General features: G+C 42.0%; 1 long non-coding RNA gene and 1 other non-coding gene across 2 annotated transcripts; one reads left to right on the top strand and one right to left on the bottom strand.

The window, feature by feature from the left end:
• Positions 1-18,350: 18,350 nt before the first annotated feature.
• On the top strand, positions 18,351-18,423 carry trnav-cac (transfer RNA valine (anticodon CAC)). The gene has a single exon. It is a non-coding gene; the product is annotated as a tRNA-Val (tRNA).
• Positions 18,424-22,896: 4,473 nt separating this feature from the next.
• Positions 22,897-50,834, bottom strand: LOC140456787 (uncharacterized). The gene is made up of 3 exons (XR_011953124.1): positions 50,470-50,834; positions 26,402-26,527; positions 22,897-25,370 (listed from the first exon to the last, which is right to left on the bottom strand). It is a non-coding gene; the product is annotated as an uncharacterized lncRNA (long non-coding RNA).
• Between the last annotated feature and the right edge of the window lie 21,255 nt (positions 50,835-72,089).

Here is a 72,089-nt window from a genome sequence, read left to right as displayed (position 1 = left end):
TAGAGTTGTTCCTGACTGATGTGTTTATTTTAAGCAGGAATCTGAGGAAGAAGAGTAAACCCATTCAGATCCGAGTGCAGAACCATTTCCAGCAGCACTAATGAGGATGTACAGCGTAGAACCGCGTTTGGATGGACTGAATTCGGGTTAGTCGGCGCAACTTGCTTTCACTAGGTGGGATTACCAGCGTGTACAGCCATTACACATGATTCAAATAGTGTTCAATGTTATGGTACATTTGCTCAGTGGTTCTCACTGCAGTTAATTTTGTAGGTTAGGTGGATTGGCCATGTTAAATTGAGCTGATGTGTCCAGGGAGCGAATTCAGTAAGTTAAGTGAATTAGCCATGGGTAACGCAGTAATAAGGTCAGCAGCCACACGTTGCCAGGTTTTATTCCAACAGGTTTATTTGAAATCACAAGCCAGAGGCCTGCGGGGATAGAGAAGGGAGCTCGGTCTGGTTGAGATGCTGTTCATAGTGTCCCAACAGACTCGATTGACTGAACTGTACTTTCTGCATAGTAGGGAATCTGTGATTCTATCAGAGAGGACACGATCAGCGTTTACTGAGCTGCTAAGGCATTAGAGACGATGATGATGACGTTTAGTGGGGATGGAATTTTATTTATTTGTATTTTGGAAAATTTGACACTGGACCAAGTAAAACTGAAAGGAAGTTTTCCAGAGTATTTGAGGTTTAAAGAGAGTAAATAGGTGGTAAATTCACTCTTTCAAGTTCGTATATTTCTGAACGTCAGGTTTTCAAAACCATCGATGTAGGACACAGAAATGATGGGAGCATCATTTCTGTCACTCAGAGAATCCACTTCCAAAATATTTGGAAAGGCACATTTAGAGACACACAAACAGTGAGTTTCACCAGGAGAGAGACAGCCTGTGTTAGGTAAAAGTGTAAAAGTGGGGTGCAGGGGGGTAGAAGGTTCGAGGAAACAATGTCTAATTTGGACGACTTGAGATGTAAAGAAATATCGGAAACGTATGCAGCTGAATAAGATTCAGCAAACAAAAAGCTCAGAGTTTTGAAAGATTTCTATTAATATTCCACATGAAGCATTATAAATGGAACAGAGCAGATTTTGTATATATTCAAGGAAAGCTATTACATAATGAATAGGAAGTGAACCATCTCTTAGAGATCGATTTTCTGCTTTAATCCAATCGGTTAAAGATGGGAGGACAATCGCAATGATGTTGGGTTCATTTGAAACCCAATGAAATCTACCAAAGTAACTGAGCATCAAAACTGGCATCTTGTTTTGTAGTTTAACCTTCTGTTTTTCTCATCAGTATTTTCTTTAAGCTGAAATAAATTCGGAGCAAAATTGAATGCAACATTAAACGTTCCAATCATATAAACCCAATTCACTTCCGATCATTGCAATGAACAGAGTGAAGTTGCAGCAAAATTAATAAAATGAAACCAACAACACTGCATTTCCGGGAATTTTATCCACTTCAGGTTCAGCCATATGAGAAAGCCCATCGAGCTAAAACATCACCTTCACTTCTCTCTCCATATATACTTCTTCACGTGACAGAGAAACTGTCTGAAGAAATTATGCGTTAAGACTAAATGTGTGTGTGAATGTGACGGAATTTCATGTTTGCTGGTTCATTCTGAGACAGTTCCGACTCGGAATAAATCAAGGATAAAGTATTCCTTCCAAGGACGAGGTCAATTCCTTGGATTTTGCTGGTATTATTATTCTGCTGAAAGCAGAAACATAATGGTGTGAATTCGATTCCGCTCAGGGAATTTCTTATCCCCTCGGTGCCCCGTATGTAATCTTGATGTTGTCACATGTGAGCCCCTTTGCCATGGGCTGAAGTGGCCCAGAGGTGAAGGCGGCGGGTTGCTCTTCCATTGTGCATGTGTGGATTTGAATCCTACTCGGGCTGTTACTTCTATCAAACGCAGCTGTGGTTTTCCTTTGTGCCTCGCATCTTTAGGATACATTGGATGGAGAATCTTGCTCTTGCCCTTCATTGCACCGGAGATTTGTGATAAATCAATACCTCATCAAAGTTGTAATTAAGCGATTTGTTTCTGTTATAAGTTAAATTGTGATAATGAAAAATAGTGCAACGTTTCTTTCCTCCTTTCATTCCATCTTGACTGTCTATGAATTTACATCGAATGAAAGGGGAACAAATAAGGAGAGATCGGGTGCAATAGTTTATCCAGTGGGATTGTGAATTTTAATGTAACACTCCACACAAAGTTCTGATCAGTATTTTAAACAGTCAATTGAATTGGAAATGCATAAAATTTTTCCAATGAAACAAATCATTCCTTCTTTCACAACTTTTTGCTGTGTGACTCATAGCGCAATCCATCATCCAGCGTGATCACGAAGTTGGCAACAATATAAGATCTATGAATTTTCTTTAGCAATGACAGCGTCTGCACATACCCATCTGTGGTGTGCACATTTCTTGTTCATCAGTTTATGAGCCTAGTTCCTGATCTGTCTGATCAGTTTGATAAACCTTTTATATCACTTCATCCCATCCCTCAGAATTCTAAACTTATTGATAAAATAAGGCGTTACATCAAATGATATAGGATTGGAAGTCGGCCATTCAGCCCATCGAGTCTTCTCCACCATTCAACGAACTTATGGCTGATCTGATAATCTTCACCTCCATTCTCCAGCCTAACCTCGATAATGCTTCATCCACTTTCTGGTTAAATATCTGTCTGGTACAGTTTGAAACTACACAATAAATCAGCCCCAACAACAGTTTCAGGAAAGAGTTCCACAGAATCACTGGGCCCTGAGCAAAGAAATTCCTCCTCATGTCTGAATTGAATAGGCAATATCTAATTCTGAGTTCATGTCCTCTGATGCTCTACTCATACCAGAAGGAAAACCATCTGCCCGTATCTGCCCTGTCAAGATCCCACGAATATTGAAAGTTTATAATTATTATTATGTAATTATAGAGCTCCATTTTTTCCAGGGTTGGCACCATGTTTGTAAATCTCTGCTGCCCCTAATAGCGTCCTTCCATATTATTAAGGCAGGTGGAGACCTTTTCTTGTGAGGCAACGGTTGAGATTTCAAGCACAGACGAGAATTGGAACTTGAAATCAGCGAGTGATTGGAATCGGATTGGTCCACACAAGGACGAAATAGAGTAATTATAAATCTGACAAATGAGAACCTAATCATATTCCATTGACATTCAATGGCTTTACTGTAACCTAATTCCCCTGTGTCATCGTTTACGGAGCTAGAGTTTGGGAAAAACGGATTGAGAACGGCTATACAAACACTTCCAACAACAAAAACATGTCCGTTGGTAGACAGTTTCGGATTGTAAACTCAACTCATTGCTCCGTGAATCCTACATCGTTTGCAAGGTACAAATGAGATGTGGAACAGGACTCTCTCCATTTGTCGAGATGGGTGTGACTTCAAAAACATTTAAGGAACTGAACACCATCCACGACAATGTGGTCACTTGATTGTCCCCGATTTAATACCTGAATATTTATTCCTTTCACCGTTAAGGCACAATTACAGCAGAGTGCACCAACTACACGATGCACTGGAGTAAGTCACCCGAGAATTTTTGACCGAACATTCAAAGCTGAACAGCTGTACTGACTAACAGGACAAGGTTGGAACATTCAACGGAACTCCACCATTTGCAATTTCCCCTCCAAGGCCAATAGCGGCCTGACTTTGAAAGGAATCAATTATAAACTCATTGTGTAGTGAATCAGTCTTGATGGGCAAAGTTGCATACTTCAGCCATCCATCTTTAATCTAAAAACTTAATAAATGTTGATTAATGCAGTGACCAGACTTCTGCTCAGACCTTTAGCTATTCCATAAAGTGGTATTTGCTAAAGTTGTACTAGCTGCAACAGACTGTGGTCAACAACAGAAAAATCCAAAATCCCTCTCAATCAACTCATTCCCCTCAAGATGAAAGTGTTGCAGGAGAAGCACAGCAAGTCCGTCAGCATCTGAGGAAAAATCAACGTTTTGGGCAAAGGCCCTTCATCAGGAATGAGACAGTCTATAGGGTGGAGAGATAAATGGGAGGTCGTGGGTTTGAGGAGTAGGTCGCTGAGAGTGCATTAGGTGGATAGAGGTGGGGGTTGACTGTGATATGTCAGAGAGGAAGGTGGAATGGATAGGTGGGAATGAAAATACACATTTGGGGCAGGGCAGGAGGACGGTGCTGAGCTGGAAGGTTAGAACTGGTGTCAGATGAGGGAGCGGGAATGAGGAAACTAATGAAGTCCACATTGATGCCATGGGGTTCAAGGGTCCCAAGGAAGAAGATGAGGCATTGGGTAGTGAGGGAGTGGCGAGGGGGTGGCTCAGGACCTGCATATCTTCAGGAGAGTGTGAGGCGAAGTTGAAACGTTTCACCATAGGTTAGTGGAGTTGATTCTTGCAGGTATCCTGGAGATGTTCTTTGAAGTGCTCTGTCAGAAGATATCCGGTCTACCCAATTTAGAGGTGACTGCATCTGGAACAGCAGATACAACAAATGACATCTGTGGAAGTGTAGGTGAACCTTTGATGGATGTCGAAGGCTCCACTGGAGCCTTGGACGGAGGTGAGGGGTACGATGTGGGTTCAGGTTTTGCAATTCCTTCGGTGGCAGAGGAAGGTGCTGGGAGGGAATGGTGGGTCACTTGAGGGCATGGGTAGTCACGGAGGGAAAGGTCTCTGAGGAAAACGAATGGGTTTGGGGAGGGAAAGATATCCCTGGTGGTGGGGTCAATTTAGAGGAAGTGAAAATGTCGGCAGATGATGTGATTTTTGCAGAGATTGGTGGAATGGAAGTTGAGGACCTTCCTCGTGTCCTTGATCTGTACTTGTTGTGTTTGGAGATATGGGGTTCATAGTTGGACGTGCAGAACATGGATGAGATGCGTTAGAAGGCATCTTCAACCATATGGGAGGGGAAGTTCCGGTCTTTAAAGAAGTTCATCTGTTGTGTTCGGTTGTGGAACTGGTCCGATCGCACCGATCCACTCAAACCTCTTCTCCGAACTAACACTCTAATCTCCACCTCCATCCACCTATTGCTGTCTCAGCTAAATTCTCCCAAACCCCACCCCACCCATTTATCTCCCCAACCTCGAGGCTCCCAGCCTTATTACTGATGAAGGCCTTTTGCCCAAAACGCCTTTTTTTTCTGTGACTCGGATGCAGCCTGACCTGCTGTGCTTCTTCAGCACCACTCTCATCTTGACTCTGATCTCCAGCAGCTACAATACGCACGTCCGTCCAACTAATTCCCCTGCCCATTGACCTTCAGTGATCATGAATGTCCACTCCAAGATCTCTTTGTCTGTCTACACCACACAGAATACTCATTGCTATTGTTTCTTCTGCCCAATTTCGTTAACACTCATTGGTCTGAATTCAATGCAATTCGCCATTTTTCCTTTCCATCTTATTGATACATCCCTGCAGTCTCTGTCATTCCTCGTCATAGTCAACTACACGACCAATTGTTAAATCATCAGCAAACCTCTGAATCATGGCTCCTAAAACTAAGTCTAAATCATTGGTCTACATCAATAAACAGTGGAACTCCACTGCAAACACGCATACAAACATGGTTCATTGCTGGTTGGGGTTAACAGCTGCGATAACAGCAGAATCAGCCTCCTGCTGTTATTTGTAAACTTGCTGTTCACTCTGTCAGTTGTTCTCCAGAGTGATCACTTCTCACATGTGGGTGTGATGAGTGGCCTGTGCGCATTGTGACTGAGCAAGTGAGTTTACACCTCAGCGGGTAATTGAATCCCTTCCTGCAGTCACCCCATGGCCCTGACTTCTTGGCGTTGCGGGTATCCTTTTGTCGACTTCGTTTGATAAACAGTTGAATTCGAGTCCACACAGGCACGATTCCCATTTCCCCGTTGTCCATATATTTTTGTGCTTCCTTATTTTCCCACGAAAGGTTGTTATCATTGGTCTGAAGACCATTTGTTCTTCATTCTTAATTCGCCTTGAACTTAGTCAGGGAGAATTTATGGTTGAACCACATTGTTGTGTGTCTTGAGTCACATGTTGACAGGACTCGTTATGGTCGGCAGATTTCCCTTTCGAAGGGACATGAATGAATGAGTATTCAGCAATGTAATGTTATTGTCTCTGTTCCTGAGGTTGGGTTTATTTTCCAGATTTTTTTCATCGAATTTAAATAACAGCAGCTGCCACGTTCCAGTCTTCAAAGTTTACAAGCCCAATATATCGCCGCTGCACTACCAACTCCCTGCTGTATTTCTCCATTCCAAGAATGATATTGTCAATTTAGATTATCCCAGACTGAGAGAGAATACTATGCGTTCCTGTGTTAGAATGGAAGCAATGTACAATGGATCGGAGTGCTGACTGGAGCAAGAGAATGATGTGGAGACGATGTGAGTAAAATCAGTTCTTACTGTCAAAGTAACAAAATATCACTTTGTTGAGGAAATCTCTTAGAATGCTTTCAATACATCAGCCTCTCACTTCAGGCTCCAGTAAGCTTCCTGTGAGCCAATCCTCAGTGCTGGTTAATGCTGCTGCTGAACCTTAATAATATAATAACTTGAGACAAAGATGCCCTTCCACCTCGCCTTTGACCAGAAGCACTCCCATCCTCAGCATTTCACACGCTTGAATAAATAGACAATTTCGTTTCACTGGTGTCGGGGAGTCCAGAAGTAGAGGGCATAGATTTAGGTTGAGAAGGGAAAGATATAAAACAGACCTAAGGGGTAACTTTTTTATACAGAGGGTTGTGCGTCTATGGAATAAGCTGCCAGAGGAAGTGGTGGAGGCTGGTACAATTGCAACATTTCAAAGGCATTTGGATGAGTATAGGAATAGGAATGGTTTGGAGGGATATCGGCTGGGTGCTGGCAGGTGGGACTAGATTGGGTTGGGATATTTGGTCGGCATTGACGGGTCGCACCAAAGAGTCTGTTTCTATGCTGGACATCTCTATGACTCAATGTCCACACCTTTACCAATCATGTCACTGGTGCCACAGAATCGCTTCACGTGCTCATTTCCTCCCCCACCTCCGGGTTGATATTAGCGGACGTGCCACAAAGCTTGCCTGATTCTGGTTATATGAACAGGGGTTATGTTACTGACTGCAGCAATGGGAACCTCCTTGTGTGGGTAAGTTAGGGAAGCAAAATTTTAAAACTCATTGCTATTGAAACATACATTGCACCAATATCTCGCACTATCCTCTGAAACTTTCTGTTTCTTGAAATCTATCAAACTCAGTCTTCAACATGCAGTCTGATGGAACCACCACAGCGTCTGAGGATATCGAATTTAAAATTCAGCCAATTCTGAATTCCCACATGCCTCTTGTCCCTCGCCTAATATTATTGTTGTGCATCTGCTTTTCTTCCTAACATATATTCTGTCACTGTAATTATTGTTGTTTCTAAACGCATGTCTCTGCATGACTCAGTGATGGTTTCAATGATAAAATATTCAGCATTGTGGCCGCAGTGAGCTCGTATGAATACGAGTCACTGCATTTTATTCCTTGTGACTCATGCAGAGGAAGCACAGAAAGAAATTCGTTTATTTTACTTGAAAACATTCTCAGACATTATGATTAATTTGCCAACAAATCCCTCTCACACACACACATCTCTGCGAGTCATATATCAGGATTTAGAATCACTCCTTCTCAGAGTCTTTCCTCCCTCCCGCAATCACTTAGGTCTTTTACGTTCCCCCTCCCATTTCCCTTCCAATCATTTTCACATTGACTCAGTTCAGTTGGTGTTGTTGCGCTCACTGTTGCTGGGTGACCATGCCCAAGTTTCACCATCGGGACCTTCAAACCAGTTGATCCATTCGGATACCCCGGGTGTGAGATCAATCCTCATGCAGCTACTTTCACTGAAATGAACCAGCGATTATTGAAACATCAGGCTCAGGAAAAGGGCACAGGGCAGCATTGAGGAAAATAAACTTTATTCAAAAAAAAACACAAGTTTTTTTGTAGAATTGTGCATCATTTATTTCACTTGTTCATTCGGCTCAAGCGAGACTAATGTGTGTAGCTATGCCATTTATATTAGAGCAGGGATGTGATAGCACTGGAAACGATGCAGGGGAGATTTGGTAAGTTATTGTCTGGGCTGAAGAAGTGAGATTGGACAAAGTAGAGTTGTTTTTCTTAGAGCAGAGGAGATTGTGGGGGGCATGATTAAGATGTAAAAAAGAACTGACGGATATGGATAGAGTAGACTGAAATACATGTTACACTTTGATGGAGGCTTCGATCACGGTTGGCCATCAATTCAAGGTCAGGGGCGGCAAGATTAGAGTGACGTAGAAAACCATTTTCAAACAGTGGGTGGTTGAAATCTGGAATCTAGTGTCTGCAAGACTCGGAGAGGCAGAAATCCCCATAACCTTCCAAAATATTCCGATTGGAATTTGGGATGCCAAGACATACAAGGCTATGGGTCAAGTTATTTGATATGGAGTTTGGACAGTTCAGTGATTGTTATTAATAGCTGTCCTTCCATTCTCGAAGGGACATTTCACAGGAAGAACTATTCTTTTTTAATCAACGTGGGGGAGTATGACTGCTCCCGCTGAGACAGAGTGACAGCGATAGTGCAAACATGTGACTTCTGCAAGCTGTACCTAGTGTCAGTGTTGGAATGAAAATCATTAAATATTTTTGCTCTGTAGTGAGCTGTTTATTTATAGCAGGTAGCTCAGGAAGATATACATTCTGCCCTTTCCCCACTATCCCATACCACTGAATACCGGCACTATGCAGGAAACTTTCTCTCTGTACGCCATCGTCCAATCCTTCTTGACCTCCAGCACATCCCCATATGGCACATTCCACGAAATCCAAGAAGGTGTAATGCTGATCGTTTATGATGTCTCTCCTCACTGTGAAAGGGTCATTGATTTATCTGACCATCACTCAATTTAGCAAACAGATTTTCCAGCTCACAATGTGATCTCGTCCAGACTGGGGAGAGAAAAACAGAGCGGGTGACAAGCATGTGTACACCTACTTTCTATCTGGAAGCAAAAAAAGACCATGAGCTTCCAGGTTCCTGTCACTGCATCACCCGACTGTGTTCCCATGTCTCCATTTCAGTTTGGTCTCCTGCAGACCTCCCGCATTGCACAGCGCGAGTTGAAAGAGCGGCACGTCATTTCCTGCTGAGAGACTGCAATCTTCAATACCCAGTATCGAGTTCAATTATTTTAGATACTGTACACCTTCTTTCACGTTCCTGCCCCACCTACCCACCTACACATATCATTCGTTCCAAAGGTGGATGGTTTGGCTCGGAAATCTCTCCCAGATGCACTAAACCTGCTGGTTTTGTTCAGATATTTCTGCTTTTCTTTAGATAATTTTGTTCTGTATTGATTGACAGCCTTCAGGAAACGTGTGTTTGCACGGGAGGGTGGTCAGAGGAGATTTACCAAGGTGGTGCCTGAGCTCGACCATTCCTCCTGCAAAGATAAGCGAAAGTGAGGGCTGAAGGTGCTGGAGCTCAGAGTCGACAGTGTAGTGCTGCAAAATCACAACACGTAAGACAGGATCTGAAGAGCAGGAGAATCCATATTTCAGGTACAAGCCACCGCTATTTCATTACCAGCCGATGCCTGGACGAAGAGCGTCTCATATTTCACCTTAGGACCCTGCAACCAGACGGGATAAATCTGTATTTCAACAGCTTCCTCATTTCGCCTCCCCATCATTATCCCAGTCCCAATTAGCCACTGCTCTCTGGACACGTCCATCAATCCCTCCTCTGAATTATCACATTCTCCCTCACCTTCATCCACTTTCCCATCACCTGACCACCAACCCCATTCCTCTCCCTCAATCTCGACTCAAAATCTTCATTCCTGATGAAGGGTTAATGACCGAAACATCGACTCTCCTGGTCCTCGGATGCTGCCTGACCTGCTGTGCTTTTAAAGCACTCCACTCTCACCACTGCAAAGCTCGACTGGGGCTCTTTATCTGAGAGCGGAGAAAGCTGAGAGAGGAATTTACTAAGGTCCACAGAAAGGGGATAGATATGTGTGACAGGAAGAAACTTCTTATGGGAAGTGTTAATAACCAGGGCTACAGATGAAATGCTAGAGAGAGGATGTTCAGAGAAGATTTAGGAAGAATGTTTACATCCTGAGAGTGTTGTTTGTGTAGACCTCACTCTTTGAACGTGTGGTGTCTTCAGGAGTTATTCGGCCGTACACTTTAAGAGCTAGAGCATGCACGGATAAGGACTAGTTACTGGAAAGTGAGGCGAGGATAAACAGATGTTTGATGAAAGACTTGAACACCATAACTTTGGGTGCAGTAAAATGGAGGCTAGCGCAGCTCTGTGGCACAATGAGAGACGTGTTGGCCATCTGCTGCATTGTTAAGATTGCGATTCAAAGTTTGTGGGCTTGAGTCCCACCAGAATCGGAGTTTAGTTCGGATTTCAGCTGAATCAATGATTGTTCCACTGACTCATCATCAGTTCCCATCGTCTGGAATTCTCGTCCCTGATACTGACCAGAGAAGTTTCCTCACTTTCTGGGTGGTGAGTTTTGAAGGAATCGTATCATTTGAAATATGATCAGCCCACAATCGGCTGTTCTTTCACAAAACCCCCATTGCAGAAGCCCACTGTCTCGAAACACATTTCCCTCCTACAGTTACACAGAGGTTTTCGGTTTATTCAGTGTCTTTTTCCCTTTGGGCGACAGGTTGTTGTGGATGGGCTGGGAAAAGACATTGACTTGTTCGGTCAGCCATAAGGATATCAAATGGCGGGGAAGCTCTGGCGGGTGTAATGGCCCCCTCCTATTCCTCTCTGTCTGTGCTGTTTCTGACAGGGGGTTTTAAACAATAACATGATGAGGACCCTGTGAATCTACACCACGGAATACCAAGGACCTCCCCTTTATCCCACTACTCACAGCTGGAATACACAGCTCCTGTTGCAGCTTTAGATCAGACAGTGGAGGATTCTCCCAGGCGCTCTGTCAGACTGCATGCTCCTTCACACAGGTTTCCAACTGCACACATGGAGCAAACGGCCGTGTAGATATTGGGGATTCAGGGACAGATTTCCCCTTTGCCTGGCTAGAGTTCTGGCCGCAGCAATAAACATGAATTTGGGACATTCAGTACCTTACCATGGATTCTTATCACTTTAAAATGTAAATTGAAATTTAATTTACTCTTCTATAACATTCTTATATCTTCAATATTCACGAAAACTGTGCAACATGTCCTTGGATGTAGCCATGGTGAAGTTTGGTGATGAGTGCAGTATGTTTCATGTTGTCGGTAGGAACTTGCAGAAGGAAGTTCGGGAAGTGTCGGTGAATCGAATTCTGTGCTAAATTGAAGCCGACCCAATGAGAAGCCCTGCGACATCGATAATGTCACATTGTAAACAACGCAGCGAGCCACAGAAACCCAGTTTTAAATCCCATTTTTCTGTGTCCCGGTTCCTGAACCTGATGCTCGAAAAGTCACAGGTCCATATCAGTTCCTCCTCTTCTGCCTTAGCATTAATTCCAGAACTGCAGCAAAAGTAGAACAGGCGGGTCGAAGGTCCCAGAGGTACGAGTAGGGCACTTTGTGGGCTTGCTGCCGGTGGGCTCCAGTGGAGCAACTGATCAGCGCTTGGTCCTGAACAGTGTGTTAAAATGCCGCAGTTGTAATTTCAATCCTTATCTAAAGCTGCTTTTCCTGACGTTGATCAGGAATTGTTGGAACATCAGACTGAAGTTTAGTTGAAGAGTAATGTCAAATAAAGCAGAATCTATTCGAAAACGCCAGTTTCTGATTTGTGGGATTGTTCTGTCTTTGGGAACGGTGTCAATTATTAACTGTAAACCTGCACATATTCACCAGGTGATTATCCATCTGTGGATCGAGAAACAGAGGTGATAATTTAGCTTGATGACCTTTTTCAAATCTCTGACACTTGACTGGATTACATTCTTGAAAAGGATGTTCAACTTGTTTCATATCATCCTGTTTGCTGCAAACTCACACAGCTCATTCAACCATTCGAAAGGAATTAGATTTATCTCTTTGGGTAGATTGAATGTTGTCAGCGTATCTGGTAAAGTCATGACAAATAGTTTTGCTGCTGTGTGGAACAGAAGGTTCCAACAGGAATAAGGATGATTCTTGTCGCTGGATTTTTCGGACAGAGATCAGTGAGAATTAAATGGACTCAGTCCCGTTCCTGGTCATTGTGAACAAATGTTCAAGGCAACAGATGACAATGATAATGATGTTTGACATTGACAGGTCCATTCCTACTCACTAGAATCACATTGTATTACAGATCACGTGAGCAGAGGAGTTGATGATCCTTATGGCAACCTGAGACTGTGCGACAATTAATCCCATGTTGTTAGTCTCACTCTATCCCATAAACCAGTTAGCAACGGACTGAGCTAACCGGCTCCCATTTAATGCAAAGCTAAAACAAACAGCTCAGTACATTAACAATTTGTATTAGTTCACGTCGAACCAGCTGCTCCACCTTTCAACATCGCCAGCTCTTCTTACACTTAACATGTTCAGTTGCAGGTGTTATGCAATTCCTTTCTGATGAACGCTAAACAATTCGTGAGTGTGTCACCTTTGCCTCCCCATCCAGGCAGCCCAGAATCCCTGTCCCTGTTAAATTCGCTCCTTGTGTGCCTGCACGTGGTTTTTCAACTATTCTGGGATCATCTTCTAAAATGATTTTTTTCTTTCTGAATAATCAATTCCGATACATGGATACAAAAAAAATCGAATTCGGCCAATCAGTTTAAATTATGCCCCAATCAAGTTTGAATTTGATATTTTTACAATGTTAAAACCAATGAAACGATCCGGCGTTTTGTGGGACAAATATCGGACATTTTGAACAGTTATCCAGAGCGGCAAAGAACACCAAAGAGAGCAGCTAAAATCCCAAGAGATCGAGAATGTTATTAAAATCTCCAAGAGGTGCCTATCTGGAGAAATAGATTGCATAGAAAAAAAACATTAACACCGACCTGGATAAAAAATCTACAGAGGAAGATACAAAGAGAAGATTCGACAACTAGCTAGTTTTTAAAATTGATTTTTTAATAAAATGTTAATGGGCTCGGGGTTGGGGAAGGTATTGTAGAGGAGAAGGTTAAAGACCGGTTGAGAGAAAATGAGTTAAAAGTAGTTATAAGTTGATTATTCTCTGTCAAATGTTAAAAAAAAATAACGTTGTTATTTTTAACTTTAGATGGTGATTTTTGGGATCTTTGTCTACCTCTTGAATTTTAACAGAATACAGCACGGCGTGAATCCTTTCTGTTTTGCTGATTGACATTAGAGAGGGGTTTACCTCGTCCAGTAACACCAGTTTCTGTGGTTGCTTTGTTGTTTCGCTCATTTGTGCATTTTGCCTCATTAACGATTTTGAAGTTGTCCCCTCTACACAAAACGTCCGTGCTTTTGTACCATTGTACAAGAGGTGCAGTGTGTCTAAGCGACAGGACCCCCGACAATAACATTCGACGCTGATTCAATCTATCTATCCTGATATTGACCCAGGAAACAGCACTGCGCTCTCTCCTCGAGTCTGGAAAACACAGATAATGTTACATCCCGCTCTCAAGGGGGCTTCTCATTCCATTGCTTTCAATTCCTCACAAAACCCGTTTCAACAGATTTTGTCACTGAGTCATTTCTTTGTTTGTGTTCAAATCCTGTGAGCAGAGGGTCCCAGTTGGAGCATGATGAGCCCATAACCCAGAGGGCTGACCATATTCTGTGCAGTGTACTCTGCTGTTCATCCTTTCACTAACAGCAGGTAGACATATTTATGCTCTGCAAATTTTCACGCCTGTTTTAAGAAACAAGATAAACATTTCCTGGTTCCTGCTTTTGTTGTCACACAGACCAAGATTGTAAATGCTGGGTACATGCACTGGTCGAGACTGTTTGCTCTCCCACATCCGTTTTCTCCCCAGGAGGTGTTCAGATGATGGTCTGAATCGCTTTCTTCTGTTCCCTGTCACTCTCGGATGATGTGAGCTGTGAAATCTGTTCTCTGCACTGGGGGTAACGTGATAAAGCTTACACACATCAGTTCCAGTGTAACTGAGCGACAGGACTCGATGCAGTAACACCCCATGCTGAGTCAGACAGCAGAGCCCTCGCTGTGACTTCGAGAAGGACACAGACATGTTCCCGATGACTGCGAGAGATTCTCTCTTTCCCAGCAGTTCTGCACTTTTCTATCAGTCTCAGATGGCGTTATTTGCACAAGGTTCCCAAGAGAATGAGTTCCTGTGCATGCATGATCGCCGTTTTGTTCAGCTTTCCAGAAGTTCCATAACTCCCACTCCCTGTAACCCCCTCCCGCGCTCCATAAGCCTTAATCTGGTTGATAGGAAACTGAAGAGCGGATACACATTGCTCTCCCACGACACTGATTGCTCATAGAAGACGAGTTAATCCAGCTCCCATGGTGGGAGCCCGCTCGTGGGGGAACTGACCAGCACAGCCTCCTGGGAACCGGGAGTCAGAGCGGCTAGGTGCTGTTATTAAAACTCACCTGATTTATGGATCATGCTTCTGCTGCAGTTCTGGCTTGTTGGTTTTGGGTGTGATATCGCCTCGGGTGGGGGATGTAAGTGCGAGCCCTGGACTTTTGCATCCAGCTCCATTTTGGACTCAGGTATAATTGTGATGGATCGAGGTCACATTAAGGTACCGAAGCTTAAAAACACACAACAGTACCTTCTTGTAGACCATTACTAGAGGAGAAATTGATTCCCTAACTTCAAATGGTGCTGATCCTGTTAATGTTGATTTTGCCGAGTGCACGTCCTGTGCGGAGTAACCTGAAAGCCTTTATCTGTCCAAAATGTTGTTTTTCTCATGCTGTGATCTGCATACCCTTGATTACTATGATCTGCATTTACCAATCGCAAACAAAAGTTGTCACTGTCCTCAGGTACACGTGACAATCAAATAAAGTCAATCAATCAAACTACACAGACACTTCCTTATTGTTTGGTGCCAGCACAGCGAAGGTGGGTTGCATAGCCTCACTTTGCACTGTGACATATTTTGTGATTCTGAGTGAAATGACAGTTAAATCAACAGAATGTGGCAAGTTAGTCGCAGGTTGTATTGACACAGCCAGGACACATCTGCACCACAGAGTGTCGCACAATAATAGTGAAGACCTTTTGATATCATCCTCTGAGGTACATGCCACACGCCAGACAAAAAGCTGAAGACTATGTGAAGCTGCTATGGTCAGCGCTAACAGAGCAGCCCAGCAGGAGCGTATTGGGCTCATAACCATGAAATTAATGGATTGAAAAAATCCTCTACTCGTTGACTATTCCTTGTTTCAGTGTGTGTACTGTACCCGCCAGTGTTTCTCTATAATAGATCTCCATTCTATGCGTTGCGTGTTGTTTCACTTTCCGCTTCCTTTCATTCAATGTATCTGAAATGAATATTTCATACCGATACACAAGGGAAATTTACAGAAATGAGGAAACACACTTGTGAAGTTCTGGAAGCTCTTTACCTGTTCTCTGTCGGTGTGCTCTGATCTGATTCACAAAATCTTTTGCCAGAGCTGGGAATAAACTGGTGAAGGTGAGACACATCAGTTGTAGAGTGTTCTATGCGCATGACGCCCTGCAGTAATTCCCCACGCCGTTTCACACAGCAGTGAAATGAAAAGTTGTGAATTACAATTCGATCAATTTGTTGGAGACAGAATTGCGATCCAGGCACAGCTCCACATTATTACGACATACATCACCAACTATGAATAACCATAGGGATATACAAGCGTCAGAGAGTCGCTATGGACACGATGGGCTGAACAACTTCTGTCGGCCCGTGAGTGACGCCACACATTGATGCTGTCCCTGTTCCTGTCTCTGGGACAGAGTGGCTGATGGTGAAACAAAGTCTCATTGTTCACCCTATCTTCTGAGCTAAACTGTCTGCAGCCCCGCAGCTCAGGGACGTGGGGATGGCTCTCAGTGAGTGAGACTTTCACTCGGATTGTTTTTATCTGGGAAAGTTGGGGCTCAGATGTTCACTGCTGCCCGATTGCAGCAAAGAAGCCGATGTTACTGTTACAAAAACCTTTCTGCAGGATTGCTGTGTGAAGATGGATTTTGAACAGCAAACAGGCTGCACAAAAATGCCCTCACATGAATTTACTTGAGGGTAGAGAGTCCGGAGTCCATTTGTGTCTTACCCGCCAGCTCAACATCGTTATCGCTTCTCAGATAAATCATATTTGCAGGAAGCTCCCAATCAAACTTGCTGATTCCCAGCACTTGATGGAACTGGCTGTGCCGATGAGAGCGAGCTTTAGAGTGTAACCGCGCTTGCCTCCCCTCACACTGCTTGCCGGTGGAGGGAAATAGCTGAATACTCTGCCGATGGAGACAACTTAGTGCAAACGGAAGGGATAAACAGCACTGTCCCGTGAACAAGGAGATGGAATGACAAGGCGATATTCTTTAAATACTTGGATGCTTAGAAATCCGAGAACAAATTGGGAAGTAGTTGGACCTGACCGAATCTCAGCTGGTTTGGTGTTGGCAATGTAAGAGTGTCTAGGGCACGATCTTCGCCTAGCAGCTTGTGTTAATACTGGCATGGGAGAATGTCTGACTTCAAATCGCCATCGAGCCTTGGTTGTTTGGTTTCCCTTTTTCCCGGTCGACTGATCAACTGTTTGATAAAAGGATGTAAACCATTAAGTTGCACCCTTTGAAATACCTTTGAGTTTTGGGGTCAGAAGTGTCATTGTTGTGGGCATGGCACAGTACCACATGTGGTGAAACTGAAACAAGTGTTAGAGGATGTTCACCCACAGAACCCCACTCTGAGTAAATCCACCATCTAGATATTCACACAGTTCTGGGGGTGAAACTTCAGGAAGTGGGGACGTGAAATGATTGAAAACAGCGCTGAACAGGTTGATGAGAATGGTGCTGTGTACGAGGAATGTCAACAATAAAGGTCATTTGGAAAGGTGGGACAGGTCTCCTTGGAGAGCAGAAGGACAAAACCTGGCCTGGTTAAACCTTTCCAAGACATAAGTGGGTTAGACAGAGGGAATAAGGAAGGGGGAATGCTCCCTCCGCCTGAAAGGATCGAGAACGATTCGGCAGAGTTTTAAAGACATTAGTAAAAGAAGAAAAATGTACATGAGGAGAAATGTTTTCACACAGGGAATGGTTAGAGTCTGACATTGACAAAGACGCAGTTTCAATCGAGTTGTTGAAAAACTAATTCAATGTTCATGTTGAAAGTAAAAATGTGTAGAGTTACAGGGAGAAGGCAAGAGAATGATACGAAAAGAGAAGCACATTTATCTCTGTAGAGAGCCAGGGCAGCTAAGGTGTTTTGTTACACGTTTGTGATTCTGACTGGAATCACAGTTCGACCAACAGGATGGTGGGAGTTAAACAACGATGATATTGGCAAAGCCGGGACACATGACACAACAGAATGTTATCCAGCACGGACATGTCACAGGGAGGATGGCGCTGTCTGAAAATCCTGCAGGGTCTCCTGCGGATCAGACACAGGAAATTTCACTATTCGAACTGAATCAGCCCTATGAAGGATAACCAAGGAGCCGGAGGATCCAGCTTCAGAACTCAGTTACTAAAGAAGCTGAGGGTCGAGTCCCCCCACTGCAGTTTCTGTGGCTGTGGCGTGTTCAAATAAAAAGCAGAACCGGGAGTTTGCTTTGTGGAGACAGGCGCCAGTGTCCATCTTGTCATGGTCGTGTTTGCCTCCTACACGGTAAATCGTGGGCTCAAGCTGCTTTAGGTTGTAGGCAAGTTGAGGTTTTAACAAATTGGGTATGACCCCTAAAGAGTTAACTGTGGTGTGGGAGAGTGCAGATTTTCCCAAAGTGTCTGTGCTGTCATGGTAGTGTTCACCTCCCGCACGGAAAATCGCAAACAGCTTTACAGCTGCTTTATGTTCCAGGCAGGTTGAGTATTTACAAGAACCGAATGGAGACTGTTATTACATTGCTGTTGTGAAACAAAGTCCTGTCGCAGCCGTTACGCTGCAGGGAAAGTCGTCCCAGCTTATTCCACCTCACCCTACGGTCCAAACATTGACGACATCCTTGTCTATATTTTGTCATCAATTTCACGTGTCTTTTTTTTATTTTTTTCAAGATGTTAATTCCGCTGGACAACAACGAGCGATTGCAAACAGAAAGGTGAAACGGAGAATGGCTTCAACTTTCAGTGCTGGATGCCACTGCGCCGCAGGGCGGCGACATCGGCTGGTTTCTGTAGTGTAGTGGTTATCACGTTCGCCTCACACGCGAAAGGTCCCCAGTTCGAAACTGGGCAGAAACTGTTTTGTTCTTCAACTGCAGCCTTCCACATGGACAAGAACGGAGCTTTCTTGCTGGTTTTCCATCTGCAAACCTGCCTTCGAATTTGCTTGAACGAATCTGCTCTCGTAGTGAAATGTAAGGCAACTCCATTGAATTACTGTGCAAAGCATTATAAAGTTTTTCTCCAACCTGGTTCTGATCATATGCCATTCTTATTTGAGAGTGTAGTTGCCGCGTTCTGATCCTTCCACGAAAAGCAGTACCGCATTTGCATTCCATGCGCAGGCGGCCCGGTTCAAAGGCAGGGAAGAAGCTGCTGCGCTGGTGTCACAGCGCACCACGGATTCCTGAACTTGTCTGTCTGTAAAATGTACCCAAGGTCGTCTCTGAAAGGCCTCATTTGGAAGCTGTCTGTCGTTATTCAACGTGCGAGAGTTGGTACCAGATTCCTGAATCATATTTTGGAGCAGTTCGCACGTTAGTGGCTCATTCAATCAGCAACAGCAATGAAAGAAATTACACGCTCAGAGGAACCTTTGGACTTTCACCAGAGCTGCAACTGCCTCACTTCTCCACTCGCACTCCACGTTTACATTTTCCTGCTCGTCAGTGATTTAAAGAAAATCAAATGGATGCGATGTCATTCTGTAACTTCTCTGTCGATTACTCCGTTTCAGTTCCAACATGGCTTAGATCTCGGGGCGCACCTTAATACTAGCGACGCTATGAAAGCACCCCTGTTACCTCAGTGTAGTAACAGGCCAAAAATGACCCTCTAAAGAGTTACACACCCAAACACTTTTCCCGATCATATTTTTTCACATTTATTTCTGACTAATACACATAGCCCTGAACACAATGTGTAATTTAGCATGGCCAGCTCACCTAACCTGCATATGTTTGGATTGTGGTAGGACACCACAGCAAAGTCACATAGACTTGGGGAGAACGTGCAATGTTCCCACAGTCACCCGAGGAGGGAATCAAACCGATGTCCCTGGCGCTGTGAGGCAGCATTGTTAACCACTGAGGTACCATGTAATCTTATGCAATAAGTAAAATCAGTGAAAGATACGAAAAAATAAGTTTCAAATGAACACTCTCCGATATTGTCAAAGCATGTCAATCTTACATTCAATACGAATAGTTGTGTGGAAAACCAAAAAAAAAACAAAATCCCGGCAATTCATGTATAAACAATAATTAAAAATTTAATTTGATCATAGGTCATAACATTATTTAGACAAATTGCAATTTTTAATAACAAATGTAGGTAATTAGCTGACTAATGAACACTTGGAAGTGACATATATTTACTTTACGCTGAAGAAAGCGACTTGTTTTCCCCCTTGTTACACAGCAGAATAACAATGTGTGTGTGTGTGTTCGAAATGTTTGAATCAAGCTCTTTCTTGCAAAATAACTGATGACTTACGATCAATTAGCCTTGTCACCTTTAAAACGACAACATTCTCAAATATTATCCAGGAATTTACAATCAGAGGAACTAGTTAATTCCTTTTCATAGGAACCCAAAGAGAATAAGTAGCGGACACTGTGAATTAGTGAGTCAATGCAAGAATTCAACTGAAGACAATATCCCTTCTTTCCAAAAATGTTCAAAATTTAAAAAATCAAAAATTATTTCCATTGTTGAATGAAAGAAAAAAGAGATGCTAATTCTTTTTCATTTGATTTTGTTGCATGAAACATCCGTAAGTCGTATTATGATTACAAACACAATAAATGTGAGCATTTAAGTCAAATATAAATAATTGAATTCAACCATGTTTCAACAGGTAAAATAAAAATTGATACTTACAATGACTGAGAGTTTGTTCACTGCAATATCTTTACAGTGGTTCATGTACTGTGCCGTAAATCCACATTTGCGCAACCTACTAGATTGAATAAGTATTATTTTTATTATAAATCAGCAACAGTTGAATTATCAAAGTCTGTCAATGCATTAATGAATAATGAAAAATCTATTTTTGCAAGTGATTGAGCAATGTCTGGAAATGAACTGGAATTAATTCAGTGAAAAGTAATTACATTTTCCTGAATTTTAAGGCTGAGATTACCGTGATCATTCAAATGAGCAAACATCAGATATTTTGCAATGACGTTGGATGGGAAGTCATTGGTTCCTTTGTGGGGTAGGTGACCTGAAAAATAAAGGTATTTTCATACTGTACTATTAGTACTAAGACATAATGAATTAAAGCTAAATGTGAATCTCACTATACTTGTTCAAAAGACTATTTTATAAATAATTGTACCATTATTGTAATGGCAATGACTTGATAATGAATGCTGTCTTTTGAAGAATTAAAATGATTCAATATTTCAAAAGCACTTTGCTGTGATGTTGATTGGATATTTATTAAGATCAGTAAACCGAGGCATAAAACATTGTACCTAGCTTTATGGATTGAAGAAAAATGAGCCATTCAGTGATTATTGAGTAAAATGCTTCTTTTTTAAGTAAAAAATGTACGTAATACAAGAATTGTGAATTTCCATACACTGGATTCCTTGTAGAGATATGTTACATCAATTTATATGATCACTATTATGATCAATGTTTAAAGACTTGTGTCAGAATTAGGAAGAGAATTAGTAAGTCATGAAAGTGAGCTTGAAACTGAACAATGTAGTCAATGATATGTGGCATGTATGTGATTTTAATAATATTGTCATTTTTGTGCAATGATGAATAATGTTGGAATAGAAATGACAAAAAAATCAACATGGTCAAATCAGTTCTTTTCTTACAATGAAATGAAAACAATAACCATTTTGTAGCACGCATGATTTGAACTAGCAGTTTTTTTAATGTGACATATACAGTGAAGAGTAACCCTTTTGCAAAAATGTGGGAACTTCACAAATTTAAAATGCAGTATTTGTTCAATTTGTAATTAAAATGGTTATAATTTGAATTGTCTCTTGTACACACATAACAAAAAAGGAGCTTAAAGATTGTTAGATTGACAAAAATTTGCTTCCCAACGTTATTGTAGTATAGTCAATATCCGTGATAAAGTAGAATTATTGCTTTAAACAATAGAAATCAACATTAACGACTGAGCTGAAATATAGCACATCAATTGCATTAACTGCACAGAATAGTAAATAAATGCTTACTGTTATCATTTGTCCCAGGAACAATAAGATACTCACTCAGGTTATTCCACGGAACAGTAATCAGCTGATGATGAATATCTTTGTGTCGCTTTGTGTGCACTGTTTTGTGTGAACATTGATTTCAATAAATTTAGACATTTACATGAATTAGGAACAGACTGATAACTGGGTGTGAAAAATCTTATTTAAGATGAGACGATTTTTATGTATTCACTAGGTTTGCTCAACAAAACACTGTTAAGTCATCATGCAATAAACTGGATTAGAGAGAAATATGCAAATTCAATTTTCAAATGAATGCACTCGGATATTTTCACATTTCAATCTTACATTCAATATAAATAGATGAATGGAAAACTAAAAACAAATTTCAGACAACTCATAAACAGATCAATAATTAAAAATTGATATAGAGTCGGAAGTGGCATTTGTTTATTTAACTGAAGAAGAACTTGATTTTTATTTCTCATATTTATCCCTTTGAAGCATCAAGTTCTATGTGCAGTCTGAACTCAGTTCTTCAGAACAAAAGAAAATCAAGGAATATCTTTACTTAGCATATTTCATCTTTGTGAGTGCAACATTATCAAATATTTTGCAAAGAATATTGATTGAGTGGAATTAGATACATTCTGTTATTAGCGGACTGAAGAAAATATATAGCAGATATTGTGATTATTGGAATGAACAACAAATGAAAACATATCAAATGTTGAATTGAAAGGCAATTCATTCGATTCTTAGATATTTTCTTATCGACATTCAGAGCTGCTCTGGCACAGCTCTGTGCAAGATGGGAATTGAAATTGTATCTCTGGTCTGGTAACAGAGACACGACCAGAGTTGCACAAGATTCCTTCATAACATTCCCAACCAGGCTGCGCAAGGCTGAAAACTAATCAGATGTTTATTGTGATAATTGGATTGGAATTAAATGGTTGGATACTCTGTGCAATCTTCTGAAAATTCAGTAGTAATTTACAATAATGATGGGAGTTAACAAATGTCTTAATTTAACATGATTTTTGTGATCACTTGTGGAACGACAACTTGACAGAATTGTGTGATTACTGTGCATTATAAATAAAAATGAATATAATTATTCTATATGTTCATAAGTTCCACATTTTCTGTAATGCTAATTACAATGTTTTTGATCTACACGTAAATTGGAATAAAATGATGAATTGGTCAATCAATGTGCCTGTTCAGCTGAAGACAACTTTCATTCTTTCTGAAATATACGATTTCTAAGAAGTCACCATTTCCTGTGGTTATTTAATGAAAGAAGAGAGATGCCAACCCTTTTTTGTGTGCTTCAAAAAATTCATGTGGATTTCAATGATTTTGCACGTGAAAAATATTCAATTTTTATTGTGATTAAAAACACAATAAATGTTAACATTGAAGTGATTTCCAATCAAATCAATTCAAAAGTGTTTCCAAGTTTAAAATGAAAAGCAATATTCAGAATGATTGAGTGATTGTGCATTGCAATGTCCTTGCAGTAGTTATTATATGAAAACATAGTTCCACATGTACACCCCTTACCGAATTGAACAATTATTAGGTTTTGGCAACAAATCGTTTTGGAATATTTTATTAATGAATTTAAGAATAATGAGCTATCTCTTCTTACTATTCCACTGAGTCATGTTAAGAAACGAAGAGAAATATTGCAGTGTAAATTCACTGGTGTTCTCTGAATTTCAATGGCTGAGAAGACTGTGATCTTTCAAATGAGCAAAAGTCAGATATTTACAAATGATGTTGCAATGGCAATTATTGGTCTTTTGTGGGTATATTGGCCTTATCAAACAAGTTTTAATGTTGTAGCACTCACACTAAGACATATGGAAGATATTAAAAGCACATTGTACTTGTTATAAAGCCTAAGTTAAAGTATTGCATAATTATTGTAATTGATAATTGTTTCTAAAATCCTGATAGATAAATTGACTGAATATTTTGAATGCACTTTGCTCTGATGTCGATTGTATATTCATTAAGATTAATAAACTGAAAATTAAAATATAAAACGTGGCTTTAATAATTAAAAAATCTCAGCAACAATTGAACATCGTTCAACTTTTTTTTGGTCCGTTCATGTCTATTTTATTAATGTAACTTTTATCATGATAAATGTTTAGATAAATGTCAGAACTAGGAAGAAAATAATGAGGATGGGAAAGTGAGTATTATTATGAACTAAACATCGAGTTAATGACATTTGGTACAGGAAGTCATTTTGTAGCAAAAAACTAATAATTGTGTGATTATTTTTCATTGACAACTAATGTTGGAAGAAAATAAAGCTACCTCAAAATGAAATTAAAATAAATATCATTTTGGAGGTCACATGATTTGAAAAACTGAAATTGTCACTTAATGTGACGTTTGAGCTGAAGAATTGTTCTTCCCCCCACCACCCCGAAGTGTAGTCCTGTCAATAATTTAAAATTTACTATAAGTTGAACTAAATATGAAATGGATGTTCCTCAATTGTTTCCTTGAAAACAAAAATTTAAAAAATTAACATGAAAATGATATCGCTCTGCAAGGAATAATTTCACAGATAATAAGTGTTTGTATTGAATTTAAATGTCACAGTAGCTGGAGGAGTGATTTCCCCTGACAGGAAATGAAGACTGAGGAGATAGGCCGAACTCAGGCAAGTGGAAAATGTTTACTCATGCTGCAATCAGTTAATGCAGGGATCATTCCCCGAGGCCAATCTCGGAAGGGAGGTCCATGACACACTGTAACGTGTACAGTAATAAACAGTATTTTTACACACCTTCTGTATTACAATGTCCACATGCAATGTGGTTACAGTCCTTCCCTCATGATACAGACACCCAATCCTGTAGAACACCTAATCTTGGATGAACATCGCTATGGATAGCCCGAGCTTCCTATTGCTTCATGGTGTTTGACAGCTGCTATAATCTCCAGGCCTTGGGGTCTCTGTGCATTTTATTTCCTCACATTACAAAATTAATTGCTGCAGTCCTTTGGGCCTCTCACTATGCCTTATTTACAATTCTCAAGAATATGTAATTAAAAACTTTTGTAAATGTTCTGAGCAACTTTAAAATAGTAACTATTTCTGACAATCAAACCCTGTCTGTTTCCCTGACAGCCGCTGTGGAAGTTAGCTGGGCTCTATCCTGCAGTTGGTGTTTATTCATTCACTGGGACAATTATTCTTTCATTAATGAAAGTCAGGGTTGGTCATTTTTCTGTGTGCCTGCATTCTCTTATCACTATCTGGAATATGACTGTCTGGAATGGCATACTTATGGACTTGGAGTAGGATTGTACAAAATGTTCTTTTTTTAAACTTAAGACTGAAACAGACTGTTTGTCTTATTTATCTCCCCTCCACTATTTTGTATTTTAATTCCAAGGCAGGCTGCTCGGGGCTTCCCTACAGCAGCAAATCAATAAGGATTTCAGCATTAAAATAAAAATCAACATTCGCAACTATTAGGAAACAGTACCATGCAATATGCTTACGCCACTGAGACTTAATTCCACACTTAAAGCCAACTATACTGATTTGATCAATGATTACATATTAGATATAAGTAACAATTAGTGTTAAAACTAGTGACTGCAAACTTAAAATGATTAGAAATGTCATATTACAATCCGCAACATGTAGAATTGGAGTCTAAAACAATCAGACGTATCTTCATTTGTAAGGCTGAATATGAATCCAATGATTTCTGTGAACATTCAAATGAGAAAATATCAGATATTTCCTGTCAGTGTTGGATGAGGAATCATTGCTTGGTTTGTGGTTGTGTTGACCTGGAATAAAAGATAATTTTTTCTTTGTAAAATTGGCACTACGAAATAATGATTTAAATTGAAATGTGAATCTCACGATATTTGTTAGAAAACCTAAATTAAATTACTGTATGATTGTTGGACTAACAATGAATTGGTAATCTATTTTAGAACACTGACACATTAAGTGATTCAATAATTCCAAACGGGTTTGCTGTGATATGGTACTAAGCACATATGCTCTTACTTAAAAATTAAAATCATGGCAATTGAAAGAAAGATAAATACACATACCATGCGCTTATTGTAATTTCATGCAAAATACAACTGCGGAATATGTTTAAAGCAGTTTTTCCTGTAATGAAAAGATAACTAGAATGATTAGCAGCAGGATGTAATCGCAAAAAAAAATCATTCAATGTGACTATTCAGCTGCAGGCAGCTCCCCTTCCTTACACACATGTATAACTTCCAACAATTCAAAATTTACTCTGATAAAGAAAAGAACATACGCATGTAAATTCTTTTTTCTTATTGACAAAAAAGTCACAAATTTGAAATTTTTTTAGCTTTAAAATATTTAACTATTACTGTGATCAGAAATACAATAAATCTTCATGTTGAAGAAAAATCTAATCAAATCAAATCAAAATACACATCGATATTCACAATAATTGGGAGAGTGAACACAACAATATCTTTCCATCAGTTAATGTACTGAGCCATAATTCCACTGTTATATCCCTTACTGGATTGATCAATTATTAGATATTAATAATAACTAAATTATTAATATGCTATAATTAAACTGAATATTAATGAGAAATCTCATTAATGTTTGAATGAGCAATGTGTCAACAGAAACAGTAATTATTAGTGAAATGTCTAAGATATCTCTTCATTGATGAGGCTGAGATTACTTTGATTGTTGAAACGAGTAGCATTCAGATATTTATAATGAGCATTAGCTGCAAATCAATGCTTTTTGGTGTAGACCTGAAAGATTTTGTTATTGTAGTATAGGCAGTAAGAAATTATGATGTGCATCTCACCTTGCTGAATATTTTCAAGTTTTCTAACAGGTTTCTGGTCCAATCTTCAGTTTAACAAGGGTAATGTTGGGTCAGAACATCAATAACTGCAAACATTTTAAACACATCTCCATCAAAGTTGCTAATCTGAAAATTCAGAACAAATATCAAAAAATTACCTCTGTAAATTTAATTGACTATATTTTTAGATTGTAGTCAAGTTCATTATCTACTTATTTCCTTCCTATTTCTGACACCAGTGGATAAATATTGATTAGATTAAATGTCATATGAGATAGACATTAGCTTTCTCTCAAAGATCTGTGCAGCACAGGAATGGGCCATTTGGCCCATAACGTTGTGCTGAACATAATGTAAAAGAAACTCATCCCTTCTGCCTACCCTTGGTTCATATCCTACCAAATTATCGAAATGAACATTAAAGAGCCTTAATGTATCTGCTTCCATCACCAACCCTGGAAGTTCATTCCAGACACCAATCACTCCCTGTGTACAAAACAAATTGCCCCTTACATGCCCACTGAACTTTCCCTCCTAACCTTAAACACATGTCACATAGTTTTTGACGCTTCAACTCTGGGAAAAACTTTCTGACCGTCAACCCTATCTACGTATCTAATGATTGTACAGACTTCCATCAAGTCTTCCCCCAGTCTCTGCCACTTCACAAAAAAGCAATCTGAAATTTTCTCGCCTCTCCAAATCCAGGCAGCATCCTGGTAAACGCCCTATGTACCCTCTCCAAAGCCTCCATACCCTTCCTGGAACATGGCGAACAAAAGTGAATACAATACTTTAAGTATGCCTTAACCAAAGTGTTAAAATGTTACAACATGACTTCCTGACTCTTGTAACCAGTTCCCTTACCAATAAAGGCAAGCATGCCATTTGCCTTCCTAACCACCTAATTACTTGCATGGTCACTTTCAGGGAGCCATGGTCTTAAACGCCAAGATCCCTTAGAATAATAAAGCTGTTAGGGTCCTGCCATTAACTATCTACTTTTTTTAACATTTGAGTTTCCAAAGTGAAACACCTCACACTTGTCTGGATTAAGTTTCACCTTTAATTACTCTGCCCATATCTGCAATTTATCTTTTTCCTGCTGCATTATTTGACAACACTCAGCATTGTCCCCAACTGCACTGAACGTTATATCATCTGCAAATTTATTAACTCACCCAATTAGATTTTAAGCCATGTCACTTCTATATAACTGCATCGCTAACAGAAGGGTTCCAGTACAGATCCCTGTGGAAAAAAGACAGAAAATGAGGGAAATGCAGAATTCTTGAAGAAATGAGGTTTTTTTCAATGACAGAATAATTCTGATGAATAATCTTCTAAAGTGCGATTTTTAAAAAAAATAAACCCAATATTTTAATTCTGAGTTTATTGATCTTAACGAATATCCAGTACAAACTGCTTTGAAAATATTGTATCATTTTAAGTGTCGTGTTCTCACATTAAATATTATTTAATTGTCATTTCAATTATCACACCATCATGAGATTTACATTTTCGTTCAATCCATTATTATTAGAGCCAGTATCATAATGAAATATTGACATTCTTTTCAGGTCAACACACCTGCAATCAACCAAAGTTCCCTCACCCAACACTCATTCTAACTCTCTCATTCTCTTTCATTTGAATTCTCGTATTAATGGAAGGATCATTAATCAGTCTTATCAATTTAGAAATTGCTAACTATTTTTCACATAAATATTTCATTTTTTTTCCAACATATTGCACAATTACATCGCAATAAGAGTTTTCTCATCATTCTTAAATTTGTTATCAGCCATTTTAAAACTAATTATTACCAAAATCTAACCGGTAATCATTGTTGAAATCCAAAATCTCTAGCTGTATATGTGGAACTATGTCTCAGTACATCAACTGATACAAACAATATTGCACTCTACAATCTCTTAATCTTAGCAAAAATAATTTTAAGTGTGGAATCTTAGCTGGATTGAATTGGTTGTAAGAAAAAGTGCAGTCTGAAGAAAGGTCACTGGGCCCAACTCTCTCCACAGATGCTGCCAGACCTGCTGAGTTATTTTCCAGCAATTACTGAGTTTGTTTGTGATTTCCAGCATCCACAGTTTTGATAACATTCTTGTATTGATTGTATTTCACTTCAATTCTAACATTGCTACATTTCTGATTATTACAATAAGAGCTAAGTATTTTTCATGTTAAGCATTATTTAAATTTCACGTGTTCCTTGTGTAAATAAACCAGAATTAACAAATGTTTGTTCTATGCTTTTACAATAAATCTTGAATTCTTAGAAATCACATTTTTTTGAAAATGAGGGAAGTTGTTTTTCGCTGAGTAGTCACATTGAATGACTAATGCTTTATTTCCAATTCATGTGCATTAAAAAGCAGGTTAATTTTAATTTATGCAGATGAATAACTGCTTCAAACAAATTGACTTACTTGATTATCATGAGATTTGTGCTTATTTAAGAACATTGTTGCTTCGTTCCATCATTATTAGAAATTACTAATTCTTTTTATCGGTCCATTACACACTGGAACTGTCTAATACAATCCTAGTCCAATTATAACAATAAATATCTGAGCAGTTTTACTTGTGAATAAACACAGTAAGTATGTGATTATAGTCCTGCCCTTCCTGCATGGGAATATTATGGAGGGCTCTGGTAATGTGTGTACTAGTAGACCAGGAGCCATGGGTTCAATTCCCACCTTCAACAGAGATGTGTCAAAACACCTCAGAGTTGATTAGAAAATATCTAAGTGTCTATTGAATTGCTTTTCAACCAACATTGTCTCAACTTGTAACTGTTGTTCATTATAATGATCACAACATCTTGAATTTATTTGCTTCACATCACTGATTAAAGACTGAATGTTATTACGCTGCTTCTAAATACCTCTCAACTTTTAATAACTTTGCAGTCTTACAGATTCTACGGTGTAAATAATATTTAAGGTAAGGGGGAAAGATTTAAAAGGGGTCTGAGGGGCAACTTTTCCACACAGTGTGTAACACATATTGGGATGAGCTGTGAGAGGAAGGGCAGTGCCTGGTACAATTACAACATCTAAAAGACTTTTGGACAGTTTATTGGATAGAAAACGTCCAAAGGGATATGGGACAAACACAGGGAAATGGGACTAGTTTAGTTTAGGAAACCTGGCCGGAATGCCAAGTTAGGCTGAATGGCCTGTTTCCGTGCTGTATTAATCTAGCATTCTACAATTCAAACTTCACTGTGATTGGTAAAGGAAAGAACAAACGGGTGTTAATTCTATTTTGTATCCATAAAAAAGTGACATGAATTTTAAATAATTTTGCTCTTATTGTGATTAGAAATACAATGAATGTGAGCATTGAAGTGAAATATAATTTAATCAATTCAACTGTGTTTTCATGGTTAAAATAAAAATTGAACATTCACAATCATTGTGAGTTTGTACATTGCAATATCTTCACATTACTTCATGTACTGAGCCATTATTACACATTTATACCCCCTACTGAACTGAACATTAATTAGATATTAGCAACACTTAGATTTTCGAAAATCTATCAGTACACTTGGAAGAAGGAGAAATTTAATTTTGCTACATGACTGTGCAATGTGCAGATATGAACAGGAATTATTTGCATAATCTCGTGACTATTTAATGTTAATAAATAATTTACTTCTCAGGTACTGAAGCAGTCCAAGTCCAAGTACAACAAGATCTGGACAATATCCAGGCTTGGGCTTACAGGTGGCAAGTAACACACATGCCACACAAATGCAGGCTATCACATATAAGGCATAACCTAACCACCATCCCTTGACACTCGATGGTGTTACCATGACTGAACACCCACTATCAACATTATCCTGTGGATAATCATTGATCAGGAACTGAATTGGTCTCACCACATAAACACAGTGGCTACAAGAGTAATTTAACTCCTGGCTCCTGAAATCCTGTCCAAACGCTACCAGGCACAATTCAGGAGTGTGATGGAATACTCCCCACTTGCCTGGATGAGTGCAGCCCTAACAACACTCAAGAAACTTGATACCATCCGGAATAAAGCAGCCCGCTTGATTGGCACTGCTGCTACTGAGCATCAGTGGTGGTGAGGGTGGATGATTGTGGATGTCCTAGTTACAATCTCTGCCTCTTCTTATTAACAAAGATAAAAGAATCTTACATTGCTCAACATTCTCATCAAAACCGAGTAAAGTATTCACCCCAGCCCTCTTTTATACCAACCAGCAGCATTTCCACCACCAATAGCAGCTTCTCTTAAAATATTTTGTCAGTAACTTGTAATTAACTGGTTACTACAATTACAACTGAAAATGTGTCGCTGGAAAAGCACAGGTCAGGCAGCATCAAAGGAGCAGGTGAATCGACGTTTCGGGCATAAGCCCTTCTTCAGGAAGGTCCTGAAGAAGCAGTGAATCACATTTTGAAATGATCTTCCTGAACATAATATCGATCAGGTTAAAACTGAAGGAGGTGTCTTACACAACTTGCTGCAAGAACACAGACAGTAGAATCTGAGGTGATCATGAGGATGTGGAGGTGAATGTGGGAGACAAGCTGGGACTGTGTTGGAGTAGTCACTGTGAGAGGGAACAAATGCTGGATGCAGGGTTTCAGCAGCTGATGGACTGACACTGAGGTGAGCCATCGGAAACTGAGCAAGTGACCACCGTCTAATAGGACAGAGAAACTAATCCATCAGCCTGAAACTGACTGACCACGTGGCTGTCAGTGACTCCAACACAAGGGAATGGAAACATTGCTCAGAGCCTGTTTCTGTAACATTCATCACAACCAGGAAATGGAAAGTGAATAATGAGCTGAAAACAAGGCCACTGCTCTGTTAGAGTCAAAACCATTCAATGTTCAGTTATTGAACATTATTGACTCTCAGACTATTGTAACCTGCAGAATCACAGTAAAAGGGGAAAGTAAACAACATTCTTGGCAAAGACAGAATGAACCAACTGCTTGTATAAAAAACAGCTCAGAACAAAGGGGCTGAATCCTTCAAAAAATGACAAACACAGGTACCATCAGATTTATAGATAGAGATTGGAATTCGTGAGAAAAACCCTTCCCTGCTGATGGTGTGTGGTGGACACCATTCTCAGTGAAAACTGCCACTTACTTCCTTTGAAAGGAATCTCTATTTTCCCTCAGAAAAAGCAGGTGTGTCACGCACTTACAGACTGATTTACAGACAAAGGAAACCTAAGCTGAGACTCGCAGGTTAATTAAGCTATTAGTGATAGTCCATTGCACACAACAAGAGCTTAGACCACAACAGATTCTAGTGAAACCAACAATGCAATGAAAAAGGTGAATTCGAATTTTATAATCATACAGCTTCTCTCAATCAAATAATCCCAGTCAACTTCCAAACATTTTAAAACTATTAATACCAATGTATACATATTTATTTACTTTCCTAATTTCCTCCAAAAAATATATCTGACTATTCTCTTCAAAATATATTTTAAATGGTCAATTCATAATCACAATTCATTTCCAATTATTCTTAGTGCAAAACAACCTGCAAACTAAAATAGTTTTCACGTCAATAATGACACTGGAAAGTTTGTTTTGTAGTTTACCCATATTTCCAAATCTTGTTTTGGTCCATTATTGCAGTGAGGCTAAAATTAAAGTCTATTTATTTTCTCTGATATCCTTCCATTACTTTATTCCCTAATAAGAATGCCCATGGTGTAATGGGTGAGAAGCATTAAAATAAAATTGAATTTTCAATGCAAGAACTGGAACAAATAATCACATATTATTCAGTTCATTCATTGTCGTTGATTATCAGGTTTATTTTCACGGTATGATCACATTAAATTCACTTAAATAATCACAGTACAATTCTCACCTCTATAGATATGTCGAGTGAATGTCAAACTATTGTTATTTTAAGTTAAACCAAATTTACATTTTGCTCTGTTTTATTCCAGGAATGACAGGATATGTTACATTATTATGGGAAACAGGAACAAGTGAAGGTGTTGGCTCTCAGACGTGAGGCCTTAAAGCCAAAGGGCCAGGTGGTAGTTACAGTGGGGGGGAGGTACCCAGTGCCCCGCTGTCCTCAGAAGGCAGTGAGGATGGTGACACTGACTGGAACGGGTTAGATGGTGACGTGCCCATGTATGGACAGAGGGACGGCAATGGGTGCGATCACCCACCACCCTGTAATGCCCAGAAGGCCAGGTCCATGGCACCACTGGGCATCAAAGGTCAACTTGCACAGACAGTAGGGAGCAACAAAGGGAACTGACAGAAACCAAACATGAACATTTCACCTACTGAATGACAGATGCTGCTGTGTTAACACCCAGCCTGATAGAGAAATGGTAATAATGGACCTTATTGGGAGAATATGGATGAATTAGTTGAGGTACAGTCTCACCGATGATGGTGTTAGGCCAAAATCTCTGAGGCCAAGATACCCTGACGTGTACAGCAGAACCTGTCTCTGCAAAGTGAGGGTGAGGGTGTGAGCCGGTCCCCCCCAATCACAGCTGATCAGTGCCTCCAGGCATTTACAGATATTACAGGGATACACTGGGGAGGGGACAGACTGAATCGGCTCAAATAACCTTGGTGACTCAGGGACCCAAGGGTATTATCGAGGATCATTCAGAGAGGAAGCCTGAGGTGTGTAAGGACCACGGGGGATTACCAAACCCCAACCTGTGATGATGAAATCGGTTTGATGGATTTAAAAGATGACATGGGACCCTATTTAATTGTAATTATAAACATGGGACTCCCAGTGGGAGATCATTCTAACCACATTCTGAATTGGGACATGAGAGCTGAGACAAACTCAGAAACACAGGGAGGGTAGTATTGTATAGGGAAGGTACTGCAGTACAGGGAGGGTAACCAGACTCACAATGTTACAAGGGAAGCAGGAAAGGGCACATAGACAAGGAACGTAGGCAGAGAGAGGGAGATAGATCTTCACATTGTGTGTGTACCTGTGCTCATGTAGGCACATGACGCTGTGTTTGGGAACCAGCAGAACAAATATTAATAAAAGGAGCATCTATATCAGTTACCGACACAGATTTGCCCCTCACCCCTCAATTACTAAAATGAGGACAGTTGGAGAGGGAGTCAAGGAAGCTGGATGAAATAAATCTGTCCAAATGCAGATCATGGATACGGCAAAATATATTCAGATATGGGAGTGTGAAACTGAGGAAGGGACCATTCTGGGAGTTCCCATTTTAGAACAGTTCAGAGCAACTACTGATGTAGAGGCACAAACTCTAATATGGGAACAATCTGGCCAGGCCCAGGACAGGAAGCAAAGGAGAGGCGACATCTCCAGAGTAGTTACCTTGCAGGGAGACTGGAACAGTCAGGGAATCTGTGGAGTTATAGCTAGGACCCAAACAGCAGGGCGGGTAACTCAAACAGGAATGCGGGTTAATATCTGTAGATCCTGTAAAGATCGAGGGCCCTCTCACTCCCCACACAAACCGGATCCCATTAAAGCTGGGGCTGAGGAGGCAATAATTGTGACAGTAACAGATTGAGAGAAGCAGGGAATAGTCAGACCAACAGTATCCCAGACTAACTCACAGAAGCCAAACGGCTCATCCCACCTCACTATTGATTACACCTCCCTCAGTAAATCTGCCACGAAAGAGTATCCTACAGTAGTGAACTACACCACTTTATTTAATGGATTAAAATTGCAACAATATACAGTCTCAGCCTTTGATATTGTGAATGGGTTCCTGTAGACCTAGAACGGTCAGGAAAAGCTAGTATTTACTGTCTGAGGAAAGCAGTAGACCTGGATCCAGTTACCTCAGGGACCTCATAATATTCCAGTATATCCCACCGATACATGGCTGATGGAGTGCTTCGATTTAATCTTACCAACACCTCATTACCTCAGTTGGAGAGAAAGAACACATCCGGATATTACACAGAGTATTGGGTCAGGTCAGGCAGGCCAGGCTTAAAATTAACCCACAGAGCATGGGAAGGTAGGAAGAGATGTACCTGGGACATCACATCAGGAAGATCAAATCAGGAAGGGAGGGGGACAATCCCAGTGGAACGAAAGACCATGATTTCAAAACTATTCACCCCCACACCAAGAAGGGGATAAGGCAAACTTTAGGATTGTTTAATTATTGGAGGACTTTTGTGGAGAATTACCCAGAAATGGCAGAACCATCACGAGCCCTGACAGAAGCGCGGACATTAGCCAGGGGTCAGGCAGTCAGCATATACACAGACAGATAGCATACCTTTGGTAAAGTTCATGACAAAATGATAGCCTGGGCTCGGTGAGGGTACATCACCCTGTCTGTGGGCACGTAGAGCATGAAGGACAGGTCAGAGAGTTAGTGGAAGCAGCTAACTTTCCCAGTGAAGCAGCAATAATGAAGATTAGAGATCACAGGGAAGTAGAAACCCCACACCAATGGGGCAGTGAGTTTGTGGGTAAGGCAGGTGAATAGACAATAGACAATAGGTGCAGAAGTAGGCCCTTCTGCCCTTCGAAACAGCACCACCATTCATTATGATGATGGCTGATCATCCTCAATCAGTATCCTGCTCCTGCCTTATCCCCATAACCCTTGATTCCACTATCCTTAATAACTCAATCCAATTCTTTCTTGAAAGCATCCAGAGACTTCGCCTCCACAGCCTTTTTGGGGCAGAGCATTCCATACACCCACCATTCTCTGGGAGAAGACGTTTCTCCCCAACTCTGTTCTAAGTGGCCTACACCTTATTTGTAATCTGTGTCCTCTGGTTCAGGACTCACCCATCAGCAAAAACATGCTTCCTGCCTCCAGAGTGTCCAATCCTTTAATAATCTTAGATGTGAAATACTGACTGAAACAGGGCAGACATTTGAGGAGATGGCAATGGCCGTAGCTACAGAAGTGAGAGAGGAAGGTTTAAAGATATTCCCAGAAACAGTCCCACAACAGGAGAAACAGGAATGGGAAAAGGGTGGGGCAGTAATAGGACACAACAGAGTCTGGATGATCCAGCAGTGCCACTACACTGTATAAGACAAACATTATTAAAAACATATCATGGGCTGGCCCATATTGGGGAGGATAAAATGCAATATCAGATGATCCACTACAATCCTTGCCTGGAACAGGGAGAAATACAGCAAGGTTTTGTCGAAAGTGTGTAGTCTGTTCACAGTGTGAGCCAGGGAAAGCAATAAAATGGAGGCAGCAGCAGGGACCCAGGGGCCCATGGGAACAATTACAAATGGATTTTACACACACACATCCCAATCCCAGGGAAGGAAATCCTGCTGGGTTTCAATAAATAGGTTTACTCAGTGGGTGGAAGCATTCTCCTGCAGATTCTGAACAAGGGACAAATGTTACAGGGAACATAGCTAAAGAGCAATGTGCCCTGTTTGGTCCTGAACAGAAATCCCATCCCCCATACCACCCCCAGAGCTCTGGGACAGTAGAAGGAATGACGCAGACACTGAAAGCTAGTCTGACTAAGGCTCTCTCAGAGACAGGACAGCGATGGGTTAGAGTACTCCCCACCAGCCTAATGAAACCGAGGACAACCGCAGCAATGCGGACGGGACTGTCCCCCTTTGAATTAGTGACTGGATTGACTATGCAGATGCCACAGGGTATGGTAGTGGGAGGGCCGGAGATGTGTGGTAGTGGGAGGGCTGGAGATGTGCAATGACAAGGATAGGGTTAAACCATTTGTGAAAGAACTGGCAAAGCAGCTGCATGAGCTGAGAGAATCAGAGACTGGGAAAGGAAACATGGAAATATCCGAGCTGACATTCCAAACCCTGGAGTTCAGGTCAGGGGGAAAATATTCTGGAACATATGAAGTAAACACATCAAAATGCTGGACTTACCTGGGGGAGACAGAGAGGGACCCCTCCCATCATGTATTAGTAAGGAGCTCTGAATAAACGTTGGTCGTGCTGCTCAACACAGAACTCAAGGCTCCTCTTTGATATTTCTCCCAGCAACAGTTGTGCAGGGGCATGTTGCTGGCTGGAGGTCTATGGCTAGTGCTGTTCCACAAGGATCAGAACTAGGACATCTGTTGCTTGTAATGTATATAAATGAAAAGTTTGAAAATGTAAACGTTTTAATGAGCAAGTTTGTAGATGGCACAAACTGTTGAAGTTGTGAATCGTGAAGAATGATGTCAAAGGATACAGCAAGAAAGAGATGAGTCAGAAAGTTTTGTGGAGAAATTGCAGATATATTTTAATTCAGACAAGTGTGAGGTAATGCATTTTGGAAGACACAAAGTAAGAGGAATGTATACAATAAACGGAAGGATCCTGAGCAGCCCTGATATACAGAGGGATCTTCAGTTGCAAGCTGAAAGATCCCTGAAAGTGGTGAAGGTGGTGAATGGCAGGCTTGCCTTCTTCTGTCAGGGGAGTGAATATAAAACTATAATCAGGCCACCTTTGGGGGATTGTGTGCCATTTTGATCACCACATTACAGGTAGAATGTGAAGGCTTTTGGGAAGGTGGAAACAGGTTTACCAGGATGTTGCCTGGATTGCCTGGAGAGGTTAGAAAATCTTGGATTGTTCTCTTTGGAAAGTCAATGGCTGTGGGGTGACCCAACTGGCACAGACAGAGTTTGTAAACCATGGTTTACTAAAGAAATTGTATCTCTTGTTAAGAAGAAGAAAGAGGCTTATGTGCTGATGAAGCAATAGAGAGTTACAGATCAGCTAGGAAGGATTTAAAGAGAGAGTTAAGAAAAGCAAAGGGAGGACACGAGCAGTCTTTAGCAAACAGAATAAAGGATAACCCTGAAATTTTCTCTTGGTGTGTGAAGAATAAAAGGGTGATTAGGGTAGGAATAGGGCTAATCAAAGACAGAAGTGGGAAGTTGAGTGTGGACCCTGCAGAGATCGGAGAAGTGCGAAATGAATATTTCTCATCGGTGTTTACACAGGAAAAGGAAAATATTGTGGAGGACAAAAATGAGGTACGAGATATTAGCCTAGAAAGGATTGAGGTTAGTTACGCAGAGGTGTTATCAATTCTAGAAGGAGTGAAAGTAGACAAGTCCCCAGGACGGATGGGGTTTATCCGTGGATTCTCTGGGAAGCTGGGGAGGAGATAGCAGAGCCTTTGGCTTTGATATTTGAGTCATCATTGTCTATGGGTTTAGTACCCGAGGACTGGAGGATTGCAAATGTTGTGCCCTTGTTCAAGAAGGGCAGCAGAGATGACCCAGGTAATTATAGACCAGTGAGCCTTATTTCCATTGTAGGAAAGGTTTTGGAAAGGATTATAAGAGATAACAGTTAGAATCATCTAACAAGCAACAATTTGATTTCAGATAGTCAACATAGTTTCGTCAAGGGCAGGTTGTGTCTCACAAAACTCATTGAGTTTTTTGAGAGGGTGACCAAGCATTTAGATGAGACTAGGGCAGTTGACGTGGTATACATGGACTTCAGTAAAGCCTTTGATAAGGTTCCACATGGTAGGCAGATGGAGAAAATGCAGAGGCATGGAGTTGATGGTGATTTAGCAGTTTGGATTAGAAACTGGCTTTCTGAAAGAAGGCAGCGAGTGGTGGGTGATGGAAAATATTCAGTCTGGAGCCCAGAAACTTGTGGTGTTCCACAAGGATCTGTTTTGGGACCACTGCTGTTTGTCATTTTTATAAATGACTTAGACGCAGGCAGCGGTGGATGGATTAGTAAATTTGCATTCAACACTAAAGTCTGTGGAGTAGTAAACAGTTTGGAAGAATGTTACAGGTTGCAGGGGGATTTAGATAAACTGCAGAATTGGGCTGAGAGGTGCAAGTGCAGTTCAATGCAGCTAAATGTGAGGTGATGCACTTTGAGAAGAATAACAGGAAGGCAGAGTACTGGGTCAATGGAAAGATTCTTGGTAGTGTGGGTGTGCAGAGGGATGTTGGAGTCCATGTACATAGATCCCTGAAGGTTGCCACCCAGGTGAATAGTGCTGTTAAGGCGGCATATGGCATGTTAGGTTTCATTGGTAGAGGGATTGAGTTCTGGAACCGCAATATCATGCTGCAACTATACAAAATGCTGGTGTGGCCACAGTTTTAATATTGTCTACAGTTCTGGTCGCCCCATTACAAAAAGGATGTGGAAGCATTGGAAAAGGTGCAGAGGAGATTTATCAGGATCATGCCTGGTGTGGAGGGAAGTTCTTATGAGGAACGGCTGAGATCTTGGATCTGTTCTCATTGGACAGAAGGCGTCTAAGGGGGGGATTTGATAGAGACAGACAAGATGATCAGAGGATTAGATATGGTAGACAGTGATAGTCTTTTTCTTAGGATGATGATGACAGCTTGCACAAGAGAGCACAACTACAAATTGAGGGGTGATAGATTTAAGACAGATGTCAGAGGCAAATTCTTTACACAGAAAGAGTGGTAAGTGTGTGGAATGCCCTACCAGCTAAGGTAGTCAACTCAGCCACATTAGGGAGTTTTAAACAATCCTTAGATAAGCTCATGGATGATTTTGGGATAGTGCAGGGGGACGAGTTGAGAAATATTGAGTCGGCGCAACATTGAGGGCCGAAGGGCCTGTTCTGCACTGATATGGCTTTGTCTAATTCCTATTAAATATACTGTCTCTGTGGGTAAGGCAGAGATTTGTGAAGAAGAGTCTCTACAAGTAGACACTCAGCTACTTTAGAGACACTTTGAAACTCTCGCCGGCTGTCCAATAATAGATCTACTGCTGTTGTGCAGAAAACTTGCATCGTCTGGATTTGTGGAACAAAATAGGCATCAACAATGAAGGATCTGAGTGATTTTCAGACTGTGGCGTATAGACTTACTGGAGTGGTTCACTGATGAAGAAAATGCCGTCACTGGATTGATTTGAAGAAATTGTGATTTTCTTCGAAGTGAAGAAGTTGGATATGTTTGTGATAGAGCTGTATAAGATTATAACAGACCGAGATATAGCAGACAAAAATATCTGCATTCGATAGGTGATGGCACAAGAGATAAGGTCAGATGTAAGGTTTTGAGACAGCGGGAGATGAGCAAGTGTTTCTGCTGGCTGTATTGGCTGGAAATATGCAGAACATGTTGCCTATTATGGTGGTGCAAGGAGAGAAGATCAATGATTGATTAAAACAATTAGATCAGTTCGGAGGGAAATAAACTTGCAGAGTTTGGGGTACGTATGGGAATGAGAATATTGGATTCTGCAATAGAGAGCCAGCTTGGATTTGATGGGTCTCTTTCTGTGCTTAATGCATTTTATTTGGACTTGCTTAACTTGCTCTGGTCACCGATGAAGTTATCATTTAGGTAAATCTGCTCAGTGTTCCTACTCAGACCAATACAGGCTGTCCCTCCACAGCAGGAGATAATGTTTACTGCTTTATACTGGGTTCTGTGGGGGGGGGGGGGGGGGGGAGGCTAACGGTGTGTGTCACAGGATGCTTGCATTTATCTGAAATGGCAAAACCCCAGTGCAGCCAGACTAGGGATCGACTCTGGAAATGTGGGGAATGCCAGAAGGGAATGCTTTACCCATCCCACCTGGAAACTGGCCAAACCAGTCAGACTGGGGAGTTGTTCACCTGCTGTGTGTATGGGGGCGGGGGCGGGGGAGATGGGATTCACTCAGGAATCCATCCTGCTGGGACACCAGTCAATTTACTGAGAGCCACAGTTGAAGGATTTTTTTCCTCTTTTTCACGCCAAGTAATGAACAATGGTTTTGGTAGCTCATAAAGTTGTGCACATAGAGATCTTAGCTTTGGAAATGTTCACAACATTGTTGAACATGCACAGATTCACACTGGGTACAGATTTTTATTTTCCTTTATTCATTCACAGGATGAGGATGTTGCTGGCCCGGCAGCATTTACTGCCCATCCCTAATTGCCCAGAGGGCAGGTAAGAGTCAACCACATTGCTGTAGGTCTGAGGTGACAATGTAGGCCAGACCAGGTAAGGATGGCAGCTTCCTTCCTGAAAGGGCATTACTGAACCAGATGGGTTTTTCTGACAATCGATTAATGGTCATCATTAGACTCTGAATTCATAAGTTTTTTTTTATTGAATTCAAATTCCCCCCTATCTGCTGCAGCAGGCTTTGAACCCAGGTCTCCAGAACACTATCTTGGGTTTTAGATTAACTGTCTCGCGACAATACCACTCGGCCAAGACTTCCCCACATCGCTGTCCATCTGCACAGAGTGAACAGTGATTGTCTGGTTCATCAGAACTGGGTAATCACACATACGTTTGCTCAATGATTGCAGGAGTTGGATGTTGATTGGCTGTTGACATCCATCTCCGAACCATGTATTCTGGGGTTTGTTTCTGATGATGATTAGAAGCATCATCAGTCTTGTTATCTTTTGGGGATAAAACCAGTTTCAATTAGCTTTCTGTTAAATGCATGGCAATCAATTCTATCTCACAACTCTCAGGCAGATTCGTTGTTGTAGAAGAACTCTCCTTCTCCCCAACCTCCTCCACCCTCACCTCCAACAGTACAATAATCTCATTGTCTCACTCATAATCATAAAGAGACACTATCTGATTAGCTGCTTCTTTCCCTACTCCTATGTCAAGTTGGATCTTAAACTCCCCTTACTGCAGTTGTGATCCTGCATTATTGTACAGTGTTGCTCCTATTTCATGTCTTGGCCTATCAGTGTTCATGAAACTGCATGTCGTATATGGGGCCAACAGTGTAAGAGTTTAGCTCTTTCCATCCAACAACAGCAGTCGAATTGTACTCCAACAAAACTTACAGAATCACGGCCAAGCATATCCCCCAACTTATCTCTTACCATCAAACCAGAGTATCAATCCTCATTCAACTGAGAGAATTCAGGAGGGCATGTCAGTAACATCAGCATGAATACCTAAAAATTAGGTGTTAACCTGATGAAGTTACCAAAGAAGACTACTTGTGTGCCTAACAGCATAAGCAGCAAATGATAGAGAGTGAAGCAATCCAGGAAACAACAGAACAGATCTTAAATCTGCAGTCCAGCCACATCCAGTTGTGAATGAAGTCAGCGCACAGCTGGAATTCTGAGGACAGTTCTCTTCAAGATATTAACCAACAAGAATGTCAGACTGGATTAATCATTATAAAATTCCAGTCCGTTTGATATTCATATATTTACAATCAGTGTTCAATTCACCAAATGTAGCTGAATGTAAAGATAATCTTCAAGTGACTGTAACAGTGGAGACATCTGAATACTTGATCAGCAACTTAAAGCCTGTTGTGTTTAGATAGTAATACTTTTTAAAATCACTTTAAAATTAAGGTGACTTCAGTATAATGGAAGAAGTTGATTGGTGGGTAGCTGATAATCTTGTTTTAATCTGAAGTTAATTGAGGATTAGTTAACAAATAAACACATGGTAGGGAATCCCAGCCCCATGGAGTGCACATCCAGTTCCATGTGGGAAAACCAGGACACTTCTTGTGTGAGTGACAACCACAAGAACACGGAGGTGACATGGGAAATGTCAGGAACACTCGTTTGACTGCGGTAAAAGTACTGCACACACTTCTGATCCCCTTATTCCAGGGTTAATGTGATCACACCAGAGAGGGTACACAGGAGATTGATCAGAATGTTTCTACAATTGGAAAATTGGAAAATTGGAAAATTTCTGCTCTGAGGAAAGGTTGGATAGGCTGTGGATGATTTCCAAGGAGGATAAGCTGAGATTTAGTTGAAGTGATAAAATGCTGAGGAATCCAGATCGAGTGGATAGGAAGGAGCTATTCATTAACTGAGAGGTCAGAAACTGGAGGTTTTAGATTGAAACTAATTCCCAGAAAGAAGGGGAGGGGAGAATTCATTTCACTCAGAAATGGTGGAGCAAGAACTCATTGATGGACTGGCAGAGGCAGTAACCAGCATCACATTAGAATAAAAGGACATGGATGTAACTGAGATGCTGGAACATGCAGGGCTGTGGACTAAAGTCTGCAGAGTGGGATCATTGTGATTGATTTAACATTTCTCCAGAATATTAAACTCAAGTCCAATTTGAGAATTTATGAACATCATCCGACTTGAATTCCAAATGTCAGAATACATTTATCAGAAAGTTCAGCACAGATCGAGGCCACTTGGCCTATCCTGCATGTGTTGACTGTAATAGAATGACCCAGGCTTTACAGCGTTCTGTACTCACCAATAAGAGCAACAATTTCAGACTGTGTACTCTGCCCTCTATGTTGTTATAATCTGTTTTTTCAATGTATTTCTTTGACAGCTGCTCACCTTGTTTCCTGGTTTCTTTCCCAGCCCTAACTCCATTCCCCATGGCCTTGAGGGACTACCATTTCTGCAATTTAATCTCTCCTGCCTTCCCCCGTGTGACAGACTGTCTTTTTGTCCTTGTCTCACCCCCACTTTGCACACAACTTGTTACATTTCTGATGGTTCCCAGATCTCTGTGACTTCACTGCGCACCCTGGGTCAGGGGCACGAGTTTTGAATTCTCTTCCTCATGAGATAATTGGAAATCTGTCTGGCTGCAATTTCCCCCAGATTTTATTTTGAAAATAAAAGAGGATTTGCGTCAGACTCAAGTATTTGTGAGCCTTCATCCACAATCCTGAGCACTTAGACATAATATGGGACCCTCCCACAGATGTGCCAGTTTGATGGATTGGCAGTGCTAACATGGCCTGTAGTGTGTAGTTTAGGTGGGTTGGGTTAGCCATGCTAAATGTGGGGTTATGGAAGTAGCGTGGGACAGCAGGTCATTGCAGACTCAATGGACCAAATAGTCTCTTTGTGCGCCTAAGGGATTCTGTAATTCTAACTAGTTGTGATTGTTGTCACATTTTCCTAAGTCCAGGTTCATTCAACTCAGGTACACATGCTGCCTTTTGTGTTTCTGTGTGTGCCCATAGTGTTAGGTAAGGGGTAAATGTAGGGGTATGGGTGGGTTGCGCTTCGGCGGGTCGGTGTGGACTTGTCCACAGTCTCCATGATTGTGCAGACTCAGTGGATCAGCCATGGGAAATGCAGTGTTACAAGGATGGGGTGCTCCAGGTGGGATGTTCTTCGGATGGTTGGTGGGGCACATTGGACAGGCGGGGAGTTACCTGATGCTGCCTGAAGGCGTTTTGTATGTACGCTATCCATGTAACTGCAATGTCTCATCAATAAAGACTCAAAGAAGACCTCTCAGAGTTCTGTGCCCAGTTATTCCTATCCTGCAGGGTTCAGGAATATGAGTACACAGTAGTCAGTCTTCACAGTGGAGGACACAAAGAGCATGGCAGTAATTGATAAGGAGACTGAGGAAGGTGAGGACCTAGATAATAACTATTATCGTGAAAGAGTTAGAGCTGGGCAAGTTAATGGAGCTAAAAGGTAGACAAGTCTCATTGCCCTGATGGAATACATCCCAGGATACCAACAGAGTTAGGGGGAGAAATAGCAAACGCACTTAGGGTCATAGAATCTGACAGCAGAGACAGGCCTTTTGGCCCAAACTGGCCCATGCCGACCAGAATGTCCATCCACGCTAACCCCATTTCCCTGCACTTGGCCCATTTGCTTCTGACCCTTTCCTATCCATGTATTTGTCCAAATGTCTTTTACCTGTTGAGAGTGTTCCTGCCTGAACCACTTCCACTGGCAGCTCATTCCATATACATTCCACCCTCTGTGTAAAACAGTTGCCCCTCAGCTTCCCTTTTATTCTTTCTCCTCTAACCTTAAACTGATCCAATCAAGCTGTCCAATCCTCGAGTTCCTGGGAAAAAGACTGAGTGCATTCACCTTATCCATGCCTCTCATGGTCTTATACACTTCTAGAAAAGAACCCCCTCAGTTTCCTCTGCTCTAAACATAAAATCCTCACTTGTCCAACCTCTCCCTATAACTCAGACCCCTGAGCCCTGGCAACATCCTTGTAAATTGTTCTGCACTTTTTACAGTTTAATAACTGAAACCTACATTACATTCATCATATTTCCAGTGTTTCCCCGCGGTGCTGGAACCGACGTGACAATGCCAATGGATTACAATCCATGACCGCGAATGAACTCCTTTACAACAATCCCGTTTTCATAGTGTTTCCCATGGTGCAGGTATCCTTGTGTCTTTCTGGTTGCATGGTTAATTAAAGACTTGTCCTTCTACAAAGCAAAGTTGTGGCTTAATTGTTCCTGGGAAATGTGCCATGATTGTCCAGACTTTCAAAAACAAATGAAATCTCTCTCCACACTCACCATGCTGACATGGACTTGGCTGTGTCTCAGTACTTTCCCAGTCACACCGAGATTTGAAATATTCCCCCATGGACAGAATGCACACCTTTCCTTCCAGATGAAAAGGCCAATGATATTCAGATCGGCACGGATCAAGTAACTATCAGATCTGAACATGAAGTTCAATTTGAATTTCTCATCCGCAAATCCACCCTTTCAGTGCCATACAACAGAGCACACAAGTTACCACTGTTAATACAGGATGGAAATTCAAAAGACAATTGTAGTATTAAACTGTAGTTTCCTTGTTCCCCCAAAGCTTTAAACCTCAGTCTCACAATTTCTTTCTTCTGTGAACTGAAATCCAAACCAATCCCCCCACTCCTTTCCTCACCACACAGTTCTCACACACACTCTCTTCGAATTCAGTTTCCTAGCTCCTGAAGAGAACCATCCTGCATACACTGCTTCCTGCACACTCTGGCCAAGACCCATCTGACTAAAATGAGCCAAATTAGAATTCTAATTGCAGGCCCATCCTTGTCCCTTTCCAAAACAACCCTAAATCTTCACAAAAGAGTTCTGATAACTTTCTGCAAAACGCTGCACCACTGATAGTCTGATCACATGTCAGGGTAGCAAGAGAAGGGCCATTCCCCTGGGTCCTGTTCCCAGAGGGATGAAGCTGTTAATGATAGATTAATCCCTCACACCCACAGCCTCCTTCCCAGGCACTGACCTATGCTGCACACAGTCCCACAATTGGTCAGCACTGCGCCCGTGCGATTGTCTCCCCTCCTACAGCACGTGCTCCCGATCAGACAGGAGTCCGGGCGATTGACAGCAGCTGCTGCCCAATATATCAGAATCCCTACAGTATGGAAACAGGCCCTTCGGCCAAACAAGTCCATACTGACCCGCCAAACAGTAACTTACACAGACCCATGCCCCCTAACTAATGTCAATAAAACGCTGGGCAATTTAGAATGGTCAACTCACCTGCCCTGCACATCTTTGGATTGTGGTAGGAAACCTGCTCAGACACAGGGAGAATGCGCAAATTCCACACAGACAGTTGCCCGTGGCCGGAATCGAACCCAGGTACCTGGTGCTGTGAGGCAGCAGTGCTAACCACTGAGCCATCTCTATCGATGGGAGGGGGCGGGGCTGGAGGACAGGGACAATGGGATTGTGAACAGTGAATGAATGTGGAAGACACTGGGGATGGACAGGTCAGTGAGGGACAGGATCAGTGCAGCAGCAGGAGGGGATCCTGGACAAACCGAGCAATGGGAGAGTCTGACAGGAGAGAAACTACAGGAAGGTTCTGTTTGGAGGCTCAGGCAGGGACAGCTGGGAGACAGTATGGCCTGGTGGCTTGGGCAGGTTTACTAATCAGCCTCTTCAAAGATGCTGTTACTCAACTCTGAACCTGATCCTCCTAGTCCAGAGGTAAGGACACTTACACCATTTCCTGGTGGGCAAGGGATACAGGGACTGCCTTTCAAAAGGAACTCACCTGTGTTGGTGACATTAACAAGACTCAATACAGAGTCACTGACAAGATGCTGGCGTACTTGAACTTCATCCAGAATGTTAACATCGATAACTGGGCAACGCAGACCCCAATGTACAGAGTTAAATCCTGGATACTAATAACAGCCTTGTGCATGGGAAATCATATCTCATAAATTTGACTCAGTTTTTTTGAAGTAGTAACAAAGAGGATTGCTGAGGTCAGAGCATGGACATGATCTACATGGATTTCAGTAACGTGTTTGACAAGGTTCCTCATGGGAGACTGGTCAGCAAGGTTAGATCGCATGGAGTACAGAACTGGCTCGAAGGTAGAAGGGCAGAGGGTGCTTTTCAGGCTGGAGGCCTGTGACCAGTGGAGTGTCACAAGGATCGGTGCTGGATCCACTACTTTTCGTCATTTATATCCATGATTTAGATGTGAACATAAGAGGTATTGTAAGTGAGTTTGCAGATGACACCAAAATGGGAGGGGTAGTAGACAGTGAAAAAGATTACCTCAGAGTACAAGAGGATCTGGATCAGATGGGTGAATGGGCTGAGGAGTTCAGTTTAGAAAAATGCGAGCTGCTGCATTTTGGAAAAGCAAACTTTAGCAGGACTTATACAGTTAATAGTAAGTTCCTGGGGAGTGCTGCTAAACAAAGAGTCCTTGGACTGTAGGTTCATAGTTCCTTGACAGTAGAGTAGCAAGTAGATAGGATAGTGAAGGCCACAGTGGTCTGCTTGTCTTTACTCGTCGGAGCATTGAGTATAGGGGTTGGGAGGTCATATTGCGGCTGTACAGGACATTGCAAAAGTTGCTGAATCAATATTCCATATAATTCTGTTCTCCTTCCGATCAGATGGATGTTCTTAAACTTTAAAGAGATCAGAAAAGAATTATAGCATGTTGCCAGGGTTGGATAGGCTGTTTTCCCTGGAGCGTCAGAGGCTGAATGGTGACCTGAAAGAGATTTTTAAAATCAGGGTGGGCATGGATAGGGTAAATAGACAAGATATTTGCCCGGCAGTGGGGGAGTACAGAAACAGGGGACTGGGAGGGAGGGTAGGCAGACAGGGGGTGGGTGGATCGAGAGGGGTGAGACTGAAGTGGGTGGGGAAAGAGACGGGGGACAGAGAGGGGTGGCACAGAGACGGGTGGGGACAAAAAGTGGGATGAGAGGAGGGGAACAGGCAGGGGGAACGGGCCGGTGGCAGGGGGAACAGGTCGACAGGGTGGGGGGTAGGGACAGGCTGACGGGGGGGGTATGGACAGAGTGGGGGGAGACGGGGGGGAAGAGAGGGGGAAGATAAAGAGCTATTTTATAGAGCTAAAACTCAACCCTGTTCCTGTTTTCTCCTCCTCACCTTAATTCCGTCTGAAGGGCTCAGAACAACTGTATCGTTCTTGGAAAGTAGAGTTTCAGGGAGATCAGGTGCTTAACGTGGCATTTTGGGACACGAACATTGAATGGAATATGCTGATCAATAAATGTACTGTGGTTCGATTCCACTGTCTGTGTGGTGTTTCCACATTCTCCCTGTGTGTCTGCGTGGGCTTCCTCTGGGTGCTCTTAATTTCCTCCCACAAATCCAAAGCCATGCAGGTTAGCTGGATGAGCTTTGGGTAATGGTAGGTTACAGAGTTAGGGTGGAATGCTGTTCCGAAGGTTGGTATGGTCTCATGGGCCGAAAGGCCTGCTTCCACACTGTAGGGATTCTGTCACTGAGTATAGGGATTTGGAGGGCACGTTGTGGCTGAGTAGGGCATTGGGGAGGCCAGTTTTAGAATACTGTATTCAATTGTGGTCTCCCTGATTTCAGAAAGATTTTACCAGAAAAGGACTCAACCTCTTAATGACAAGTTCCTGGGAAGTGTTGACAGACAAACAGACCGTGCAGTGTCGGTTGATTGCTCCTTGAAAGTATGGTTGAAGGTAGACAGGTCGGTGAAGATGGTGTGCGGTATGCTAGCTGTTATTGGGCAGTGCATTGAGGATAGGAGTTGGGAGATCATGTTTCGGTTGTACAGTTTATTGGCTCGGCCACTTTTGGAATCCCCAGACTGCTTTCAATTCCAGTCTCCCTGTTACAGGAAAGTTGTTGGGAAACTTGCAAGAGTTCAGAAAAGTTTTACTAGGGTGTTGCCAGTATTGGAACATTTGAACCATAGGGAGCGGCTGAATAGGCTGAGGCTATTTCCCTGCAGCACTGGACACTTTACGTGGCTTTAATCAAACTTTATAAAATTATGAGGAGCAATGATAGGGTGACTAGTCATGGTTTCTTTTTTCCTCAGGGTAGGGGAGTCCAAACAAATGTGAATCTTTTTTCCAAGGTGGAAATGACGAATTCTAGAAGAGAGATGGGAAGTTTAAAGGATATGAAAACCGAACCAACTGAAGATGCTGTAAACCAGGAAGAGAAACAGAAGTTTCTGGAAAAGCTCAGCAGGTCTAGCAGCATCTGTGAAAAGAAATTAGAGTTAACATATCTGAGGAAGGGTGACCAGACCCGAAACTTGAACTGAACTTTCTTCACAGATGCTGCATGACCTTCTGAGCATTTCCAACAACATCTGTGCAAGTTTAAAGGGAGTTGTTTGGAGTATATACCTGAGAGGAACTTTATAAAGTGCGAGTCAGACCACATCTGGAGTAATGACAGAAGTTCTGGTCCCTTTATTTAAGGAAATACATCATTCCATCAGAGGCATTTCACAGAAGATTGACTGGGATGAACCCTGGTTTGCAGGGATTATCTTTTAAGAAAAGGCTGAAGAGGTTGGGACTCTTCTCACTGGATTTGGGAAGAATGAGAGGTGGTCTCATCGTAACCTGTAGGATTCTTAAGGAGCTTGACAGGGTAAACAATGGGAGGATGTTTCCCAACATGAGGGAGTCTGGAACGAGATTCTGGGTCAGTCACGGAATCACGGGTTCAGTTTTGGATTCGACAAGTTTAAGGCAACACCGACACGGGTCAGGGGTTTCAGTAGCAATGGAGCTGGGTGAGGTGGAGACAAGCAACATTTTAAGAGATTGGAATTCCTGGTGTTTGTGATTGTGTAGATGTCTGATCAGAAGGTCACCTTGGGGTCAGATATGACAGCAATAGTGTCAAGAGTGTGGTTCTGTCTCAGACAGTTCCCAGGGAGAGGGAGGGGCTCAGCAGTCAGGGAAAGTAATTTGTAATAGCAACTGAAGCCAATGGGTTTAACCATTGCAACGTTCCGTTGCAGGAAATTGCAGCCAATCCCGTAGTGGGAGTGTGATGAGCAGTTTGATAACTGAGTAATGGAGAGGGATGATGGGGAGGGAGAGCTGGGCATTGTCAGTGTACATGTGAAACATAACACGGTGCTTTTGGACGATGTCACCTCCTGGCAGTATGTAGGTGAGAAACAGGAGGGACCAAGGATAGATCCTTAAGGGACACCAAATACAAGGAATTCAGAAAGGAAAGGGAGAGTCAGGATGGAGTAGGTTTTTCAAACAATGGTGGGTTCAAATATTAGTTTGTAGCAGAATGGGAGAGACGGACATAACCAGAAAAGACAGACAGACAGAACAAGGAACAATATCTGTGAATTGGGGAGGGGGGGGTGATGAGGAGGAGGAGCAGCCCAACTCCAAAAGCACTATTTCTACATCAGTGACATCACCCAACTCCACCCTAGTCTCAGCTCATTTACTGAAACACTCGTCCATCCCTGTGTTATCTCCAGACTTCATTATCCAAACACACTCCTGGCCAGCCTCCCACATTCAACTTACATGTAATCTCGAGAGTTATCTAAAACCCTACTGCCCAAGTGCTCACTTGTACCAAAACTTGTTGATCTATCAAAAGGCTCCTATTAACAAGCAACAATTTAAAATTCTCACCCTTGATGTAATTCCTGGCTGTGAACATCCCTGTCTCCCTGCACCACACAACCTGTGAAACCCTGACAACTCATTTTCTTTCAGACTCCCAACGATGTGTTTATTCATTGCTTCACTGGTCTGGCTGTTTCTACTGTTGCCAAGGCAACACGGTCTGGAATTCCCACCCTAACTGCCTCAGACCTGCTTCCCTCCTTCAAAGGTATTCCTGAAAACCTGCTTATTTGGCAATTCTTTTGATCACCTGACCTAATATCCCCATCTTTGGCCTTATGTCAGAAGTTCTCAATAGTATTTCTGTGGAATTATAAATATGATTAAAAAAAACAAACTGTTGATGATTTGCACACACATTGTCAACTCTTCACTGTCGCTGAGTGAATAATCTATAACAGCTCTTACCCAAACACATTGTGGGAACACCTTCACCACACGAACTGCAGCTGTACAAGGAAGTCAAACATCACCTTCTCTATAGGCAATGGGGCTTTGGCATTGATCACTGGTATCTGTGGAGGGAGAAACACACAGTTGATATTTCAGGGAGTGCAAAATGCATTATAGGGAGGGAAAATGGTGCAGAATTTGGGATTTTCAAATTTGTGTTTTACAATGTGCACTAAGTTCTGTAAAACCTCTCATCCCATACCATGAAAATTTCCTTCTCTTCCTGGTCAATATGTCTTTCCTTTCCCCTGCCCTTCACCTTCACACATTTCCAATGCCTTGGTCACAACAACACTGTGCTGCCAGTGAAGTTTATGACATGGTTGAGTATTGCCCCGCCCCTCATTCACTCCGATTGGTTGAAGGACCAACTAGCACCTCGAGCCCCGTTCCCCAACTCTTATTGGTCCTGCGCTGACATCAATCATCCGAGGTCCATTGTGGGCTGGAGCATGCTCAGTGCTTCCTGCTTTTGTTGTTCATCAGGTCTCAGAGAGAGAGAGGGCTCATCCCTGTTTCTCCTGATGTCAGACAATAACAACAACTTCCTGCATTGTATGGAGCCTTTCACATTGACAAATCTCCTAAAATGCTTCACGAATGATGGAAACGTTGATTAAAGAGAACGATTTTTAGATACATATTTAAGGCGGACAGAGGGGTTTAGGGAAGATATTCCAAAGTTTGTGTCCTCGGCAGCTCCAATCGTGGAGTGATATAGGTGGGCAACAGCTTACAATGGAGACAGTTAGTGGCTAACCATAAGTTCACAAACTCATGTCATAGCCCCCTACCCCACACACCAGGCCCTGTTCTCACAGCCTGCCATTACACACTACCTATGGTTAGCCACTAACAGTCTCCATTTACAGCGAATGACCCTCCCCCAGCCAGATCGTTATCCACTCCTTTATCCAACCACTCTTCTCACTCTATCCCCATCTATACTTTTCTCCTTTTATCTTCCCCCCACACTAACTTCTGCACATAAACTGACCTTTTTTTCTCAGTAATATATGTTCTGTGGAAGGGACACTTAGTCTGAAACTTTAACTCTGATTTCTCTTCACAGATACTGCCAGACCTGCCGAGCTTTACCAGAACCTCCTGGTTGTTGTTTCTGATTTACATCTTCCTCAGTTCTTTTGGTTTTAATTTCCCGGGAGTTTGTAATTCAGGTCCCACAGCCTCTGTCCCAGTCTCTGCTGTCTCTCCCATCCCCACCCAGTGACACTGCACCTGCACAGCTCATGGACATGTGTTGTCTTGCTGGCCACACCCCTCATTCAATCCCATTGGCTGCAGGACCACACAGATTCTCCTCCCATTGGTCTGGAGCTGCCGTCAATCAGCCGGGCCCCATTGTGATGAGAGTGAAGGGCTAATCCATCTCTCTGCCCTGGGATGAGCTTCATCATTCAGAGTGAATGGGACAGTATCACAGAGCACAGGGCCTGGGGGCTATTCAGCCCATTGGGGCTGTACTCTCTCCCTCTGGAGATGCTGCAAATCTGTCCCAAGTCCCCTCCCATGTGCCCATAGTCCCCCAAATCTTTCCTTAAAAAGTAAAATTCTAAGTCTGTTTCAGAATCCCTGCTGAATCTGTGGCATTCAGACTGTTCCAGATGCTCAGAACTTACTGAATAAAATAGTGTTCACATTTTCACCTTGTATTATTTGCCAATTACTTGAAAGTAGTTACTAAAAATTGTGACAGTGTGAACAATTCCCCTCTCTCTCTCTGCAAATTCAAGACCTTGGAACCAAATCTGCACCAGATCGAAATCACTGCTTCACCTTCTCAGCTCCAAGGATAATTATCTGTGTTTCAGCTAGCTCTCCACAAAAGAGAGGAATGCATCTTAATTTATTAAGATCAAACAAACAGACCTTCGGTCCAATTCGTCCGTGCCAACAAGGAATCCTAAACTAATGGATTCCCATTTACCAGCTATTGGCCTGTATCCATCAAAGCCCTTCCTACTCATGTACCCAATTGGAAGCCTTTTAAATGTTGTGATTTTTCAGCCTCCACTACTTCATCTGGTAGCCCCTCCCATACACACACCACACTCAGCTTGAAAACGTTGCCATTTAGATCCCTTTTAAATTGTTTGCCCTCTCAACTTAAACCCAGGTGCTCTAGTTTTGGACCCACCTAACTTGAGGAAATAGGACCCCAGCTGCTCACCTTATTCACACCCCTCGTGATTTCATAAATCTCCATGAAGTAACCTCTCTGACTCACCAGAGAAAATAGCCCCAGCCTATTCAGCCTCTCCCTGTAGCCCAAATCCTCCTATCCTGGCAACGTTTTTGTAAATCTTGTCCAAACCTTTTCAAGTTTCACAACATCCTTCCCAGAACAGAGTAATTCAAACTGAAAACAGAATTCCAGAAGTGGCGTAATCAACGTCCTGTCCAGCCACAATATGACATCCCAGGTTCGGTATTCAATGCATTGACCAATAACGGAGAGCATTAATGGAGTCCCATTTGCCAGCGGTTCACCCTTATCCCTCTAAAACCTTCCTCTTCATGTACCCAATCAGATGCCTTTTAAATGCTGCAATTGTACTAGCCTCCACCCCTTCCTCTGGCAGTTCATTCCATACTTGCAATGCCCTCAACATGAACAAGATGCCCTTAGATCCCTTTTAAATCTTTTCCCTCTCACCTTAAGCTTGTACCCTCTAGTTCTGGACCCACCGAACTTGGAAAAAAGTCCCTGACTGCTCACCTTATCCATGCCCTTCATGATTTAAGATCACCTCTCAGACTCCAACTCCCCAGGGAAAGTAGTCCCAGCCTATTCAGCCTTTCCCAATAGCTCAAACCGTCCAATCCTGGCAAAGTCCTTGCAAATGTTTTCTGAACCCTTTCAAGTTTCTCAACATTATTTCAAGAACATGGAGATTGGAACTGAAAACACAATTCCAGAAGAGCTGTAATCACCGCCCTGTACAGCCACAATATGACGTTACAACAGCTGCATTCAATGCATTGATCAATAACGGGGAGCGTACCAAATGCTACATTCACGACCCCGCCTCCCTGTGACTCTACTTTCAAGGAACTAGGAACCTACATTCCAAGGTCCCTTTGTTCATCAATGTTCCCCAGGACTTGACCATTAAGTGTATAAGTCCTGCCCTGATTTGCTTTTCCAAAATACAACAGCTCGCATTTATCTAAATTGAACTCCGTCTGCCATTCCTTGCTCCAATGACCCATCTGATCAAGATCCTGTTGTATTCTGAACTTACCTTCTTCACTGTCCACTACACCTCCAATTTTGGTGTCTTCTGTAAACCTACTGACCATACCTCATATATTCACATCCAAGTCATTTATTTAAGGGCCCAATATCCATCCTTGCAGCACATTGCTGCTCACAGGCCACCAATCCGCAAAGTAACCCTCCATCATCCTCTGTCTCCTACCTTCAAGGTAGTTTTGTAATGGCTTGCTCTCCCTGCATTCCAGGTTATCTAACCCTGTGAACCAGTCTGCTTTGTGGAACCTTGTTGAATGTCCATATAAACGTTCACCGCCTGGCTTAATCAATTTTCTTTGTCACTTCAAAACACTCACTCAAGTTAGTGAGACACAATTGTGCACGTACAAAGCCACATTGACTCTCCCTGATCATTCCTTACCTTTCCAAATAGATGGATATCCTGTCCCTCAAAATCCCTTCCAACAACTTGCCTGCCACTGATTTCAGGCTCACTGTTCTCTTGTTCTATGGCGCTCACTGTTTTCTTGTTCTATGGCCCCTCCTTACCACCTTTTTAAAATAATGGCACCTCACCTGTCACTATTAATGATACAAATACCTCATGAGAGGCCCAACAATCAGTTCCCTAGATTTCCAGAAAGTTCCAGGATACACCTGATCAGGTTCTAGGGCTTTATCCACCTTGATGCGATTTAAGACATCCAGTACCACCACCTCTATAACATGGACACTTTTCAAGTTATCACTGTTTATTTCTCCAAACTCTCGAGCTTCCATATACTTCTCCAGTAAAAATGAAGTGAAATATTTGCATATCTTTCGCACCCCCTGTGGTTCCATAGACAGCCTTGTTGACCTTTAAGGGGTCCTATTCTCTGGTCCAGTTAATCTTTTGTCTGTGATAAATTTGTTTAATCTCTTTGGATCCTATTTCAGGACATCCCAGAAAGGCCTACTTCAAAGAACGTAATTTTCCTCTGACTTGATCAACAATGCCCTCCAACACATACCCTCCACTTCCCGCACCTCCGCCTTTACCCCACCCCTCCAGCCACAATAAAGAATATAACCCTGCGGTCTTCACCTTCTACCCCAATAATCTCCAGACACAGCGCATTAACCTCTATTATTTCTGCTACCTAAAGTCAGACCCCACCACTAGAGACATATTTCCCTCTCCACCCCTATCTGCGTCCCGCAGAGACCATTCCCGCTGCACCTCCCATGTTCGGTCCACACCCTCCCACCAACCCACACTCCACACCCTTGACCCTCCCTTGCCGCCATGGGAGATGTAAAACATGCGGCCATACCTCCCTCTCACGTCTGTCCAAGACCCCAAAAGGATCTTTTCACATCAGGCAGAGATTTGCCTGCACATAGTAGGCGGCACGGTGGCACAGTGGTTAGCACTGCTGCCTCACAGTGCCAGAGACCCGGGTTCAATTCCCGCCTCAGGCGACTCTATGTGGAGTTTGCACATTCTCCCTGTGTCTGTGTGGGTTTCCTCCGGGTGCTCCGGTTTCCTCCCACACTCCAAAGATGTGCAGGTCAGGTGAATTGGCCATGCTAAAGAGGAGATAAGTTACGGTTTGGAATTCCTGGTGTTTGGGATTGTGTGGATGTCTAATCAGAAGGTCAGCTTTGCGTCAGATATAACAGCAGTATTGTGAAGAGTCCAGTTCTGCTGCATAGTTCCCAGTGAGAGGGAGAGGCTCAGCAGTTAGGGAAAGGAATTTGTCCGGCAACGGGTTAAACCATTACAATGTTTCATTGGAGGAAACTGCGCCTAATCAAATAGTGGGAATGTGGTAAGCAGTTTGATAACTAAGTGACAGTGGAGTAATGGGGAGGGAGAGTTGGGCATCGTCAGTGTACATGTGAAACCCAACATGATACTTTTGCACAATGTCACCTCCTGGCAGTATGTCGGTGAGATACAGGAGGGGCCATATCCCAGGGCCTATCAAAAAACCTCATTTCATTTAACAGGATATTAAAACAGAATTCCTGAAATGGCTTAATCAATGTCCTGTCCAGCCACAATTTGATGTCCCAGCTTCTGTACTCAATGCATTGACCAATAAATATAAGCGTACCAAACACAACCTTCACTAGTCTGACTGCCTGCGACTCTACTTTCAAGGAACAATGAACCTGCACTCCATGGTCTCTCTGTTCAGCAACATTCTCAAGGACTTTACCATTAAGTGTACAAGTCCTGCTCTGATTTGCCTTTCCAAAATCCAACAGCTTACATTTGTCTAAATTGAACCCAGTCTGCCATTCCTCACTCCAATGGCCCATCTGGTCAAGATACTGTTGCATTCTGAACTAACCTTCTTCACTGTCCACTACAGCTCCAATTTTGGTGTCTTCTGTAAACCCACTGACCATATCTCATATATTCGCATCCAAGTCATTTATTTAAGGACCCAATATCCATTCCAGCAGGACAATGCTGCTCACAGGCCTCCAGTCCACAAAGCAACCCTCTTTCATCACCCTCTGCCTCCTATCTTCAAGCCAGTTTTGTATCCAAATGGCTAGTTCTCCCAACATTTCATGTTATCTAACCTTGCTAACCAGTGTGCTTTGTGGAACATCGTTCAGTGTCCATATAGACAACGTCCACAGTCTGCCTTCATCAATCATCTTTGTCACATCTTCAAAAAAACTCAATCAAATTAGAGACAGAGAATTTCCCACACACAAGGCCATGTTAACTATCCCTAATCAATCCTTGTCTTTCCAAATACATGTAAATCCTGTCCCTCAGAATCCCTTCCAACAACTTACCTACCACTGACATTAGGTTGACTGTTCTCTTGTTCCCTGGCCTTTCCTTACTACCTTTTTTAAATAATGGCACCCATCTTCCAGCACCTCACCTGTCACAAACAATGATATAAATACCTCAGGGAGGGGCACTGCCATCACCTTCCTAGCTTTCCACAAATTTCTGGGATACACCTGATCAGGTCCCAGGGATTTATCCACCTTGCTACTGTTTAAGACATCTAGTACTTCCTCCTCTGTAATATAGACACTTTTCAAGTTATCACTATTTATTTCTCCAAACTCTCTAGAATAGAATAGCATAGTATTTCTCCCACCTCCTGTTGTTCCATAGATGGCCTTGTTGATCATTAAGCGGTCCTATTCTCTGTCTGGTTATTATTTTGTCCTTAATGAATTTGTAGAATCTCTTTGGATTCTCCTTAAACTATTTCCTAGAGATATTTCAAGTCCCCTTTTTGCTCTCCTGATTACCCTCGAGTATATTCCTGTAAAAACGTGATCCTGTACTCCCAATTCCTCCGCCTCTGCCATATCTGCTCCCAGGAGAAGCAATTCCACTCCAGGACATCCAAGAAAGTTTCATCTTTCAAGGACTGGATTTCTCTCTTTCTTGATCAACAATGCACTCCACTTCCTGTACCTCCGCCTTCCCCCCACCCCTCCAACCACAATAAGAATATAATCCCCCGGTCCTCACCTGCCACCCACTAATCTCCATTAACCTCTGCTATGTCCGCTACCTATAGTCAGACCCCACCACGAGGGATATATCTCCCTCTCCAGCCCTTTCTATCTTCTGCAGAGACCATGGGATCTTTGGTGCTGATGTGCTGCCCCATGGATACCTCAGTCACTCACCCTGCCAAATGGCCTAGTGAGATTATCACTAGATGGATAATCCAGACACCCAGATGAAGTTCTGGGGCCCAGGGTTTGGATCCCGTCACGGCAGACAGTGGAATGTGAATTCAATAAAAATTTGGAATTAAGAATCTATTAAAGACCATGAATCCATTATTGATTATTCCAAAAAAAACTCATCAGATTCGCTAATATCCTTCAGGGAAGGAATCTGCCATCCTTACCTGGTCTGGCCTACATGTGACTCCAGACCCACAGCAATGTAGTTGACTCTTTACTGCCCTTTGAGCCCAGCCAGTGACACCCTCATCCTGTGAATGAAAAACAAAGAAGGTCAAGTCTTATACACAACCATACTGTTCTTACAGATAAGTGATCTCTTCGTAAATTTGCTTCTCAACTCCCTGCTGACTATTGGGGAAGTGGGGGGCGGTCAATAGTACCATCCCAATAAGGAGATCATCCCTTTCTTATTTCTCAGTTCCACCTGTATAACCTGCCTGGATGTACTCCCAGGAATACCCTCTTGAAGCCCAGCTGTAATGTTATCCCTTATCAAAAATATCTCTCCCCCTGCTCTGTTGCCCCCTTTCTATCTTTGCTATAGCATCTATACACTGGAACATTAAGCTGCTGGTCCTATCCATCATTAAGTCATGCCTCTGTAATTGCTATAATATCCCAGTGCGATGTTCAAAACCATACCCTGAGCTCCTCTGCCCGACCTATCGGGCCTCCTGCATTGAAATAAATGCAGAGTAACTGCTCATTCTGTGCCTTGCCCTTGTTTGCCTTGACTGTTTGACGTCTGAACTGTACTAGCGTCAGACTTAGCTCTTCCCTCACTCTCTCTCTGGGTTTACCCATATTCCTTCACTGGTTTAATGCCTCCTGAATAGCACTAGCAACTGTTCCCTTCCAGTGCCAGTGCAATCCATCTTCTGATGGAGGTCAATTCTACCCCACAAGAGATTCCAATGATCCAATAATGTGAACTCTTCTATTCCTGTGTCATTGATACCAATAAACAACAGCCTCCCCTCAAAATGGTTATTCTCCCCTTTAAGAATATTCTGCTCCCTCTCTGAGACATCTTTATACAAAAATTACACATTCGAGTAATAAACCTTACACTCATCAGGTCATCATAAAAGGATTACATGACACATTGAAGGTTTGGGGAGACCTTTTGAGAGAATGCGATGATTCAAAGGAGAATTTTTAAGCAGCAAATGGGATTGATCTGGAACACAATACTCACACACACAATGCAAATATCCAGATCCTGATATACGGAGTAATTCAATCAGAGTTTAGCAGAATATTTACTGAGATTACCATCTGAATGTCCACCTGTAATATAAGTTTCTAAAATCTGTCACTATCAGTTCAAATTAGAAACTCACACCATCCCCTCCTCTGGCCCAGGATTACTGTACATATTACCCTTGAGGACAACAGCAGTCAACTCAAAGGGAAATCTGTGGGTTTCTAGGAGATTCCAACTTGAGATCCCATGTGACTGAACACAGCAGTTCTTTGACACATTAGAGAAAATGATCCAAGCGTCAGTGAGATATGGAGAACAAGAATGACTTTCTTTTCTTTCATTCCGTGCTGCCGCTCTGCCTCATCAATAAGACATGGGTGTGAAAGGCTAATGCCTAACGATGGGCACGTTGTCTCCATCCTGACCAATGGGTAGGAAGATCCTCCCAATCACTCCAAAGCGTATCGCTAAAAAGATGGCAACTCTGCCTTCTTCCCACTGCCCAGTGCTCCCAGTAAATGTTTGGAAGAATGGGAAGGGGGGATATCTCCGAGAAAAGGCATAACCGGAAAGCTCTAAGAGGATTATGAAAAGAGAGACATGCACAGGAGAAGGGGGCAACAAGTTGCCAGATGGGGAGTAACTTGGGAAAAATGGGAAGTTGCTCATTTTGGAAGAGATAATAAAAGAACAAAGTACAATTTAAATGGTGGAAACTGTAGAAAGCTGCACCACAAAGGGACCAGGGTAATTGTTCAGGAAACGCAGAAAGCTACCACACATTTACACCAGGGAATCAGGAATGGGAATCGAATGTTTTGTTTCAAAAGTTTTCAGTATTAGAGTTTGGAGTATATACCCGAGAGTAACGTGTGGCAGTGCTGGTGAGACCACCATATCTGCAGGAATGAGATCAGTTTTGGTCCCTTTAGAGAAGGAAATGTGTCACTTTATTGGAGGCATTTCAGGGATGATTCAATGAGATATCCCTGGTTTGGAGGGATCATCGTTTAAATAAAGGCTAAAAAGGTTGGGACTCTACTCACTGGATTTTGGAGAAAGAGAGGTGATCTCATTGAGACAGATGGGATTCTTAAGGGGTTTGGCAGGATAAGTACAGAGGGGATGTGTCTGAGGGTAAATACTGAGATGGGAGTCTGAAACCAGATTTTTAGTCACGGAATCAAGGGTTCTGTTTTGGATTCAAGTTTAAGGCGACACAGATGCGGGTACGGGGTTTCAGTAGCAATGGAGCTGGGGTGAGGTGGAGAAAAGCAACGTTTAAGAGATTGGAATTCCCGATGTTGTGATTGTGTCGATGTCTGATCAGAAGGTCATTTTGAGGTCAGATATAACAGCAATATTGTGAAGAGTGTCATTCTCCCTCAGAGAGTTCCCAGTGAGAGGGAGGGGCTCAGCAGAAAGGTAAAGGTAAGGCAATGGGTTTAACCTTGAAAATGTCTCATTGGAGGAAACTGCAGCTAATCGAGTAGTGGGAGTGTGGTAAGCGGTTTGATAACTGAGTAACAGTGGAGTAATGGAGAGGGATGATGGGGAGGGAGAGCTGGGCATCGTCAGTGTACATGTCAAACCTAACACAGTGTTTTTGGATGATATCACCTCCTGGCACTATGTACGTGAGATACAGGAGAGACCAAGGATAGATCGTTGAGGGACACCAAATGCAAGGAATTCAGAAAGGAAAGGGAGAGTGGAGATGGAGCAGGATTTTCCAACAACGGTGAGGTCAAATATTAGTTTTTCACAGAATGGGAGAGAAGGACATAACCAAAAAAAGACCAACAGACAGAACAAGGAACAATATCTATGAATTGGCGAAGGGGAGTGATGAGGCGGCAGCGGAGGAAAGAGAGTTGGAAAGTGAGTTTAACGAGATTAGGGTAAAGGGTCAAGGTCAGCTCTGATAAGGCTTGACAAGAGACTGGAGAAAGATGTAGGTTTAGGACAAAAACCAGGAACACCACGTGAGTCAGTTGGGCTCAGTGGGCTCGTGGGAGGGAGGGAAGCAGCAGATCGGATTATCTCAGTCTTAGTGACAGAGAAACTCCATGTGCTCCTCACTCGTTGTTGGAGGGGAGGATGGAGGAGACAGGATGATGGGCAGTCTTTTTACAAAGAAACAAAACCAGGGTTAGTGATACTTAAAATGAGTGAATAAACCTGATGTATTTAGCTTTTATCCAGAATATTTAAACAAACGACTGAAGTCCTGGTTCCAATCCCATCTTGGCAGATGGTGGAATCTGAATTCAAGAAAAAAAAACAACGTATTGGGAATCTCCTGATCTCCATGAAACCATTGTCAATGGCGAAACAAATCCTGCCAACCTGAGAGCGGCCCAGCCAGCTACTCACTGTATTAATGACTGCAAAGTCTCAATACAGGAATGAAACTGGATGGACCAGTTGGCAACTAACAAGGCACCAGAAATTACAACCACAGAATCAGCCCTCTCGATGGTGCAACGTCCTCCTCACTAACATATGGTTCTTGGTGCCAAAACGTGGTGAGCTGTCTCACAGACTCGTCAAGGAACAGCCTGACATAGTCATACTCACGGAACAAACAATGACCAGACACCACCATCACCATCCCTAGATATCGAGAATGTGGTGCTGGAAAAGCACAACAGGTCAGGCGCATTCCGAGGAGAAGGAGAATCGACGTTTCGAGCCTAAGCCCTTCATCAGCCTGACCTGTTGTGCTTTTCCAGCACCAGACTCTTGACTCTGATCTCCAGCATCTGCAGTCTTCACTTTCTCCTGAAATCTCTGGATATGTCCTGTCCCACCAGCAGGACAGATCAGGCAGAGTTGGTGGCACAGTGGTGTACAGACAGGGAGGATTTGCCCTCGGAGCACTCAGCATTGGCTCCGGAGATCAGGAAGTCTCATGGCTTCTGTTGATTACCACGTCCAGTCCTCCCTTGGCTGATAAATCACTTCTGCTTCATGTTGAACAACATTTGGAGGAAGCACTGAGGCAATAAAATGGAGTGAAACTTACTCTGGGTACAGGATTTTAATGTCCACAATCGAGACTAGCTCTGCAACAGAATTACTGACTGAGCTGGCCAGGTCCGAAAGGATATAGCTGCTCAACTGAGTCTACAGCGGGTGGTGAGGGAACCAACAAGAGTGTAAAACATACTTGATCTCATTGTTATGAATTGACCAGCGGCAGATACATCTGGCCATGACAATATCAGTACGAGCGACCATCACACATTCCTGTTGGAGTCACACGTCTTGCCTTAAAGTTGAGAAAAACCTCCATTGCGTTGAGTGGCACTATCACCGTTCTAATTGGGACAGACTTTGAAGAGATCTATGATCTCAAACTGGGTATCTATGAGGCACTGTGGGACATCAACAGCAGCAGAACTGTACTCCAGCAAAATCTGTAATCTCATGGGTTTGTAAATCCTGCACTCACCCATCACAATGGACAGGAAAGAAGGGCATGCCATGAGCAGCACCAGGCAGACCTAAAAATGAAGTGCCAACCTGTTGAAGCTATCAAACAGGACTATTTGCACATCAAACAGCATCAGCAGCAAATGATAGAGCTAAGTGATCCTACATCCAATGGAACAGATCGGAGCTCTGCAGTTCTGCCACACCCAGTTGTGAACGGTGATGGATAATTAAACAACTCACTGGATGAAGCATCACAGATATCCCCACCCTTACTGATGGAGGGGCCTCACACATCCACGCACCAGATAAGATGACAGCATTTGCTGCAATCTTCAGCCAGAAGTGCAAAGTGGGATGATCCATCTTAGCCTTCTCCAGTGGTTTCTAACATCACAGATGTGAGTTTTAAGCCAGTTTGATTCAGTTTGAATAACATCAAGAAATGGTTCAGTAGTGCAAAGGCTATGGGCCCTGCAAATATTCTGGCAATAATACTGATGGCTTGTGCTCCAGAACTTGCCACCCACCAAGCCAAGTACCACTCCAGCACTGGCACCTATCGACAATGTGGAACATTGCCCAGGGATGTTCAACACAAAAACACAGGGCAATCCAACCCAGGCAATTTCCATCTATCAGTCCACACTCGATCAGCAGTAAAGTGATGGAAGATGTCATCAACAGGGCTACCAAGCAGCAACTGCTCAGCAACAGTCAGCTGAGTGACACTCATTTTAGGCTCCACCAGGGCCAGTCAGCTTCCAATTGTGTTACCGCCCTGATTCACAATCTGGCCACCAGCTGAATCCCAGAGGTGAGGTGAGGGTGACAGCCCAGTCCCACTCCAAGATCACTAATTCTAGCTGATTCCACCCTCATCTCAGCTCATTTACGAAATATCTCATCCATCGTGTGTTATCTCCAGACTTCATTATCCAAACACACTCAGGGCCAGCTTCCCACATTCAACCTCCCTGTAATATCAAGAAAGTCTAAATCTCTGCTCGTTGATTCATCAAAAGGCTCCTAATTATAATCAACAGCATACAGCCATAGAGAGGTACTGCAAGGAAATAGACCCTTCGGTCCAACCCATCCATGCCGACCAGATACCCCAACCCAATCTAGTCTCACCTGGCCAATATCCGTCAATTTAAAATTCTCACACTTGATTTAATTCCTGACTATAATAATCCCTGCACCACACACACTTTGAGACCCCGACAACCTATTTTCTTTGAGACTCCCAACCATTTGTTAATTCATTAGTTCACCTGTGTGGCTGTTTCTACAGTTGCTGAAGCAGCATGGTCTGAAATTCGCAGCCAAAACCTCACAGGTCTGCTTTCCACCTTTAAGACATCCCTCAAAACCTGCTTTTTGGCAATGCTTTTGGTCACCTGACCTAGTATCTCCATCTCTGGCCTTATGTCTAAAGTTCTCAATAGCATTTTTGTGAAATTATAAGCATCATAATAAAAAAACAAATTGTTGTTGATTTGGACATTATTTTCAAATCATCACTGTTGCTGAATGAATAATCTATAATGCCACTTACCCAACCACATTGTAGGAGCACCTTTACCACACAAAGTGTAGCTGTACAAGAAAGTCAAACATCACCCTCTCCACAAGCAACAGGGCTTTGGCATTAATCACTGGTATCTGTGGAAGGAGAAACACAGTTGATGTTTCAGGGAGTGCAAAATGGATTAAAGGGAATGAAAATGGTGCAGAATTTGATAATCTGAAATGGAAGGAAAATACACTTGCTTGTTGGAAAAAAGAATTCTTGACTGTCAAAAATATTCAAGAAAAAAGTAATCTGATAATAGAGCAGTACATGGTCAGGGGCTGGGCAGCAGTGAAAAACTCATTTACAAAGGGTCTATAAAAGTAATAATACAGTAGTAAACAGACCAAAAATACACCCATGGTTCGAGACTAGATATTAACAAAGTGGTTATGAGGGAGCCCAGAGGTGAATCAGAGCAGTATTGGCTGCTCTGATCCCAATGACTCTCTACTAGAGAAAGGCTGCACATGCGCCTGGCTGCACCTTGCCCCCTACAAAGATGGCGGCCGCGCACGTGTCCAGTGAATCGTTGTCCCGAATAAAGATGGCGGCGCTCACTCAGGCCTGCAGCCGCGCTGAGGCCATTCCCCATTTACTGCAAACACGGGACTGGGACGTTCAAATGTATTTTACGACGTGCACAATTTGTTTGTAAAACTTCTCCGCTCTTAACAATACAGTTTTTCTCCCGTTTCCCTGTTTATTTCTTTCCTTACCGTATCCTTTCTCTCCATAACTTCCCGAACATTCATTACAGCGACTCTGCGCTGCGCGTGAGGTTGATCACATGGTTTAGTTTAGCTCCGCCCTTCATTCACTTTGATTAGTTGGAGGACCAACATCACGCTAGGTCCTCCAGATCCGCCCACAGTCCTTTCATTGGTCCGGAACTGACATCAATCACCCGCGGGTCACTTTGTTGGCTAGAGCATGCGCAGTGCGTCCTGCTTAACTGATATGTTGGGTAATGTGATGGTGAAGTTTACTGAAGGTAAGAATTCCCTTTGTGTGAGCTCTGCAGTAGATTTCCTTTATTCATGGAGGGAGTTGCCTTCCTACTCATGACTGTATCGCTGTGATTGATGAATCAATGCCATCTGAATCAGTACATAAACACCCCATTTTCACTGCTTTTCACAACATCTGAGATCTTTCGCACATTGTATCACACTCTTCTTTGGAAACAAAAAAACATGAAACGGAGCCTCAAGGAATCGGAGCAGGAGTAGGGCACTCATTCCCTTCAGCTTGTTCCCCCATTCGATCCATCATGGCTTGGCCAACCCAGACCTCAACACCTCTTTTATGCTTGATCCGCATCGCCCTCAACTGCTAAATATTTCAAAAGTATATCTGCCCTCTTTTAAAATAATTTGAGATAGAATCACAGATTCCCTACTATGTGGAAACAGGCCCTTCAGCCTAGCAAGCCAGAACAACCCTCCGAAGAATAACCTAACCATTCCCCTCCCACATTTAACTTACACAATTTTTTGGGCGAGAAAATTCTAGCCATTCACTGAGAAAAAAAATTCTTTACTTTTCCTAAAATGAATGTTCCCTTATGTAATGTCCCCCGGTTTGAGACTTCACTGGTGCTAAAAGATCTAGTCAACATCTACCATGTCAAGCTCCTCAGAATCTTGTTTCCATAAGATCACTCCTGCTTATCTATTCTTGATAGGTCAACCCTTTTGTCCTCAAAGCAGCGAAGTGAATCTTTTTTGAATGGTCTCCGATGTTAGTTTATTCTTTATTAAATATGGGAGCTAACATTGTATACAGTACTCCAAGTGAGGACTCAGCAACAGCCAGTGTTGTTAACCAATCCTCAGTCCATACTAATACATTACGCCGATACCATGAGCTCCTAAATTGTGCAACTAACTTTTATATAGCACCTTATCATTTACATTTTTAAAATCCAAATACAGAGCATCATTGGATTGCCCTTTATCAGCCCTGCTTGTTATCTCCTCAATGAACTGTCATAAATTTGTCAAATATAGTTTCTTTTTCACAAAACCCAGTCTACCATGTTTAATGATAAGCTTTTCTAAATATCCTGCAATTTCTTTCTTTAATATTTGACTCTGAAGATTATTTCAGTAAATTTGCGAAGTATGATTCCCCTCTCTTAAATCCATGCAGACTCTGTCCAATCCTGTCACTGTTCAGTAAGAAATTTGACTGTACTCCAATATAGTTAGTAAATGTATCTGTATTTATTTTTAAAAACTGATTACTTATAAATGCTGGACCCATGCAATATCAATGAATTAATGACTCTGAATTGGGGTTATAATTTTTTTTTGTTAGTTCCTTTTCATACTGTGTTATGCAGACAGCACCAAGTGATCACTCTTAATTGTGAGGAACTTTGAAAATAATATATTTTAAAAATGACATCCCAAAATGCTGCCTCATTAGTGTGCAAGGAGGATTTTGCATTCAATAGTTTGCAGATAAAATTGAACAGATTTTTGCTGCAATTTGGCCAGACTGCAGGTTACACCAAAGTGGCAACTCTGCTCTCAAATTCTTACTTGACACTGCCCAAGGCGATACTGATGGGACTTCACTTTGCCATTCTTGTTCACCAGTTTTATTTCTAGGTTTAATCGTATAATCATCTAGAGCTTGTAATTTTAGACAACTTTTCTTTTAGGAACATATGCAAGTATCATACTGAAATGTTGCACTGAATGGTACCAAATTTGAAATTAGTCTCTAATCTGATAGTAACATGCTCTGACCCTTCTACATATGTATTGGCATAAGTCTGTGCCAGTTATTTTTCTGAAGCCTGTGATTCCTGATGAAGGGCTTATGCCCGAAACATCAACTCTCCTGCTTCTCGGATGCTGCCTGACTTGCTGTGCTTTTCCAGCATGACACTTTTCGACTCTGAATTGGTTCCTATTGCACTTTGAGAAGATTAAACCAAGAATAATTTTTGTTGATCAAAGGAGAAAGTAATGACCATAGGAACCAATTCATGAAATTCAGATATCTCACATTTACCTTAACTATGTGAAGTCTAAATTATTGTCAGTAATTGAAACTGTGCTGACAAACTTGTGCAGTATCAGTGCCTCAGTTTTAGAATGTTCCCAGATATCGGGCAGCTGCAGTATTTTGTTTTGCACTCAGCTATAAGTTCTTCTCACTTGTTTCTTTGTGAAAGATTACAAAATTAACTTGGATGAATGAACTAATGATTTTTTTAACCAATGTTGGGAGAATAAAATGTCAGTATTTCAAGTGCTGATAAAGTAAAATAAACTGATAATCAGTAGAAAGGGTTTAAGATGGATATGGAACAAATGCTCGCAAATAGGACTAGATTAATTTTGGATATCTGCTCAGCATGGCCAAGTTGGACTGAAGGGTCTGATTTTGTGTTGTACAACTATGATTTCATTCTCTCAGTTATTCAAGAAGTTAAATACTTCGAGGAGGAAAAGGAGAATTTATGCAGAGAATGCACCTGAAATGATGATTGAGGTATATCAAACTCACATTGTTGCATGACCTTTTCCTCTGGGTTCTTCAATGAACAAACTTGTTTTATTATCTGAGTAACTATGTATCATCTGATTTGTTTTGCACAAAATATTTCGTTAGGATCTGGTGAAATATTAAGAAGTGTTCATGTTTAAAATTTAGGCAGCGTGATTGTTCAGCAAGAAAAGGTTGGCGTTTTACTCCCACTGAATCATTGCTCTATAAAAGGTAACAAGCTTTTTATCTGTTCTGGGCACTGAATATATGGAAGTAAATTCTGAAGGAAAAAAAATCCTTGTTTGTAATGTTCCCACATATGTGGAGTAATTGCTTCTGGTCATTCTTCAGGTTATAGAGGCTCAGAAAGAAATGAGTTGGCCAAAGTTAGGAACATCATTTGGATGGACTATGCTCATTGGGGAAACTTGCAGGATCTGTAGAAGAAACACGTGTTTCAGAGTGTATGCAATAAACCTGAACATTGTTATTTTTTTCACAGAGCTTGGGACCCAACTGGAGCAGCAATGAAGCTTGTATTGTTTCTTAAATTTCAGAGCTTGCCAAATTATTGTCAGTAAATGCAGGTGACTTTATCAAAGCACATTTCACACTCCCCAGCGAGGAACTTGATCCCAATTCTGTCAGTCCATCCATTCCTATGGATAAGAATATTTTAAATGTGAGCACTCCATTTAACTATTTGAATCGAATACTTCAGTGGTTACGTCCTCTTGGATTCTCTATTTCAAATTACTCAATGTGATTTTTTTTGTCCCCCCCTGAATTTGCCAAGCACTGGGCAGTTCTGGAATATTGTAAAACATTTACAATAGATGCATTCACACTATTGAAGGCAACCTGACAGATTTGAATACCATTCAGGTAGTCAACAACAATACATAAGTAACTTTATGAATTGCTTACTGTACACCAACAACGCAAGCCAAGTATTAGTGAAACCACAGTTGTCTCCTGTGGATTCCCAACTCTAAACAGTGCATTCCAGATATGTTCACTATCACCATCTGGGAGCAGTCTCCCAAAGTGCTCCCAGAATTTAGAAAGTGCATCCACTACCCCCCAAAGCTAAATCTGCTCTCACAGGCTTCACTCTTATTGTATGCAATGACATTTATTGTCCAGTTCTTTAACGTGACAAATGGGTTTACAAACAATTTATAAAATAGTTTAAATCCTGAAGAAATGTGATGTCAGCCCTTTGTAGAAGTGAATGGAAAGTGTGATGTTTGCTTGACCTTTGGCTCTATGTATCAGACTGAACTGAACTTTTAGTAAGATGTGGGATGTTTCCCACACACTTTGTTTAAAAAACAAAGATTATGCTCTGAGATTTAAATGTTCAATCAGGTTTAATATAAATCAGTCCAAAAATTGAGTTTGACTTCAGCTCCTTTAAAGAGACATGCTTTTGGCATTCAATTTTGTGACATGTGATTATTCTCTGGTAAAGGTGGCTGTGTGCAACACTGCAGGATGTTGTACTGAAGTGCCTGATTGGGTGGATGAGCTTTATTACTGGTGTAACTTGGCTAATTTTGAGATGGAATATTATTGTGAGTTAAATCTTGTTTTTAAACTGAGACGTGCTTGTGTAACTCAAGTGTGGACACCACGCTCATGTTTACAATTAACCTTTCACTTATTTACAAAACAGATCGGAAAAATACTAAAGTTCACTATAGAAAGCACAGTGCTGGAGAACGGCAGGTCCAGCAGCATCTCTGAGGGGAATAAAACATTGGAAGCTCCAAGTCTCATGACCATTTGTCCGTTCAGACGAAGAGTCACTGAAATTGAAATGTAACAGTGTTTCTCTTCACCGATGCCCTCAGAACTGCTGAGTTTCTCCAACACTTTGTTTCCGAAGTTCAGATCTCCAGCATCTGCAGTTTATTGTTTTGTTATCGATCCTATGATTTGACTTGGGGAGCGAGAGGCAGCAACTGTGATCAACTAGGATAAAACTCTCCAACCATGGAAAGCAAACACATAGTTCTTTATACTTTGCAAAACATGACTGTAAACAAGAAATGCAATTAAGCTAAGTGCAAGGCGGCATACCACTGGCCTTGTCCCAAACTTGCTATTCATCTTTGAGAACTAATCTGTCAGAATTGTGTTTGCTGGCTTCCTTTGAGATTACAGTCCACAAATGTCCCAGTTCCAATTCCTGGGCCGGGCCCGGTTACCACATTGCAGTGGGGTGGGCAGCTTTGTGTCAGCCTGAAGTTTTTGTTAATAACAACATTGCAGGTTGAAGTTGACGGTTATGACGAATATTGCATCATCAAACTTGGAGGAAATCCTTCCGAATGTATTGATTAACTGGACTGAGCCTGTTTACATACAGCCCTGTTAGTAGTGCTGTAATATTCTCAGTTAATAATCACACAACACCAAGTTATAGTCCAACAGGTTTAATTGGAAGCACACTAGCTTTCGGAGCACTGCTACTTCATCAGGTGATTGTGGAGGGCACAATTCTAAGGCATAGAATTTATAGCAAAAATTTAGTGTGATGTAACTGAAATTATTCATTGAAAAATACCTTGATTGTCTGTTGAGTCTTTCATCTGTTCGAATACCATGATAGTTTGACTTCTTTCATGTGTAAATCACAAAACCTTTTTTTTAAAAGCTGCATTCCTGACAGTGGCCCACCAAATCACTCATTGTATTAATCACTGCACAGTCTCAACAGAGGAATAAAACTGGATGGACCACATTACATCTACCAATGCACTAGAAAATACAACAACACAATCTGCCCTCTTGACCCTGCAACTTCTGTCTCACTGTGGGCCAAAACAGCAGCAGAACTGTACTCCAGCCCAGTCTGAAATCTCATGGCCTGGTATATTCCCCACTCAACCATTAACATTAAGCCAGGGGAATCAACCCTAGTTCAGTAGAGAGTTCCGCAGGGCATGCCAGGAGCATACCAGGCATACCTAAAAATGTGGTGCCAACCGTGAAGCTACCCAACCTGCATGCCAAACAGCACAAGCAACACCAAATAGAACTATGTGATTCAACAACCAATGGATCAGATCTGAGCTCTGCAGTTCTGCCACACCCAGTTGTGAACGGTGATGGACAATTATACAACTCACTGCAGGAAGCATCACAGATATCCCCACCCTTACTGTTGGAGGGATCTCACACATCCATGCAACAGACAACAGCATTTGCAGCAATCTTCAGTCAGCAGTGCCAAGTGGATGAGCCTTCTACATTGGTCCCTGACATCACAAACGTGAATCAACTTGGTTGAAAACTTATTTCAAATCAGATCAAGAAATGGAGAAGTAGTGTAAAGGCTGTCAGCCCTACCAACATTGTGGCAATAATACTGATGGCTGTGCTCTAGAAATTGCTGCCCACCAAGACAAGTCCAGCACTGGCACCTACTGACATTGTGGAACATTTCCCAGGGATGTTAAACACAAAAACGCAGGACAGAGCCAACCCAGCCAATTTCCCTCCATCATTTCACACTCGCTCAGCAGTGAAGTGATGGAAGGTCTCATCAACAGTGTTGTCACGCAGCTGCTCAGCAATAACCTTTTGTGACACCCAGTTTGGGTTCTGCCAGGGCCACTCTGTTCCTGATCTTGTTACAGACTTGATTCACAAACTGACAAACAGCTGAATTCCAGTGGTGAGGTGAGGGTGATTGCCCAGTCCCACTCCAAGACCACTATTTCGACTTCAGTGATAGCACTGGACCTCACCACAGTCTCAGCTCATTTTTTGAAACACTCATTCATTCATTTTGTTGACTCTAGATTTCATTATCTAAACGCACTCCGAGCCAGCATCCCACAATCACCCTCTCTATAATATCCAGAATATTGAAAACTCAACCGCCCAAGTGCTCACTTGTACCAGAACTTGCTGATCCCTCAAAAGGCTCCCAATTATAAGCAACAACAATTTACTTTCACACACTTGATTTAATTCCTGGCTGTAATCATTCCTATCTTCCTGCACCACACACCCTTTCATATTTCAATAACTCATTTTAGTTTAGACTCCCAATGATGTGTTTATTTTTGAGTTCAGCTGTGTGACTGTTTCTATAGATTCCAAGGCAACACGGTCTGGAATTCCCACCCTCTAAGATCTGCTTTCTTCCTTTAAGGCATTCCTGAAAAATTGCTTATTTGGCAATGGTTTTGGTCACTGGACATAATATTCTCCAGCTGTGGCCTTATGTCAAAAGTTCTCAATATTTTTGTGAAATTAAAAACATGTTGATTTGTACAGATTTCTTCTACTTTTCACTTTCGCTAAGTGAATAATCTGTAATGTCTCTTACCCAACCATGTTGTGGGAGCACCTTCACCATTCAAACTGCAGCTGTACAAGGAAGTCAAACATCACCCTCTCCACAGGCAACAGGGCTTTGGCAATGATCACTGGTATCTGTGGAAGGAAAAACACAGTTGATGATTCAGGGAGTGCAATATGAATTATAGGGAATGAAAATGGTGCAGAATTTGACTGTCAGAAATGGAAGAAAAATCCACTCACTATTGGAAAAAAGAATTCTTGACTGTCAAAGATATTGTGGAAAAAATAACCTGATAATGGAGCAGCATACGGTCAGGAGTCGGGCAGCAGTGGACAATCCATTTACAAAAAGGTCTGTGAACGTAGTAGTAAAATACTAAACATGGCAAAAATACACTCATGTGAGACTGAGAAAGCTAGATAACGAACAAGTGGACATCAAGGAACCCAGAGGTGAATCAGAGCAGTGTTCACTTTTATGATCCCACAGTCAGAGATGTCTAGCACAAAAACAGTCCAACCTATCTATGCAAACCAGATATTCTAAACTATTCCCATTC

Source organism: Chiloscyllium punctatum, chromosome 31 (genome assembly GCF_047496795.1).
Source record: "Chiloscyllium punctatum isolate Juve2018m chromosome 31, sChiPun1.3, whole genome shotgun sequence".
NCBI lineage: Eukaryota > Metazoa > Chordata > Chondrichthyes > Orectolobiformes > Hemiscylliidae > Chiloscyllium > Chiloscyllium punctatum.
Note: the sequence above shows the minus strand (reverse complement) of the source record. Positions and strands in the feature narration are given on the sequence as shown.